General features: G+C 35.9%; 2 protein-coding genes across 2 annotated transcripts; one reads left to right on the top strand and one right to left on the bottom strand.

The window, feature by feature from the left end:
- Positions 1 to 20,947: 20,947 nt before the first annotated feature.
- On the bottom strand, positions 20,948 to 33,405 carry LOC121867533. Its single transcript, XM_042367523.1, has 6 exons — positions 33,326 to 33,405; positions 31,530 to 31,665; positions 25,965 to 29,272; positions 24,822 to 24,934; positions 24,126 to 24,233; positions 20,948 to 21,874 (listed from the first exon to the last, which is right to left on the bottom strand). Exons 2-6 carry the CDS (start codon positions 31,654 to 31,656, stop codon positions 21,592 to 21,594), a joined length of 3,939 nt encoding a protein of 1,312 aa, XP_042223457.1. The 5' UTR covers positions 31,657 to 31,665; positions 33,326 to 33,405; the 3' UTR covers positions 20,948 to 21,591.
- Positions 33,406 to 33,952: 547 nt separating this feature from the next.
- LOC121867532 lies at positions 33,953 to 51,668 on the top strand. Its single transcript, XM_042367521.1, has 6 exons — positions 33,953 to 34,053; positions 36,680 to 37,427; positions 38,448 to 38,712; positions 40,180 to 40,339; positions 41,988 to 42,155; positions 44,417 to 51,668. The coding sequence occupies exons 2-6, from the start codon at positions 36,686 to 36,688 to the stop codon at positions 44,531 to 44,533; spliced, it is 1,452 nt and encodes a 483-aa protein (XP_042223455.1). The 5' UTR covers positions 33,953 to 34,053; positions 36,680 to 36,685; the 3' UTR covers positions 44,534 to 51,668.
- Positions 51,669 to 52,600: the final 932 nt, after the last annotated feature.

The raw sequence follows: 52,600 nt of genomic DNA, 5'->3' as shown, positions 1-52,600 counted from the left end.
CTGTACAGTAAGACTCCTCTAAGTCTGACGATAGAGGGCTCAAGGCAATCCAACTTATCTAGACTTCCAACATATGTGCAACCTCCCCCCAGGTGCTTTCAATCATCATTTTGCTGAAAAAATTCCTTCCCAAAACAAAACAGTATACAATTACACTGACTGCACTTACTTTTATTGTAGCAGATAAATCTTGAGGTGGAAGATGATGAGGGGCTGCTTACACTTAAATAAAAATATTCACTTATATTAAATTACACTCTATGTATAGTTACATTCATTTTTACAGTAGTATGCACTTAAATTTAGATGATGTTTTAAAAAGTACTCTGCTTCAGCCCAAACTCCTCACAGATAATGTTTATGTAGACCCCAGCATCAATTGTTATGTATCTTCAGTTAGTCTTCATTTGTTAGAGTTTTGAGCACCACTCATATTCTCCCACTGGTTTTCTGTGGTGTTGCTTTGCCTTTATTTGCTTTAGAGGCCATGAATACACTAGAGAAGCACTAAATACAAACAAAACAGAGTGTGCACAGCTCAGCAGTGGTCAAGACAGCAAACATGCAGGAACTGCCACTTCATCTAATTGCTGCTCTACATGACCCTCTCCCCTCAAGCCGGAGCTCATCCAACTTATGGGAGTTTCTAACTTGCTGAAATTCAACTTAGAAGCTTCTTACTGTACAGTATATGCAAATACAAAACACACTAACTGCTGTATTGCACTTACCAAAGCTGTAAAAGTATTAGTAGGTGGATGAGGCACTCACTGCACCAGACAGCACTATTGCATTTAGTCTTTATGCCAAGAAGATTTCTGAGTTTGTTGTGGCACAGTGAATACACACACATTACTGTGACACATTAACAAATACTGTTTATAGTGTACTTGCACAGTTTAATAATGTTAAGAGAGCAATCATAGCACAGTTGTCTATGATGTAATCTCAGCGCAATCACTATTACCCCCTGCATATCACAGGTAACAATGATCTAATTGTCACTAATACAATTACACTTGCAGTGTCTAAAAAAAATATTGATCCTGTAATCTTTTTGACTTATAACAAAAATACAAATTAATGATAAACAAAATGATTGCAAATTTTTATGTTACACTATTTAACATTGTTATGTTTCCCTGATTTTAACACCAGTAAATTTGGCATGGATCCAGCAAGCGTTTGGAAATAATCGCAACCCTTATTCACTGTCCAGATGTGTTTGAGCAAAGTACTGATGATTTGTTCAATGTTAACAGCTTTCGTTTCATTTGATAATATACATTCTTTATCAGTTTTAGGTCCAGTGAGTTCATAAGCCACTCCAACATACGAGGTGTGTGTGTTGGTGTGTTTTTTTCGTTTTTATGTTGCATAGTGAAATGGTATGTTGTGCTTCTTTTGCAGTCGGTATTGAGTCATCCATTCTAATACATCCTGATGGAGGTTGTGGTAGGCTTTCTTCATTTCTGCTGCAAATATTTTCAGGTTCTTTATCACTTCTCATCTCATAAGCATGTCAGTGGCCTTTTTATCCATTTTATGGAAAGTACCAATGGAATTGGAGTTGACCTTTAACTTTATTGATATTATAAATAGGAGAGAGAAGAGTGGTTTTCATTGACCCGTAATGCATCCACGAGTTCTGGAAAAGGTCGTCCTGTCAGGTAAAAAAAACGATCTTTTTTTATTTTTTGGCTTAATGGTGTATTTTGTTGTCAAAATACCAAAAAATTGCATAATTTTGCATTCTGGGCTTTAAACTTACTGCTACACATCAATGTGTGTGTGTGTGGTCTCAGGGATTTTCCCTGGGCCTTTCATGCAAGGAAGCCAAATAAGAGAGTAAAATTATTTTTCTCAACTTTGCATTTATAAATATTTTATTTCTTTCTTCTCATTAGTTCTCACATACTCATGGGAAACTATTTGATAGATAAAAAAAATAACCCTTAAGCCACGGGTTAGGGTGCCGCTGGGAGCGCACAGGGGTAAATCGAGAGAAATCAACTTTCCAAAAATATTTTTTTATTTTTATAAATGATAAAACAATAAAAAGAAGTAAGAAAACTATTTTGACCCCCTAGAAACTTCCCTGGCAGTGCGGAGGGGGTGGACAGCTTGTTGGCTGTAAGCTGTTGTCACTCGTGAGCAACACAGGACATTCATAAATACAGTGGCATTTTTATAGTGGTGATGCTCCAGTGACAATGCCTTCATGCCATTTTAAAACAGTGGTGACACATTATGGGTCAAAGGAAAGTTTAATCGATCAAAACTCTTCCCAAATGCAAACTCCACTTTGCCACAACACTGTATCTGTGAGTACCATTATGGTAAATTAATAAGAACATGTAAATTTTTATTATTATGCTAAAACTAGTTTTTCTTGTCATGGAAAAAAAAGTACTTTACTGTATAGGCAATAAGATTACCCTGAATCTACAAAGAGTGTTTTACACATCTCAAAATCAACAGTGACTAGATGAAAATTTCCATAAAATATCTACCGCACTAAAAGTAGATGATGACTTCAAACTTTCATTGCCTTGTTTGATTTTTTTAAGTATATTTTTTGGGGTAATTCGTTATTCATCATAAAAGAATGTGTGACTGTAGTTCATATATTCATTACCTAATAAAATTTTTGCCAAGAAATTTAAATACCGTATGTGACTTACTGCTTTTTATAACTTGAGTTGTGATCTTGTAAATGGTAAAAGTATCCTACTCAAATTATCAGTGAATTTGGTACACAAAAAATGTGTACAGTACACATGGGGATGTGTACTGTACACATTTTTTGTAGTATCTTCCCTGACTACTAAGATAGTGAGTGGCTTCTAACCGTGGCAAGAAATTTTATTCTGTCCTTAGATCTTTTTTTTTTTACTTTTTTCTTTTTTTTTCCAAAAAGGTGTTACCCTGTAGCATGCTTTTGAGTGGAAGTGATAGCATGTTTTTGAGGTCTAACACTGCATCATTTAATTTCTCATAAGAAGTTAAGTTCAGTTTTCTCAAATTTGGCATACAGAAGGCTTTTCCATATTGTAATCTCCCATAAATTGAGTTCTTATGTACAGTACTGTACCTGTATATGGCTGATATACTTATTTTGTTGTATGTTGCGTATCATCATGTGACTACTGTATTTACCACAGCGTGTGTTGTGGATGGTCTGATGCATTGTGAAGAAAAAAATTTACTGTACTTGATGAAGTTAGGTGCACAGTATTGGCGTGAGGTTATTAGTTGATGATGCAGTTAGCATGTTGTTTTGATTGCCCTGGTTCTAACACCTTTTGAAAATGGAAAACAATTGAAAACTTAAAGAATGCAGTACTCCAAATTCTTGAGTAACTTTTGTATTCAAATTCCAATGAGAGAATATTAGAAGATTTTTATAGTTGTTCTTTAGCTTGTAATGCTGTTGCTGAAACTTGATTGTTTGGAGATGTGTTGCTTATACTGTACTGTACTGTATAATAGGTTTACTGACCAGGACAAGGTTGATGCATAGCAAGACACTAAAATGATTAACTTTGTGGTAATATTCTAACTCTATGTATTTACTACTGTTATTGTCACCAACATTTTGGTTAAGAAACTTTCCTTGATTAATATTGTATCCCTCAGGCTGATCATATCTAGTTGTGAGTAGTTCCATTACAGCGTGTACACACACACTCACTTTTTTTTACTAGTAGCACAGCATTGGATTTGTTATATTAAATACTCTTTTCCATGTGTCCTGTGTCTTGCTTTATTGTCAAGACAGATACATGTTCTTGAAGGGTTTCCTGATATTTAAATGTATTTATTGTTTTTTGTTAAGTTTGTTCATGAAAATTTATGTAATGATAATATAATGATAATGCAGATTTTAATTTTGCATTTGTCATGTATTTATAGTGTTATAGCCTCTAATTGTATGTGCACAAATGGAACAGATCTTCGTACCTCACTTAAAAGAAAAGCTTGATTATATCCTTAGTTCCAGGTCATGTGTGTGTGTGTGTGTGTGTGTGTGTGTATTAGTACAGAAACAGGTTTGATAAATCTGTTTTGGTGTAACGATAGAAGATATATAAGGAATATCATAATATCTCTTTCATAGTCTAAATTTTATGCTAATGCTAATGCTAAAATAGGAAGGAAGGAAGTCATATACATATACAGTCAAATTATTTTAATTCAGTCATTTATTATTTTATCTATTCAATGTGGATCATCTGAATTTCAAGTACTCTGTACTGTACAACATTTTTTAAACATAACAGGTGGCATGTCTGCATGAAACGGGTTCAGTATCCAGGAGGTCCTCCCTTGCTTAATGCAGGTTGGTTGAATTATGTTATTAGTACTGTATCTGAAAATTTTCACAGAGGCAATAGTTTCAAAACATACTCTGTATTCAAGAAGTGGAATTGGAATGTATGAAATAAGGCTTCTTTATTAGTTTGTAATACTTCCAGAGCTTCATGATTGTTTGTCCTTAATTGTCTCATCCCAGAAAGTTACTGTTGTCACTTATTAACACACCATAAAAGTGGATTCAATACAGTACGTAAAGTATTTACTTTGGTTTTAACTGTATAGAAAAACCTTAGGACAGGAGGACCCCGACTTACGAACACCCGCTGATACGAACGAGGTCCCAAAAGGTTAATAGTTTTAAGAATCCGACATAGGTACAACTGGTTCGTAGTATTAACTTACGAGAACTAGTTTGCGTGGCGAAGCAGCGGTGCGTGAGGAGTAATGCGTCACCCAGCCACTCGCCTTGAGGGAGCATCCATATGCTTTACCCTCACCGCATTAACGTGTGTGATCAAGTACAAACTGTTGTTTTTTGCTTATATCTTTTCTTGACCTCATCATGGCTCCCAAATGCAAACCTGATGCAAGTGATAGTAGTGCATCCAAGAAAAGGAAAACAATTACAATGGAAGTGAAAGTTGGTGTAAATTAAACATTCTGAAAAAAGGCAAAACATCCTCAGTGATTGGTAAAGTGTTGGGCTTCAGTCAGTCAATGATCAGAACAATTTTGAAAGACAAACAGAAAATTCTTGAATATGTAAAACGATATACACCAATGCACTCAACTGTGATAACAAACAAAGAAGTGGATTGTTAATTGAAATGGAAAGAGTGTTAGTGATATGGGTGGAAGATCAAAATCAGTAGGATTTGCTTGTAAGTCTAGCCCTGATTCAGGAAAAACGAGAAACTTGCACACTGCCTTGAAGGCTACATGTGGTGGTGAAAGTGAGGGAATATTTTGTTGCTATTAGGGGCTGGTTTAACCAATTCAAGATAAGGGCAAATGGTGTTTGGAAAAAACACTGCCCACAGTTTGTCCATGATTTCAGGGGCTTTGAAATAATGTTGAGGAAGCGACACAGAGAGTGGCAGACCTTGGGAACCAACTGCAGCTTGATATTCAGTTGCTTGAGTCTCATGCTGAAGAATTAAGCAATGAGGACTTAATTGAACTGGAGAAGCAAGTTTTGTCAGAGGTTGTAGAGGAAGCTGAAACTCCAGAACCAAAGGGATTCGTTAAAAAAGAAATGGCAGATGGATTCAGGCTTATTGAAGAAGGATTGCTTAAATTTCAACATGATTCATAGAGGTATTACTGAATATCTACGATGCTACAGAGAGATTTTTTGACGAAAAGAAGAAAGTTTCAGTTTAATCATCCCAATAAAGCCTCTGTCACTCCTACAAATGCACATCTGTACATGCAAGCCAGACCCAGGTTTCAATGTAAGTGTTAAACATTTATTTTTAGTTTCCTTTACTATGTTTCTCATTCAATTTATTCTTTTCTCTTAAATTAAGTGATTCAAAATATATAAAGGACTTGGGCTATGATTTAGTGCACATAGGGCATGTGTTCCGACTTACGCACATTTCCAACTTAAGAACGTCCTCAGGAACGGAACTCGTTTGTAACCCGGGGACCCCCTGTACAGTAATTATGCTTACCCATGTCAAGTTCTGAGTTCGTAGTTTAAACAGATTTTTTTTCCTTTTTGGAAAATATATGGAGGTTTCTGCTGTTAACCCTGAAGTCTTGTTGGTAATTAATATGAATTATTTGTGTTACTAGTCAGTACAGAAAGAAGCAAGCATATGTATTCTAAAAGAAAAAAAAATTAGTTTACGAAAGCTGTCAAATAATTTTTTTTACATACAGTAGTGTAGGGATATATCGCAAGATAGGATCCAAGGAAGTTCGCTATACTGTATACTAAATCGCGATTTATAATTACATGTAATCAATGGGGAAAATAGGGTTAGGTTCTGGAGGCTAATAAAAGTGACTAAACTTGACAAAATGGTACAGTCTAAAGTTACCAGAATATAAATTGCTTTGCTGTTATCCTTGCAAGATAGCGAATAATTTGAATGTAGACATCATATATTTTGCACAAGAGATAAAAATTTTAGTCCGTTGTACTAAATTGTACTAATTATTAAAAAAAAAATTTTTGTCTTGTGAACTACCCTATAGCATGTTTTTATTCAAATTAATTACTATCTTACAAGAATTCCAGCAATGTTAATTATATTTTCTTAAGACAATTCATTGACATTTTATAAGAGAAAAACATAAACTCCACCTATATGACAGATAAATAAATACCATTAGGTAACCTTGGCTGGGGGCTGGCGCCAGCTGTCATAATACATCACCGCCCCCCTCCACTTCCGGCAAGATTGAAAGTGGTTTTAGGCTTAAAGTTTTTATCTTATAAAATATCACAGACTAAAGTTAGCAGAATATAAATTGCATTGCATTGCTGAATATATAGGCATCATATATTTTGCACGAGATAAAAAAATTTCAACTCGTATTTTTGGGGATTTTTAGGAGTGTTTCATACTTTATACGGTTTTTGACTTATGTGAGATCCCAGGAACATAACCCCATGTAAGTTGTGAGTCTACTGTAAATAAATTTATCGCTATATATTGGAAAATGTTGATAATTTTGGTAGTCGTGATAAATTTGAAATATTTCCTGCCCGTTTCCCTCGCGAAATAAAAAACATTATCATAATATATAGGAAAATGTCGACAATTTTGGTAGCCGCAATATAAAAAAATCGCTATATAAAGTTGCTATATATCCCGACCCTACTATATAGGTCCTTTACATTAATGTGAATTTCATTATAAAATTCATTATTAATCTCAGTTTTCATTTATTATTCACATATGGTAATTCACTTCTATTGGTTTTAATTTTTCAGCGTATCCCTGTATAGTACATATAAAAAGCAAATTTAAAAAAAATCCTATTTTTTAAGAATTTCACAGTGTATACTTTAATTGATGTTAAATTATTGCACAGAATGATAGCTCCATTATGTTGTCCTATTAAAAGATGTTTGCAAAATTTTAACGTAGAGGATTTGTATTGTACACTTCTCTCACAAGGTATATTTTTCATGTTCACCGAAGGTAACAAGACCAGTTTGCTCATTAATTGGATCTTTAGATAACTGTAGCCTTTAAAGTAGCAAGTGAGCTGCACTGTATTGAAGGAATGCATAGTTTATGCTCTTTCCTACTGTATTTTGATGTAAAGTGGGAAAAAGATCAAGTTTCAGTGATCTTCATTTTATTGAAATGACTGAAATTTGTTCATACAATAAAACCTCATTTAATACAAGGGCTATGTTCCTGTATAATGCCTTACTTTAGGAAACGACTTTATAAGAACACTCAATGTACTGTATAATTATGAGATTAATTCCATTTTGTTCCTGGACACTTAAACCTATGTTCTCCCAAGTCTTAATAGAAATACAGTACATCATCATACTGATAAATAAAGCAAAGAAATATGTCATTAATACATTTCACAATTTAAAACTAAAGAAATGAGTAAATTTATCTAGTGTATTACCCAAACAACGTACCTACACCAATTTTGTTGCTGTCTCACTAGCAAGCTGATTGAAGATTTAAATATTTGTTTCTATATATTGAAACTTCTTATCATTTTCTTGATAGCTGCAGCAACATCTTCAAGCTTGCAAGCCATTAAAGTAAACATAACATGGAAGTTATAACACTTGTTGCCCTAAGCATAGCAACACAGTTCTCATATAGTATAGTGAGATATAAGGAGCAACTGATGCTGCCTTAGTCTCCTGGGTACAGGTAACATAGATCCTGGAAAACTCACTATCTGCACAGCACTGAGCGAGTGTGCCTACCCAACTGCTTTACATAAGGATCTTGCTGTGTAATACAAAATACTGTACAGTAGTCATTTTGTAAGGCATATGCTGATGATAACATATTCTGTGGGATGGTGATATCTAGTGTAGGGTTTTTGTTAATTCAGTTCTTAGTGGAAGTGAAGAAAATGCTGGCTCATCTGATTGTATAACTGAATAACTTCACGTGATCAAAGGATAAAATACTTTGTGCAAGAAGTGTTGCAATAAAATTTCTCTATAGGCTGCAAATTAAATAATTTCAGTGAGAAGGCAATCCATCCACTTGATCCCATTTTCAAAAGCTACCCTATTTTTCCTTTAATGCTTTATAATCGTGCATTGACTGTAAAGTGATTATATTGAGATAATACATTCTTTATTGGAAAAAAAATATATTATTTTCTCATGACCATGCCATTTATGTAAAATGCTGTTTTTCCTTATGCTCAATTTTATATCCCCCAAATACTGTATAAGCTGCTCGTACACCATCTGTACTCACATTGTTAGATTGCTTGGGGAAGAAAATGAAGAAATTTATTTACAATTCCACAGTTTAGGCAGTTGATAGAAGAAAAAAAAAGTTTTGGTTCTATCCTAGGAAGTTTCTTGTTTTAAGTGTACTGTAATATGGATGCCCCTCAAACTATAGGATGGCTGGCCCTAGGGCTACCTAGGCATGAATTTGTTTAAGGTGTAGAAGCTGTCACCACCACAACAACCACACCCCAAGTTAACGAGTTCCATAACCCAGTGTCAAGGAACAGTCCGAGAAGACCGAACAATTCGCTAACAGGACTGGCTAACCATTACCCCAGAACACGATTCGCAAATCGATTAACATCCAGGTCCCCAATTGCTGCTGGGTAGACAAAGACTGATGTTCAGCCTTCTATTACCACTCACATAAGTTTACCACATCTAGCTATTGCTTTTTAACACAGGAGAACTTAATAGGGATTGTTACGTCCCTGGGACTGGTTCCCTTTACGATCAGTTAGGATTAATCTGTTAATCCTTTTGGACCTACCAATCTCCCTTGCTCTTCATTATTCTTATTTTATAATTTTATAATGTATTATATTTTCTTTATATCTAAACCACATTAGAGTATTGTTATGATTGTTTCACAACTTTTATAGTTTCATTACATGTAACAATGGCAACAAGCCACCTCATCCCCAGTTTCTTTCCCTTCACAAGATTTTACCTAATATATTATTCCTTTATATCCATTGTACAAAGAATTATGATGAACAAAATCTTGGTTAACCTTTTAAGATCAATGAACGTCAAAAATATGATGCTTTTGAAACGCAAGTATTATGAGTTTTAAGGTTTGAATATACTTGAGATTAGATTAAAATGTAAAAGTAGAATGCATTGTACATTGTACCGATAGAAGTCATTTCACGTATATTGTACGTCGCTAACAAATATAGGAAGAAATTTTCATTATACTGTACGTAAAATGTTTCACATACCCGGTATACATCATCTGCATCATCCACTGTTTTATACCAAGTCTGTGTGTACCCGAATATGTCATTAAAACAGTGTTAAAAACATATTATATAATGTAAATATAACCATAATCAGTAATAAAAGCGCCCTACAAGTGACTAGTTTCTACCACGCCTAAATGCATCAATCACCTCTCGTACGACTGAGCGTGAATGCCATTGTTGTTACATAACCACAGAATTTGTGAGATAATCATTTCAATGTGATAGTGTATGGTATATTGTGTGGGAGAACAGAGTCTAGAAATCACCATAACACACGAGCACTTGTAAGCTGTGAGAAAGCCGTGCACTTGCCATCCTTATGTAAGAAACAATAAAGGATGTGGAAATACTGTATCATACTGTATCCATACTCTAATGTGACTTAGAAATAAAGAAATTTAATTATAAAATAATAAAAATTGAGAGAGGGATTTAAATTTCACCGTAATTCCCTTATCATTTTGTGTCAGTTTAATAAAACATTATCATAAAATAATTTTCTCTAGGAAAAAAAAAATCCACACTTCACCCTAGACAACTTATGGTGTTGAATTAAATTCCCGGTGGCTTTGATTGCCTCGCCATGTCTTCATGCTTACCACAATATGTGCCTTCAGCACTTATTACATAATGTTGTTGTGTATTTATCAGCACTTAATAAATAATATTGTAATGCATTATATGCCTACATATACCCTGGTTTATTTATTGATCAGTTGTCTTATTATATAAGTAGCCAAATTGACCCATCATGTATCACTCAAAGGTAACAAATAATGTTGTTAGGAATGTATCTCCATATAAAATACTATACAGTACAGTATGGTATGTTATAATGACTCCATTATAAGCTTTCAAGGGGTATTACTGTACATGTTGGACTGCATATACAGTAACCCTAATTACATTTGTTATATTGGGAAAAATTCTTCATTATAAAACTTTTCACTACAAGTTGCATTTCTCTGGAACACATCCCTGGCGTATAATGAAGACCCCCTGTACACATGCAGTGTCAATAAAGACCAGTAGCTAGGTAAACTACCTGGTAATGATGTAGGCTCTAATATGCAAGAGAATGTTTAGAAGTACTATATTAACTTTTAAAAGAAAATCTCAGTACATGTACCCCATTAGCCTTCTTAGTCATTTTGACACATTAAAAACCTCAGTATTTATTAAAGGTTATTTTAAAGAACATTTCATTCGGCTCACTGGAAAGATCTAGTGATGAGAGTGAAAGTTTCATTACGAACATGTTCCTAACTGAAAGCTGTTACTATTGATTTTATATAAGGGAATGTACCTGCTTTTTTTTCACTGGATATCAATGTCAACTTTTCGTAATGAATTTAAAGTGATTATGCGTTTTGATGTTATTAAGTTTCTACAACCTCTCCATTGGTTAAACATAGTGTATTGTACTGTGCACATAATGTGTGTGTGTGTGTGTGTGTGTTATACTGTATATAAATCACTGTAGTTGCACGTGATCCATGTATATGCTGATACCCACATATTGTCAGTTCTGGTATGTATTTTTTATTTTTTTTAAGTGATTAATGATTTGATCTTTCCTGGAATTTTTAGAGATACCTGTACTGTAATTTTTGACCAAAGCCATTCTCACCAATGATTGCCCTTGTACAAAAGGGTATTTCAGTAAATAAATTTTACTGTAAAAAATAAGCTATCGGGAAATCAGATTTGAACATGAGCCATACAGTATCTGTATCTGCTATTATAGATATTTTTAAGCTTTTGGTCTGATGAAAATTTCTTGTTAAAATTTGACCTGGGAATCAGAAAATAAGTTTAGTACTGATCCCTTTACTTTTGTTCATTAACAGCCCATAATAGATGAAATTAGCTTATGCAGCAAGGAAATGATTGGATTTTAGTCCTTAGTTTACCTCCCTGGAAAAACTAGTCTGTATTCACACTTAGGTTGCATGTGGTATGTTTGCAAAGTGTCTTAGAAATAAAATTTGCATTTAGAGAATTTTATGTAAATACACACTTAAGCAATTGTAAATTTGGTATGCACTGAAAATTTTATTTCATCACTTTGAGTACTGTGTCAAGTTGGCAACTGCATGTAAAATCATCCTAAGGATGGTTGTAATAATAAAATTTGTCCACTATTAGCTAATGTACTCTGAATACAGGAAGTGATTTACTGGACATAAATGTGCTGTGCTACATTTAGATGTACTGTACTGTATTGGGAATAGAAACTATCTGAGATATGGTGTGTAGACGGATTTTCTGCCATGAGACTGGTACAGTTCAGAAAAAAGAAACACAGAGGTAATTGTAATATATAGATCTGTTGCAACTGTACTGTAGAGTACTGGCCTTTTCATTTTTATATTGATATGTAAAGTATTTAACCTTGAAAATCTTTCCCCAAAAAATCTAAGTAGTACTAAAAAGATTGAATGTCAAGTGATTTAGACCACTTAGAGGTTGTGCTAATATATTATCTCATGTCTATAAGAATTTGAAATGTTTTACAGTATTATTAATACATATTTGGCCGTTTAATCTACCGATTGGACTTTTAAAATTGGAAGATATGTCATGCATAGAATAACTGGTAATAAATTCACAACAGTAATGCAATTTACTTACTGTATTAACAAAATGAACATTGTCCACAATTCACTGATCTTACAATTGTCGTAAGCACCTATGAGTTTTCTGATGTTTGGCATATAAAAAAAAGATTTGTACTCAAATTTTGAACTGTAGGCAGCAAATTTTCCAGACCATGATAGGCAGTTTTTGGCTTCATAAGAATGAATCTAAATACTGTACAGTATTTGTTAAATTATTTTTGCCTAGAAAAATACATCTTATTAGGACAAGGTGGTATACTGTACTACATGAAGGTACTGTATAACATTAATTCTCCCAATTTGTAAAAGTGCACCTTGCTGATTATTAGATTACCCGGTCACCTTGTAGTGACCTTTAATTGATAATCCAGGTACTCCATGGCAAGGAAAATTAACCAAACTTTTTGCAATTTTTAACACAACCCTTATGTAACTTGAAAAACCTGCCACAAGATGATTTAAGATGCTCTAACCCATGAATTAGCTTGGTGTCTTACTTACCCCAAAACCCAAGAGCATTGAATGATTATTCTTTAATAAGTTGTGTGTTGATTATCATGTGGGAGCTTTGGCAAGTTATAAAAAGAGGAATCTTCTAACTAATGTACTTCATAAAAAGTTTATGGAAACTGACCTATAATGCATAAAAGTGATACACCTCACTGATGCTAACCATATATTTCAGGACAAACAATCACTGCCAATCTTGTTTTGATATGTAGTGTTGCTCAGAATGCTGTGTATATGATAGCTTTAACAGTTATTCATTAGCTCTTGCTACCCAGCTTTTGTCATCAAATTCTTGTGCAGTCTCTGTCAAGCAAACTTCCCATGCAATCCCCAATTTGTAAAATGTAAACTAGTAATACTTAATGCAGGTGATGAGTATACTTGCTAAGCTAAGCATTCTGTAAATTTTCCTTAAGGTAGTAATCAGAGAATCATACTCATTGTTCTTAACTGCCATGTGCACCTTCCCCAAGAAACTTAACTTTGCATTATATAGGGTGCTTACACAGTTAATATTTGTGATGAATTCTCTAATGTAAAGATATAGATTGTCCTTCAAGTCTATTCTAAATATTAATATTGAATTATAATCATAAGGGGTTTCTAAACTTGTAAATATATTTTTTTTACATGGAAAGTTCTAGTTCCCTAGTACAATTATTTCACCTTTCATTATCAAAAGTAATCAGAAAGAAAGAAAGTGTGCTGTAACTTTGGTATTTCTAAATCTAAATTTTTTCTCCTTTTCATTAAATGAGCTGACAACTTGTCCTGCAATTATATATTTATAATCAGGCTTGTCAGCAGTGTGTGTGACTTGACATAATGTCTGCTTTTTCATTCCTGTCATATGGTTGTAATTATTGTACATATAATTGTTTAATACCTCTTTTAAACATTATTAAATGTGAGACTGCAAATTTAATTTGAGTTTGATTATTCTTGTTGTCACGAAAAGTATCACGATGTATGTATACGGTATATAACTGTAAATAATTCTCTTTTCTGTAGTAAGTATTAAAATATTAAGTCGTATATAATCTTATAAGCCTAGTTATTCCAACGGACAAACAAAGCAATTGTTTAAATATGCTGTGAAATTATTAGGATATACTGTATAGAGAACTTTGGTGGGAGGTGGAAATTATATACAGTATCTTCTAAACTTCACTTTCTATGAATATAGCATGCCCTTACAATTCACGGTCTTCGATTATTTGTGGATGACACCCTGGATATACCCAAGAATGTCTGTGGGTAGTTTTAAAGTTTGCGCGTGTTTTGTGGCGTCCCGCAAGGTGTCTTGGGAGACTGGTCCACGTGCTTACTTTGCTTCAGTCTGGGATAAACGCTTGTCCGTCTCGTGTGTGTGCTACTCTGCTCTCTTAACAACTGTGCTCCTCATGCTTGTGATGACTCCCAAATGCCCTCAACCATCTTAATCCAGCCATTGGAAGGCGCCCAAACAAGTGAAGAGAGAAAAGAAGGTCATGACCCTCGTGAAGAAGATACAACTGCAGGACAAACTTAGGAGTGGCCAAAGCTTTGCCGCGTGTGGCCGGGAGTATGGCATCAATGTGTCAACTATCCGCTACGTCAAGAAGAAACGGAGATTCGTAATGCCCTTGCCCTGAGTGCCTTCTCTTCTGCCATGGTAGCCACTAATGTGAGGGATACAGCTATGGTGAAGATGGAGAAAGCCCTTAACATCTGGACTGAGGACTTTAACTGCCACCACATCCCTCAGCCAGAAGTTTATCTGTGACAAAGCCAAGGTCCTGTATGACTGATTCCATGCTGAGGAAGGTGGTGCTAGCACATTGCTGGTGGTTCTGGTGATACAACGAAGGAAGGTTTTAATGCCAGTAAAGGGTGGTTTGAGAACTTCAAAAAGCACTACAAACTGCACAACTCAAGGATCACTAGTGAGTCAGCCTCAGCGAGCGATGTAGCAGCAAGAGATTATCCTGCAATCTTTGCGGAGATTATCCAAGAGAAGGGCTACAACCTATAGCAGGTTTTCAACGCTGATGAGACTGGCTTGTGGTGGAAGAAGATGCCAGCCAGGACGTACATTTCCAGGGAGGAAAGGACTCTGATTCTGACATGGACAACCCTCCTACTGTCGACCCCAGCTCTGACCTCCCTCCATTCTCCCCTGCCAAGGCAGATGAGGAGCACTTGTAACTCCCCTGCCTTCATCTTCACCATGATATTCATCAGTGGCAGCATGGAATGGTGAGTGTTAATCTATTATTTTTTATGTACAGGGTACTTAAAATAATGTAAAAAAAATTTATATTGAAAAAAATTCAGATTTTTTACATACAATCAGCAAATGATATTCATGGATTTGGCAATTCACGGCCATTTTGAGACCCAAACCCCCGCAAATTTTAAGAGCTTGCTGTACTATACCAAATTTAATGAAAATTCACTGCGTAATTTAATACTAAGTTTAATGATTAAAAACAATTGTAATTTATAGTTTAGAAGAGAATTAATATTAGGCCTAGGACAATTTCCTGCAAATTCAAACGTGGAGTATAGGCCTGCGATACGCCAGTTCAGACCAGCAACAATGCTCCTAGGAGCAACATCAACCAGGGACTAATACAGTGGGGTATGCTATAACGAATCTAATTGGTTCTAGAACCTTGTTCGTTATAGGATTAATCCGTTCCAGGCCCCCAAATACAACCACTTAACACTGAAAAATATAATATAAAATTGTAAAAAAGTGCATAAATATGCATCTAAACCCCTGAAATAACCAATATCATTAATACTTGTAATAAAAAAACAATAAATTAGTAAAAAAAAAAAAAAAAATTTTAAATAATGTTCGTTGTAGTAGGAGTTTCGTTCGTTATAGCATTCTCAATTTTATAGGTAAAACCGTTCGTTATAGGAATATTCGTAGTAGGATCCGTTCGTTATGGCATACCCCACTGTAACATACTTCACAGGAGATGGACGCGTCTAACCTCAGGTGAGGAAATCTACAAACCACTAGATATTATGACATCTCACAACTGATCAATACATCAACTCGGTTTATTTTTAATTTGTGCATCTCAAGGCTTACAGTACAATCATCATGACGGAACTTTCTCTTAGATGCCCACGTGTCCAAATGATTTCTCCGATTACCATCTACTGCACAAGCTAAACGACCCTTCTTTGACTTGTTACATCTTAGTTTATTTTGGCCATCGAAACCTAACTGTGTTGTGTCTAGTGCCAATATGCAAGAACAATTAAGTTGGGACTGTTTTTGCCATGCATTTACGATGGCCTCGGGTTATAACATGTATCTAGGCGTACTACAACATCATCAGACGCCATAATAATGTTGTAAATTTTATAATCCTTTTGTGAAAAACTTACACCTGTACCTGGAGATTCCAATGAATTAGTGCATAGACTACTACAATTATTTTAAGTAAACAGCTGTCATAATTAATTTGTTCCAGATTTTAATGGTATATACGTATGTGGTATTTTATTAGCTGCAATAGAGTAAGGTCTCGTATTTTTACTCTTACCTACTGTATTACCACGAGATCTGCAGCTCTACCACCAAATGTAAATGTGGAAATTGCTATTCCAAAATTCCCATCACTTGTAATTCTGAAATTAAAGTTAAAAAATAATACATGCATCCCTCACGTTATGGAATATCTGGTTCCGGAATTTTGAAATTGACCATAATTAAAGGTTACGGAAAAAAAACTTGCGGAATTTGTAAAACTTGTTTCATTTGGATTCTCTGCGGTAGCCACAAGGCAGTTGGAATGCTACTAACCTCCCTAGTTGCCAGCAACCACCACAACAATGGCACTACTCAGTTAGAATTATTTCCCCAGCTTGTGTTCAGGACTTCATTTACCCTTACGACTTTATGGTGTAATTTGTTAAGATTTTCAAAAGAAAAAATCACAATACTGTTTAGAACCAAAAATTTAACAGAAATTAAAAAAATTATTTTGTGTAGATTCTGGTGGTAGCTACTAGACGGCTGTCACAGCTCACCTCATCAGCTGATAGCACACCCACAACAACAATGGCACTGCTCAGTTTGAATTCTTTCCCCAGCTTGTTTTCAGTTATGTGTCTGTGCTACTGATTACCCTTATTCAAGATGAATGAAGAAAGACCATCAAGTTCAGGTGAAAGCAGTGGTGATGTTTTAAGGAGGTAACTCCTAGTAACTCTAATCCCACCCACTCCTGCTGCACTCAATATCGTTTCTGGTACGTAACATTCGAGTATTTTGTTCATTTATTATCATGTTACACCATGAGTCATTGTATGTGGTTAAAACCGTCTAATTTCATACATATATGTGCTTGTGTCACGTTTTTGGGAATGCATCTCGACTTTTATTATGGAAGTACCTGTATATGGGAAAATGGTTTCGTGTTAGGGAAACATTTTCAGGAATGGAACCCTTCCATTTAGTGATTAACCCCTCAAAAAATTTCAATTGTAGTAGTAAAAGGAGTCAATGCCAGTTATTAGAGGAAAAATGTAGTTTAAATGGTGCAATCTCTCTAAATCATGGTCATGGTCGATCTTTAGTATCATGGTTTGAATTATTAATAGACAATGGCTGCTTCCTCATACATATTGGCCAGTTCCTGTAAACACTGAATGCGCCCTCAAAGCCTCAGTACTGAGTTTGTCATCACTGTAGATGCATATACAGTACTGTACCACAATGAAAGCGAGCCAGGAATTTTAAATAAAATACACCAAAAGAAGCCCAAGCATTAATTGACGAATTAAGTGATAAAGTGAAAGAAATATTAGAATAACACTGATGAAGATGAGAGTGAGACAACCCTGTTACAAGAAAATGGAGTACAAAATAAGTAAAAAAAAAATGTGCCTCATATAGCTTGATTAATAAGTAAAAGTTGTGAAGTGGTGCTTGAGAACAACTGTATACAGAACAGCCTGTGTATACAGTAGTCCCTCGCCAACCGTGGGGGATAGGTTCCTGAAAAACCCTGTGGTTGGCAAATTCGCAGTTAGCAAGACTAAGGCTTATGGGAAATAGGGGCTTAGGTTCCATGGCCACAGATAATGCTTGTCAAAGCCTAACTGAGGTGCCTATTCCTTCACTAAACAATGCCCATATTGGACATTGAATTAAATTTGACTCAAATACATATAAAATAGCATAATATAGATTAAATAGTATCCTGTACAGGTTGTGTGTCTCAAATCTGAAATGCTCTGAAATCCAAGTTTTTTTTTAGCTTGATTACGTATACTTGTACAGTACAGTATTGCTCAAATCAGTTTCATTATATTTATGGAAGAGAATACACTGAATATGGCATAGATTGCAATCTTTAATAGGTTAAGTATGTACAGTATATGTAATGAACAAAGGTAGGACACATGTTACTTAGCACCCGGGAGTCAGGTATCATGGCGATGCTGAACAGACAGTAGTGATTGCTTACCTTTCTGATTTTTCAGTACAGTATTACCCCGCTTTACGCGGTTTCACTTTACGCGATTTCTCATATACGCGGTGCCTCGCCAGAACCGAACTTTCACTTTACGCGGTTCATCTACCCATATACGCGCAGAGTGTCCGGCTCGACGCTATTTTTAGATTCGCTCCTCCCGCCTCCGCCTGGGCAAGCCGCGCAGTAAGGTTGCGCAGTGCATGTCTCTGTTGCGTTATCACTGACGTCATATGACGTATCGGACTGTGATTGGCCATGCAACCCTACCCCCCTCTGCTGCTAGCTGTAATTGGTTTAAAGTAATATGACGTGTCCACCCGGGGAGGGAGGGAGGGAGGAAAGACGATGCTTGACCTAGCCGCGGCAGTTTCATCCCTCAAGGCCACACCGTGTATATATGCATCCATTGTTCTGTGAAATGGCTTCCGCCGGACCACCGCCACCATAGAGAAACCTTTCCTTACCTGGACCCAGCCGCCCTAAGCCAAAGAAGATACGCCGTTCCCTAAGCTACGAGGTGAAATACCAGATCGTTCAAGATTTGGAGAAAGGAACACGTCAAGCTGATCTCGCGCGCCAGCATGGAGTGAACGAATCTACGATTCGTACTATTAAGAAGGATGCAGCCAAGATCAAAGAGCACATGACAATCACAAAGTCTGCAGGTGCTTCAATGATCAAGTATTCCCAGAACAAGGTGCTGCTAAAGTTGGAAAATTTGCTGGCGAGTTACTTGATTCGTCAGGCGCGACGCAACATGGCGGTGGACACGCGATCCGTTCAAGAGTACGCACGTGAACTGTACGCAGCAGTGTCACGTAAGATGGGAATTGCAGAGCCCAAACCCTTCAATGCTTCCTCTGGTTGGCTGCATAGGTTTAAGAAGAGGAACAAAATCACCAACATCAACATTGGTGGTGAAGAAGCAAGTGCTGACCGTGTGGCGGCTAGAGATTTTCCTCCGTTCTTACGTGAGGTTATGGAGGAAGGGCAGTTCACTGACGACCAGGTGTTCAACATGGACGAATCCAGCCTTGTTTGGAAAAAGCTGCCTACCAAGACCTTCATTGTCCAGTCTGCCAGCAAGGTTCGGGGTCGGAAGTTGCAGAAGGAGCGCATCACCGTCCTCTTTACCACCAATGCCTCCAGTACCTGTAAACCAAAGTTATCGGTGATTCACACAGCCCGCACGCCTACAAGAATATGGACATGAACAAGCTTAATGTCCACTGGCTAACCGCACGTAAGGCGTGGATGTTCTCTGCTGTCCCTCTCCTGGTTTGACGACTGTTTCGTTCCAGACGTCAAGAAATTCTGCGAGCAACAGAATGTTCCATTCAACATTTTGTTGCTCCTTGACAACGCACCAGGACACTCGCCCCTACTTATGGATCGTCACCCCAACGTAAAAGTGGTCTTCCTTCCTCCCAACACTACGTCATTAATCCAGCCCATGGACCAGGAGTTAATCTGCAATGTTAAAGCTGCATACTCGGCAAAGAAATTCAAGCTCCTGAACGACTCTACCAACACCAAGGATGAGTTGCGTAAGCTGGGTGACACCGACAGCGAGAGTAAAAGCGACGAGGACAAGGAACAAGAGGTGGTGATTCAAGAAGTTCTCGTCAAACAGTTTTGGAAGAAATTTAACGTCAAACAAGCTGTAGATTTCTTGGTGGAGGCATGGGATCAGCTGTCTATTGCTACGATTCGTCACGCATGGCATACCAGGTGAGAGGAGGAGTCAACCTGTGACTGGTGAGGTTCAGTCTGTGACAGTGGCATTGGACCTTGCAAGAGAAGCTGCGCACAGTATTACAGCTGAAGGCTTCTCCGAGACCACCAATGAAGACATCCTGGAGGTGATCAGAGATCCTGAAATGACTGCCGACGAGATGTTGGAAGATGATCACGTCAGTGAAGAGGAAGATGGTGCGTCAATCTCCGAAGAACACAAGTTAACGCATAGTCATATTAAGGGTGCCATCGTGTGTGCAGAAAAATTGAAGCTCTTCCTTTCCAACGACAATGACGATGATCGCTACGAAGTCTTCCATACCCGGCTGGTGCAGGCTATGGAGCCGTACATCAAGGTGTATCAAGACAACATCAACACTAGCCGTCAAAAAAGCATTCCCGAGTTCTTCGCCCGCAACCCACCACAGCCAGTGATAGTGACAGTGAAGGTGACTTTGAGGGATTTATCAGGGAAGCCCTGACAACTGTAACTGATAGTGATGGTGATGCACCTAGTAATGGTGATTCACCTGAGGGCCAGTAATCTGCCCTCTGCCTCGGAACCAGCCTCCATCCCCGTATGCCGACCCATCTCTTCTACTAACATAAGTGTTACACCTAACTTTTAGTTTTCCTAACCTAACCTTTATTTTTCCTAACTTAACCTCTATTTTTCCTAACCTAACCTCTTCTATATTACTAGTTTGTGCATACCATCATAAAGTTAAGATAAAATTTTTACTACAACATAGTTGTGTGTCGTCAAAAAGTGGAGTTTGGGGGTCGGGCCAGTCTCTATTGGAATTAATCCCATATGTTCTGTTGTTCCATTTACGCGGATTTCACTTTCCGCGGTACCCTGTGGGTTCAATTGACCGCGTAAATCGGGGTACTACTGTATACATTTTATCATGTACGTCATACACAAAATTATAAAAAATATCACACAAGATATAGAATTGGGCCCCATCCCCACAACATCATAGAGGTAATGTAACAGGATATAAGTACAGTATTCCACAATCCGAAAATATCTGAAATCCTAGACCCTTTCAGCCCCAAGCGTTTTGGATACGAGCATATGCCTCATTTTTAGGGAAAGTTAAAGCAACTAAAGTATCAGTTGGGTTTTACAAGCTGGTGGAGTTACTAATTAGTAATTACTATTAGGATTCCTGACACAGTTATTTTATTGTTTTATCTTGTTATGATGTACAGTACATACTTGACAGCTTCACTGGCATCAAATCAGAGTAACTTGCCAACATCTAAGTATTTGTGTGTTCATTTACTCACTCAAAAGGACATGAAAAGTCTGCTTTAAAGGCTTAACATAGGTGTAAAACAATAATTAAGCTATACATAATCAGAGGTAATTAAAATAATAATAATTTAATGATTCTAGTAAAGAATTTTTCAATCTGAGTTCTACTCTAATTAGCTATAGCTGTTATAGATACTGATAACTTATCAAATAATCTTTTTTACTTATTGTTAGCTTTCATCTTTCCAAATTCTTCACTTAAAACCTTCATAACATCTGCGTGTTTTATATTCTGTCGAGACTTCTTTACAGATCCATAATTCTCCTTCACAAATATAGCAAAGGCCCCTGGTGTTCTAGGTGTTTTAGGAGGCTTCCCAGCAGGTGTGTCAAGTCCACTTTTTGCGTGTCCTCGTTGTGAATTAATGACCAGCTCAAATCTCCCATAGCAGTAACCACAAACTTTCTTTTCTATGTCTAAGCTCTTAGAATGACGTCCAATGCTGAGGAAGTGCAAATTTAAAAATAAGTTTCAATCCATCTTAATAACTAACAATTACATGTAGTATATAGTAGTTACAATTAAACTATACTGCAAAGCTGATAATTATTACTACTGTACTTAAATAACATACTGAAGTGAAAAATATAACAAAACATAAAGTACTACTACTTTTTTTAAAGGTGTATCTGGAACACCTGTTATACATTATATGGATACCTATTGTCTGTTCGCTTGAACCCTACAACTGAGGCCTTGGGTCATTTTGTAGCAAGGCAACTGATTGGTTGCCAGACAGTTCTTTAGTATTTAGTCTATTGTATTTATGTTCTGATATTTTAAGGGATAATAACTATTCTGTGTTGATCTCTGATAATTTATGCACTTGGGCAAGCAAAAATTAGCTTGCTTAATGCTCTGATAACATAAATATCTTGAAGAAAACAAGAAAAAGACTACATAATTTCAGCAACGTGCATGACGTCATGCAGCAAGGAGTTACGTTTCAACTTGTTCATCATGTTCATGTTCTTGTCAAGGTATTATGTTATCAGAGTGTTTAACAAGCTAATTTTTGCTTGCCCAAGTGTAGAAATTATCAGAGATCAACACAGAATAAATACAATGAAGTAAATATCGGAACTAATGAACTGTTGTACCTTTTCTGGAGTCTGTCTGCCAGCCAGTAAGTTGCCTTGCTACAACTGACCCTAGGCCCCAGTTGTATAGTTCAAGTGAACAGATTATAGATACATATTTTATCTTCGTACTGTATCATAATTAAAGAATTCTCAAACAATTGTATTATCTGGGTTACAAATACTGTACTCCCTATCTGAAAACATCATTCTCTTAACTCATTCAGTGTTAGGTTTAGGATACCAAATACTGTCAGCTGAAAACATGAAAAACTTGCCATGTCTAGGATCTACTTGCATATCACAGTTCATCATTAACATCACAGTTGTGGACAATTCTGGGTGACCACGTGATAATGGTGTAGAGGACAAACAAAGAGCTGTTACCCTCAATAATAAATTCAAATAACCACTACGACAATCTTGCTCGTTAAAACACATAGAACAAAATACAGCCGTCAGCATATGAACTCTATATTTCTTTTGAGATTTTTTACCCATACAGGAACTGGAATCCTAATATTTTTAATCGATTTTTAGTAACATCGGCAAATGACAAACTGTGCTATAGAGGCAGGGACACTCCCCTAATGAAACAAAGGTTAACTGATGTATAAACAGTTAATTACCCAACTATACCATGATTAGCAAGGTAGGACCTCAACTCAAAGCCAGCGGTTACTTCAAAAACCAGTGAGCCTCAGGGTATACTGGGTATGACTGATGGAACCAGTTCATCTTGACTCAAATTCCTCACAGGAGAAAATAAGGATTCGAGGTCACTCATATCTTACCCTTGCCCATAAAATTGAACTTCAAACTTCAATACTGGATGTATGATCTGTGGGTCTCAATAAGGGACCTGCATATTCCAAATCACCTAAGAAAGGGATGAAGTACAGTATATTGTGGAACAAGTGAACCACTCTAACACCCTGGGTGAGAAGTACACTTTGGGATATATCAGGCTCACAAATGACATCCCATCAAGCATCCACCAGGATCATACACAAAGAATACAGTAACATTTGCTCATGTATTTAAAACAAAATGGTAAGATTGACCACACACCACAACTGGCCTTTAAAGAAAAAAAGAAAGAATTTATACTGTCAACGTGAAAAAAAACCAGTGACTTTTCAAAGTAACCACTAAATTAGGATTGAGGTTCTGTCTTGCTAACACCAGTTCAAGTGTAATTAGCCATTCAAGCAATAATTATCACTAATCTAACAGGACAATGTCCATGACTTTAGAATTCAGATTGCTCCCCAGAAAAGGTATATTCTTCTATGTTGTATTCTGGTGGAGATGACTCGTCTAACAACCCATAAGCCATAGAAAAAATTACGACCAATGATGCCTAATTTTTCAGCTTATAACGGAATACACATGCATTACTTCCTTTATCCAGAAATAATATTTTTTATGCAAAAGGTCTTTGCTAGCTTAACTGTAATAGAAATAATAAAAGTACAATATAAAATAGTTCAGGTAATGCACAAAGAGGATTTAAACAAAGATGAGGATGTAATAATTAAATTTACATTATAAATATGAACTTGTTTGTGCATTATCAAAACTGCAATGTATATTCACTTGGAAAAATCATACCTGTATTTGCAGCGGGTGCATCTGTACGTATACTTGCAGGTGATCTCATATGAGTGGCATCTACTGATTCTAGGAAGTTCTGGGAAGGTGTGCATTGCTTTTGCTGCCCTGTGTGGTAAACCATTTAAATAAGGTTACAGTATATTTTACTATCTTTACTTTTAGGGCTACAGTATATTAATTCCTTGGGTACGATGACTTAATCAGAGTAAAAGTGTTACAGGTATTGTATTAGAGGGAACTAGCCATTGTATCCAAAGGGATAAGACATCATACATAGGGATTATAATTATATTATACTCAATGGTTAAGTTGTCTTACTCAATGGGCAGATTCAGTGTAATATAGTACTCAGGAAAAACACATCATACTGAAGGGGTTAACCATCTTACTGTTCTACACCTTTATATCAGCAGCAGTATACTGTACAGGGTGTTTTGGAAATACGTTTCATAATTCTGGTGTGTATTTCTGAGACAAACACAAGGATAAATAACTCCATGGAATCTCAAGCATGAAACTTAATATTCAGTAATACTCTTTAACACCAAAATCAAGTACAGTACAAACCAACTTTGACACATGATGGGAAATACAAACAAACACAAACAACATCTATGTTATGTCCCCCAAATTTTCACCCAAAGAGAAGTAAAAGAAAAATTATATACTTTAGAAACAACCAGCCATTCCTACCAAGCTTTCCAGAGTGGTCCATGACCATCCTTATATCCTGAGATGATCCAGGCAGCAGCGTGGCACAGCTCATGAATGAGGGTGTCACGCAACCTTTCAGGAGCATCAATTACCTGTGCAATAATAATATAAACCATAAAGTACAGGACGTACACTCATAAAAATTCAAAACTAAATTAAATTATTTCTTAAAAGACCTACTGAGTAAATATACTATTATTTGACTTTCACTTTTTCCAGACTGGGGTCTACCCCAATTAATCAAATGTATTGAGGTATTACTGTACAGAATATGCAAAAACAAGCAAGTTGTGTATGTTTTAGTGTATCAGCGTGGCTAGAGATAAGCATCTAAGGCTGCATGTAGCCCAAACTAATAAAAAGACGACCTGACCATTTGTGCTCAGCTCTCTTGTTTTTACATTCTTCTCCTATACATTAATTTTGACAGGCAATAAAAACCTATTAAGAGCTCTTTCAGCCATACATTAGGTGCCCTTTAAGTTTGTGAATCCCTCTACCCCTTTTGAATATTCTTGGATTTAACTTTGAAATTGATTGTTTGGTTGCCCAAACCAAGCCCAACCATCTGTGACAAAGTAGCTGTGAATCTGTCTCTTTATGCCTTTGTTTTCAATATCTGTAGGGAAAGGTATATGAATACAGGTACTATGACATTTGTGAGCCTTACGAAATATAAAATTCAAATTCGGTGTGATTTAAGGGCTGAAGGCCATGTCAAAATGGATGAAAGAGGGACCCAAATAGCATATGTAGAAAATCACTGGTTTAATCTGTGTATTAATACTGCTAAACTAGACCAATACTAAATATTTAAGACAATAGTAGTGTAAGACCTCATTGTAGAGAGAGAATAACTGATGAGGTAGCCTATATATCATTGATTAGAGAATCTTTTTTTTTATTATGTGTTTTATTATACAAATGATACTATGCATCAGTTGCAATACAGTACAGTATGGGATAAGAATGACCACATATATGATCTCAGTAGTGCCCACAACCTATCCCCCTTACCCTTCCATAACTGGATATTTAATTGACTAGTAATTACAGGATAAAACAACTTTAAAGACAACCTATCATAAAAGGCAAATATATTTGAAACTATAAACAACTTACCTTAGTAGAAAGCTCAATTCGGGTTCCTCTTCCAGCTTTTGATCGATCTATCTGATAATAACAAAAGCCTGCTGTCTTGGTCATTCGTGCATTCCACTTAATACTCATAGATGAAGGAAGTTTACCTTCAAAAACATGAGTATTGTAATATTTGTATAATTTCTCTGAGAGCTCCTCCTTCTGCTTCTTAAAATTCTTTGTATATCCAAAGGCTTCTGGGTGACACCGACCAGTATGGACATTTGTAGAGAGTGATGCCAGGAATGATAATGTAGGAGTGGCATTATTAGCACCACTTGTTTCATACCTTCTAGACAGCTGTTGACAATGCCCTTCTGTTTTAGGAAATATCTTACTACGGCCCTTTGGCTTTGGAGTAATAAGAGTTAAGGAAGGCTGCGGCAGTTTCTTTTTAACTTCAGTGAGAGAAAAAACTTCATCAGAATCAGAATTGGAAGAAATGGCAATGGTAGGAGAATCACGCCATGATGAGGAGCTTGTAGCACTTGAGACAGTTTTCTTAGGCTCTTCAAATATTTTAAGTGATCTAAGATCTTCTGAGATACTACCACAGGAGTTAGAATTCACAATGTAACCAGGTCTAACAAATTTCTTGGCCCTCTGTGTCAGAGGAGGGAGAGTGTAGCTAATATCTTCCTCACTTTCATCATTAATAAAGCTTGATTCATACTGATCCTGATGTTTGTGGACAACGTCACAAAGTTTTTTATCTTTTTCTGTTTGGCTCTTTACTTTCTGCAGGTAAATTTCAAAACTGTCATCCGCAGCCTTATTTTTTCTCTTTGGTAAGCCAGGTACACCATTTTTAGTTTCATCATATTCTTTACCTGTGTCACCATCTTCTAAAGCCTCACTTTCTTGATCAGTGTTATTTTCCTCGTCCGTTTCTTCATCGTCAGTTTCAAAGCAGAGTGTTCTTTGAATTTCTTCCTTTCGTCTCATTGGTTCAGTTGTTTTACTGGTTGTGCCTCCCACTGTGTTTTCAACTACTTTCCTTTTTGTTACTGAACTTTTCTCAACTTCTCTAATAAAATTTTTCATTACAGCACACTCATTTTTTCTCCAATCAGAACTGTATATATGATCCAATTCATCCTGTATCCTTCTTAAATCTAGAGAACCACTACTCTTACTATCACTGTTTTGTGAGTTTGTTTTGAGCATAGAGGGCATTGATGCCTTAGGACCTAACTTGCAATCTTGATTTTCCAGGTTAATTTCTAGATCAGGAAGAGAATCAGATGATATGTGATCATCAGAATCAATAATCCTCATAACATTCCTGGATTTTTGCACTTTAACAGATTCACCCAAGTTTTCACTGACAGGACCATGGTTATAACTTTTCCTTACTGTGTTAGGAGACGTGGCATCTCTCCCAATGGTACAAGATGTTTTCTCCATTGTTTTATAGGATTTACTTAATCCCTCTGAAAGTCTCAAATGGAGAGACTCTTCAAGTGATTCATCAATGTTATCTGCCAGAGACAAACTTGCTGTTTTTTTCATAAATGAATTCAGTTTTCTTTTTGGTTTAGATGCTCTTCTTCTGCTATCATCACTTGAATCTTCAGAAGTTGAATCAACTACTCTTGAAGGTATGCCAGATCTTTTGATCTTCACAAAAACTTCTGAATCACTGCTACCAGAATCCCTGTGCCTGTTATGTATAAAAAGTGGAGACTTCATGGCTTTACTGACTGAAAAAGTTTTCTTTGATTTCTTGATATTCCCTAAGATTGCATTACCAAAGCTGTTCTCACTGGTTATGCTAGAATTGATGATATCTGTAGTTTGCAAATTGGTCTGACTGGGAGATCCACTAACATTAAAGCTTACTGTTTTTTGTAAAAAGCTTGATCCAAAAGAACTCTCTTTAAAAGGACTTGTAATAATCCATTTTGCAACTGCTGGATTCTTTGCAGTGTCTGGTGTTACCTCAATATATTTCTCTGGTGCTGGTGAACCAGTTGCTTTAAATTCTTCACAGTCAGCATCATAATTTGTATCATCCTCTGCATCACATTCATCTTCACACATCTGGTGTTCATTACAATCCTTGACTGGTGAATGTTCAAACTCTTTTACTGAATTAGCACAATCACTACCAACTGGATCAGTTTCAGTTCCAATTATTGGCTTCCGAAGTTGATGTCTAGTAGGACAAACACTAGTCACTATGCTGACATCCTCACTTATTAGTGATTGTGCTTCTTTTTGCACCTTTTGTGGTGAAGTTTTGTTATAATCACTCAACCTTGCTTCACTGTGCCTGTTTTTGTATTCAAGGATGTTTTTCAATTTGATAATACCTGCAGCATCCTCTATCCTTTCATTTACATCTCTCTCATTTATGGAGTCATCATCAGAACTCTCTAATACAACTAAAGGTTGAAAGTCATTTCCAAATTTTCTCCTTTGCAAGTACTTCGGAGATGTACCAGGTGTTGGACTGCCAGAGTCTGAACTAGATACAACCACAGTTGGAATTGTCAGTGTTGATATATCTGGAAAGACAGGAGAACGAGAAATCTGAATCTGACTTGGATGTTTGTCTATCACTGTACTGTTGACAACTCTTTCCATGGAATTCTTTGGCTGTTTTGTCTTCACATAATTTGCACTACATGTAATGATGGTATCATCACAATTGAAATTTTTACTCTTTACTGGAACTTTGGAAAGTTTCACTTCTTTCTCCTTAATGATATTAAGAAGTTCTTTCTGTTTCTTAACAGCTTCCACATATTTTCGAAATCCAACTTCAGCATTGTTAAATTTAGTTGAAGTTGAAAACTGAGTTTCATTTTGGCTCTCACAGGTATAATACAGTTGAGGAGGATTTCTACCTTGATCTTCATTCAATTTTATAACTGGCTGCCCCTCTTCTTTACCATAACAAAATTCAATAAAACTACCATCTTCATCAATATCAGTAAAAATACTTTCTCTCCTCTCAGATTCTTTATTGCAAATTCTTTGAATCTGCATTCTGTTTGGCACTGTAGCTCTACTCAGTGTTCCAGGACCCACTGTAGCCTCTGAACTCTCTAAGGCAGGAGGCTCATGTGTATCAACTGAGTTTGTATGAAAATCACTTGAACAATTTTCATGCAAAGTTTGGAGATTTGAAGGAGTATTTCTTATTGACGTTCTGGAAAACTGTTGCCTAAAATGCCGGCTATGACTTGAAATATCCCTATTTTCTTTATTCTCTTTTGCTAAACTTGTAACCTGCTTATTGTCTTGGGTAGGTTTATGGGTTTTGAGAGAAAGCTTATTGGAACCTGCAACAATGTACAGTTTAGAAATTAGTAACAAGGTAAAATACATCTCTCTTATATCATAGAAAATATTCTACACTTAAAAACTAATGTCTTCAACAAGAAAGTAAAAATTTATGCAAGAATTATATCATCAAACTTTAAAAAAATTTGTACTGTATGTCAAAGATCCAGAAACAACGTATAAAATAAATTTTTTTTGTTTAGTACTCTTATAAGTAAGGTAGTTTACATAGAATATATTGTACAGTACATAGAAAGTAGTGTAATTAGCAGAGAAAAGAGCAGAGTAGAAATATAATTACTCTGTATAAAAGAAACTTATTAAAAAATTTCTATAACAATGTGTTGAGCTTAAATATACAGTACATGATAGATTATGTGGGTTCTTTAGTATGACTGGGATTATAAATGAGATGCCACACCTTGAGGAGAAATTTCTTAGTATTGATACACAATGAACTAATCCCAAAATTCTGTCTTTTAACCGAGCTGGAGTAGGGTAACTGTTAATTAACAAGTCCAGAGACCAAAAGCCAGGTTCTCAGGCACTTAAACTTGTTACTAGAATATAAATACCGAGTAAATTCAAAACTTAATATATCCTTCACTTTCACGTGGGATTTCAAATGAGGAAATTCTTAGCATTAAGGTATCATGGAAAAGGAGAAGGCTTGAGAGACTTCAATGCTACATACTCGCTCCATGATCCTCTAATATTTGAATTCAGAAACCAGGCAAACTAGACCAACCTGTTTCTAAACTTTCAACTACCCCAGTGGGAGTTGGGAGAGGCTGTAATACTGATGAGTGGGAAAGGACACTAGAACTGATGTGTGACTCCCACCCTTCCCAAATGAGGATGGATCTGTAATTACTATTGGCCATTTCCTCTAAAATGTTGTTATTAATGAATATCATTAAGCTCTAAACCAAAGAATATTCTTAAAATGCTGATTTTGTGATGCATGGGAACTCCATTCTATTGTACAGCATTGTCTTTGTTGGGTTCAGCTATTTTCAAGTTGGGTTTCATGGTTCAAGTGTTAGTATTTTGATCTACTAATCCATGAGACAGTATGTTTCGGTACTAGGATGGCTAAGTGATGGTTGCTGATTTATAGCATTCAATATTTTTATATGTGGATTTGCATTCAAAGTCCTACTTTCTGCATGTTACTCAAGCCCAAACATTTACAGTGCACTACAGGTACAGTACCTGTATTGTCATTTTTGAGATATTGTTTCCTTCTCTAAATCCCTAGCTTTAGCTGTATCTACCTATCCAGGACTAGTTAAATTGGATGGATCCTTTATTTTCATGCTCGTGGAGTTCATTTTATGAAGTGAGCTGAGCTGGTGAGTTTATGTGTACAGTACAGTACAGTACTACACATTTATTGGTAGAAATAAGTTCCAGAATAAGATTTTTTTTTACGGGAATTAGCCCACCCGGGCACAGGTCAGACAACCCACAACGGGGCCTGGGGGGCGAAAAAATAAGAACAGAAAGAAATTGAAAATAGAGAAGAAAAAGGTTATAATGTGTTACCGGTAATCTACACCACAAAGATGCCGGAAAACCAACCTTTTAAAGTGAGACAGATTGTACAAGTATGGAAACACAGAAGGCAGAGCATTCCACAGTTTGGCTGTGTGAGGAAAGAAGAAGGTACTACAAGTTTTAAATTTTATTAAATGGCTTTAACCCTCAAGATTTCTTTGCTATAAAAAGTTGCTTGGTCCCAATGTATGGTTACAAAATGAATAATGGGCACATACATGCTAATTTAGAGATCATTTGAAACACAAGTGTCATAATGCTTTGGGAAAATATAAGCAACATTAATCACGATTACTGCAGTAAATCCCTGATATAATGGACTAATTAGGGGGAAGGCCAGTCTGTTGTATCCGGATCCGGAATAATAATGGACTTGGTCCGTTATATACCAAAATAGTCAGAAGTGACCACGTGAGTCACTTTTTACCACCAACACTCACCATCACCACCATAATGGACCTGAGACGGTTATTTTTTTACCTTAACAGACCTGAGTCCGTAATACTGTATATGAACCTAGTCCGAACGGGTCAGTGTTCATTAAAGCTGAAGTCCACTATACAGTGTACAGTACGTTACATTAAGATTTACTGTATGTTAAAAATTTATAAGCATGTAAATGACACCTTTCTTTTCATGCATGAAAACACTTTTGTGTTATACAGATTCTACAATATCCATGCAACAACTACTCACGCTGAGCAGGAAATGTATGAAGTTTCTTGGATGAGCCACGGGGACTCATTCCAAATGGGGTGAGGGGCAAGTCGGCAATATCTAGTGAAAGGCGTGTAGAGTTGCCTTTCCCCTGAGGTGTCCCCATTTCATAAATCTGAAAATGGAAGCACTGTACATACCGGTACATATTGTTATCCTTTCAAAAGTAAAGACAAAGTAAGTACTGTACCCTCCCACAATATTTTTGAAGCTAGACATCTGCATTGCCAATGCAATTTTCAGAATACAGTATTTATAAGGGCGTTATCCTATTATTGTTGGTACTTTTTTAGGAAATTATTCTTAACATTAGAAATGATTTATCATAATCATCATCATCTATACAAAAATTGGTGGTACTATGGCATGCAGTCTACAAAGTTATCTTTAGTTTAACTTAATCTGAACTAATGCACACTATAGTAGCACCCAACCATTATATAAAGTTGCTGCTGCTGTATTTCTTAGCGAGTACAAAATGGAATAGCATTATTAATGTCTATGAAACGTTAGGAATCCAACTCCTTTAAACAAAGATGTCATCCACCTCATGTGTGTGGCACTGTGCATCCTTACAAGAAAAACTAGACAAATCCTAATTATTAAATAAAACTATTCCTCCACCCAGTTTGTGTTTTCCTAGCTGTAAGAAAAAGGTTTTCTTCTAGATATTTTTTATTAGATAGTTGGTTACCCTGGTGTCAAGGGCACAGATTGAAACATTCTGAAAATGTTCTGGACATGTGCAGTTCGATCACAAGGTAACCAAACCTAACCTTATATTCTACTCCGGGGGGTAATCTCGGCACGCCTCAAGCTTTCAATTATATTTTGATCGATCAAACTACACAAGCCCAGAACATTTTCACCACAGTACTATCTCAACAAGCCTCACCCTTACCCTTACCCTTAACTATTAGGGTTTTTTAGCGTAGTGGATAAAAGGTACGGCTGCCACATTGATCGACTTGTTAATATTTAGGTTGTTAGTTTGTAGGTTACGTTAGTCAGAAACAAGGCCATCTTAGTAACTATAATTGTATAGTCTGCCCACCACACATACACATTAGGCTGTCATACCAATAGACATCGGCGTTCCACAAACAGCTGCCGGACCTGTAGCCTGTGCCTTTTTTAAGCTAAAGGGAACACAATACAGACACCTTAGGAGTGAAAGGGATAAGAGGAATTTGATTTGATTTGAATATATAGTAAACATCCATACAGTAAAAGCACATATACATAAACGTTTACAAAGGATAACATAAATTATTAGCAATACGTACTCCGAAGTATCAGAGGCCACCAAATCTCATCAACTACCTTAGTGCTGCTAATTTGTAAGCCTAGTTAACATATCTGCACTATATTCTGTACTGTACTGGGTATTATCAACACGTTTTACCTCTAATGGTGTATATATATTAGAGGAGCGAAACAGGTAAACATTGGTTTGGAAATAGAGTAATGGACGAGTGGAACAAGTTACCAAATATCATCATTAACTCTAATACACTGGATAGCTTTAAATATAGGTTGGGTGGATATATGAGCAATAGGGGTTGGGTGTAAATGGGTCAATAGGCACGCTGCAGTTTCCTCCATTCTTAGGTTCTTAATGCTGGCGTAATATAATTATTTCTCTGTAGAAGATGAACGATTCAAAACTTACAGGAGGAAGCAAACAAAGTCTGACTGAATAAATATTAGTAATTATTAACATAAAAAAGGTTGCTTCCATATTACCTTCCTCTCTAAAATTTGAAGAAAATTACCTAATAAAATGGTTTCGGAGGATAAAGACAAGTATCAACCTGCCGACGACTCCTGTTCCTCCCGCTGGGGTTTAAATGTCTTGTTGCTGTATGGTCGCGGGGTTACCTCAAGAAGTTTGTGTACTGAAAATATTTAAGTTATTCTTGGATTAACATTGAATAAAGATTAATATTATATTAAATTAAATTATTTAATTCGTATAAACCACCTATATTTTAATAATAAAGCTGAATATAAGAAGTTAGCTTATAAAATATTTATTTAAGATATTTTGAACCAGCAGCTTTCGTCTTTATTCAAGACATCTTCAGAGACAAAAAGAAACCTGTTGCCTCTTGCCTCTGAAATACTTTTACTTTTTACTTTTATCCTCTTTGCCGCTGATCAGCTCGTTAATCGGTTAGGTGCTGTAATTCGTCTTATACAGAATGAAATGGGGTGCCCAATAAACAAGCTCCAGCGCGGGACAAATCTTGCTTGGCCCTGTAACAGATGCTTTCATGATGTAATTCAAAATACTTTTAATCTATCCAACCTTTCTATTAGTTTCCAGTATTCGATTCATAAATTTTCAATAGTTGATACATTTAAAAAAAACATTGACAGTGATTGCTGAGCTGTGCGGCGGCCGCCAGATGGCAGCCTCCTCAGTAAACACCCCGGGGCCGACCACCACTGACCGCTGTGACACTTCTTGATTAGTTTTTCATATATCAAGACATTACAGGTTTGTTTAGTGTAATTGTCCTTCTCCAGATAAACTATGGTATATCTTTTTATATTATTTGAATTCCTGGGTGGATGAAAATAGTGGAGTAAGTAAATGAGATGGTATAGGAAGTGTTTGTTGATTCCTGTATAGAGAAGTCTACTCCAATTGACAAGTAACTAAATTAATGGGTAATATATAGGACTAACCCGCCAGGGCTGTATAGCACCGATGTGGCTGTATCATCTCATCCAGAAAATGCCTCAAGTTTCACCATACAGTATCATAATAAGTTCTTTCTGTTTAATATACCTGGGAAGTTAGGTAAGGTTAGTTAGGTTTGTTTGGTTTGGTTGGTTAGGTCTGTTCTTCATACCCACAAATGTCAATTAGCGCTTATTTTAAAAATACTGTATACGTTTTTGGTATTATTTTACTTTCGGACATAGTTATAAACTACTGAAACATTTAGATCTCCCTATTCTGACCATTTTGAAGCCCATATCTACCTGGCGGAAATGGATAATAGCGACACAATTGAATTTAATTGATTTTAAGTAGTTTTCAGTCTTCGTCTGTGAGATATTATCTGCGCATCACGCATGCGCAATGTTGACTGACGTCATCCAGTCGTGACCAATGAGGTATTGATATCATCACGCGAATTTTTTTCGACCAATCACATTTGATTTTTTTCAAAGGAAGCAGCCTGGGTAATTTCCACCAAAAATGAAGGTCAGGTTCGTTAAAAACACACCAAAATACACTGGAAAAACATATTGGTCAACCCCTAGGAACTCATGTCCTAAAGTAAAAATGTACCCAATTTGAATAATCTAACCAATACCATCTGTATTGTTCTTGATTCTACGACTTGGACTGATAGACCGTTCCGTAGGTTACCACCCTCTGTTCTCTTACCAGGTAGGGCCACCACCTGTCTACAGCATCTGCCACTGCATACAGCCAGAGGGTCAGGCAACAACAAGAAACAGTACAGAATAATAAAGGCTGGTTAACTTGTACCCACGTGTGAGAACAGCAATGGTTGAACTGGGGTATAGGGAGTCAAAAATAGTCGAAAAGGACATCCGACAAATAATTATGAAGAAGATATTTACAGGCGTTTACATTAGGGTTGGGGCTTGGATAGTGGATTCGGGAAGTGCATTCCAGGGCTCTACAACCTTGCTTGAGAAAAATCTTCTGATATCAATGTTAGTATGTTGAGCCTGAATTTTGTGACAGTATCCTCTGGTACCAAGATTGGGGACCAAGGTAAATAAGTCAGTGGGATGTAAAGGTGAAAGGCCATGGAAAATGCGATAACGAGTGATCAGGTCAAAAGGGAGAGGACGCCCATTACAGAGTAGAGGTTTATTCGACGTAGACGCTCATGTGTGAAAAAGTATTTCCTTATATTCATTCTGCGTGATAACTAGGCAAGCTTGTAGTTGTGTACCTTCATGTAGAGTGTTATGTAACCGAAGGACTGCCTGTACTGTATGCAACTGTATAACCAGCCATTGTTTTAGTTGTTGGCCTAAAGATTCATTTATATTACCATCTTGTTGCTAGACTGGTTACATCATGGAAAAGTACAGGGTAATGTCTGAGAACACTGCTACCACCAGAAGGAGTTGTTTGATTTTGTTAATTTTTTTCCACCTACAACATATTATGAGGAGGTACAGTAGTTCCGTGGGAAAATTGTACACAAATTTGGGGGAGGGAGGCATTCAGGTATTATTAATATGAAGCACACAAAGACACTTGATATGAAATACTGCTCCTACAAAAAAAGACCCTCCCCCCTTTATTGACCATGGTGGGTGTGAAAACTAAATGTTATAAAGATAAAACCATGTACAGTACTGTATTACACGAACGTGTTGTAGGAGGGTCAACTGCAGTTCATTAATAGCTTGTTATAGCATCTCATGGCTCCTTGAAGTATTTCTGAAATAATTTTTTATTTATTTTTTTCATCAATGGGAGTAGCTCTAGATGTTGAAGGAAATCAAAGTTTTGTTAAATGACAAAAACTAACTAGTGGAATACGTCTGCATAGACTGAGATATTTTGTTGTTAATATTCAGGGACAGTTCTCCTGAAAAGTATAAAGTTTTCAATACATGGACAGATGGATACTTTTTTATAGTTGAAAGAAAAATATCTGTGCTTTGAGTTTCTCAGGCTACGACACAAGATATTTAGCCCAATCAATCAACCAAGTTTGAGTTTCTCATATCAAATTTGTATACGTTACTGGTACTCACTGTATTTGGAACTCCCAAGTTGAGAGTGATGATTTTTTTCATTATATAAATTACAGCACATATATCTTTTTATGTTTCTACCAATGAATGTCAGCAGGAGGCTATACAGTACGTACTGGGTTACAGTGATCCTTCCTCTGTCCTTGTTTATCACACATTAGGGTCTTTAGTTTATGTAATCAGTTTCTATATTTTCCTGAAACTTTTCCTCTAACTTAGCAGAGTTGTTCCTTATAGACTGAAGGTGATCATACAGATTTACAGTACTACCTGCTTTGTTGAATTTTCTTAGAAATATGGAAGGGGTATTTCTGTATTAATACTGTACTGTATAGTTTTAATTGTAATCTGTATGCATTTTACAGATTTAAATGGGCAACGACTTCATAGATCCTCCACAAGGAGAGGGGGGTGTCCAGTGGTCATCTCAACAAGATGTAGGTGAAACTATTCAAACTCCTGAGGTGCCACAGCCTGGGGCCAGATCTGAAGCAACACCAGAAACTGGCACACCTGATGAAAGAGAAGATTGTAGAGTAAATGTGGAGGAGACCGTGTCTAGTGCGAGTAGTCAAGAGCACATTCCTCCTCAACTCTCATCATCTGTAGATCACCAGCTTCCCTCACCACCACCATCCCTACCATCTTCACATTTCTCACTATCATCCCCTATCCCTTCCCTGTCTCCCACACTATCCTCTCCAGGAAACTCTCTTTCGACCTCACCACCTCATCCATATCACCGGAGTGCCAACATCTCTGTTGAGGAGCTTAATGAACGTGCAATGCAAGATAGTGAAAACAATAATGTGGATGAGAACAGCAATGACCAGCAGTATGACCGCTATGCAGATTACCATCATGAATTTAACCATCACCAGGTTTTGCCAGACCAGTCCGTCAGACCTCGAGTTAGAAGACAGCAGAATGAGGGGGATGAACCGGATCGTGCTTATGTGACCTATGAAAACACCTTCAGGAGAAGAATTGGAAACAGTAACCTCTCACATCGTAGAAACTTATCAGAAGATCGTACTTATTCTGGTGCTACTTCCTATGATTATGAAGATACTTATAATTACCCACCTTTACCAGATCTCAATTCCTCCTCAGGTAAGCATATAATTTACTATTTTTCATATTGATCTTTCTGAGGTTTGAAACTGATTAAATTTGCATTGTGCGTGAGCTGATCACGCAATGATACAGGTTGGGCTTAACAAAATTTGAACATAAATTATTCAAAAACTTAGAAAATCTGAAGGAAAAAACACTTGAGTGGCAGCATTTTTAACTAGAGTATTTTAAACTTAATTCACTTGTGCTAGTTTGTTGAGCCACCAAGCAATGGCCTTGTAGCACACTCAGCTGACTGCAGAGGTAAATAAACAAAGCTATCTTTAATGAGTATGTATTTATGGTACCTGTATTATAGTGTCCTCACTAAATCCCAAATATGTCTTCAAATACTGTACTGGTGTATGCTCTAAGCAGGGCACAAAGTGCAGGCACTACTCTTTAAGTATGCGGAAGCCTCCACAGCCTGACACTTCCAAATCTATAATTATAGTTATAGCTTCCTCCACTTCCAACTGGTACAGTCAGCGTTGTCAATCCTCCCTCTCCGTGCGGTGTGAACCCCGGGAGTATCGACTCGTGGATCTGAAGCATTCACTAATGAGGGAGGGGGGGAGGGTGGGTGACTGGGTGCCCAGTTGGAAGTGAAGGAAGCTGTACATAGATGAATAACTGTACTGTGCTTGTTTTTGTATTATTATTCACCTTATTTATTATGTTACTTTAATTTCAGTTATATATTTTAGTACAGTACAGGTATGTGTAAATAATTATCACATACAGTACTGTACTTGTAATATTGTATTTGGTGTTTAGTCAAATATTAGGGTTTTTATAATGAAATTGCTATTTAAAATGGTCTGATCCCAAGCATTTTGGATTTTTGAAGTGAAATCTGTACTGTACCGTTACTGTACTCACCTTCCATGACTTAGATTTTTAAAGGTTAGATTACCTATGTTTCTTAAAAATATATATATACAGGTATACAAAAAAATATTTTGTTGATCTTTAATAAAACAAATATATAATTACTAAAACTAACTTCTTTTCTAGGTTCAGATAGGTTACCTAATCTTAACAGTAATAGGAATGAACACTTTGATCATCCATACAACTGTCAACAAAGAGAGTTGGCCTCAGCACAGTCTCGAAGTAGATGGCACCCACTAAATTTAAGGGGTGGAGGTTTTGGACCTCAACCACCACCACCCTGTGAAGACCTTGCACAGGGTGCAGAGCATCTGTTGATAAACTTTACTTATGATGCCTTGCAGAGCAACCATTTGGATGTACCTGAATCTTTTAACAAACAACAAAGGTTAGAATTATTATTTTTTAGTTGTATCCCGATTGACAGTTTAGAAACTTTAATAAGTTACAACAAATCTGTTCACTTGTTTGGAATATACTGTAGATATGAAAAACATTCTTAGAAATCAAAGAAAATGTAAGGAAAAGAGATATTTCAATGTCTTTCATGAAATCACATTGCCAAATACCTTTTGTAAGGCACAGTTTGCAAGAAGTACCTAACAATTCTTGTGTAACAAAAAGGAGTAAGTTATAAGACCCTGTACGATGGTAAAAACCATGAACACTCAGCATTTTCCCATCCAGTAGTTGGACTACAGCTCCCTCCCACACCTTACCCCTGACCATCTACACCAACCTTCTGCATCACCCCTACCCTTCACACTCCTGCTTTCTTACCACTTTATCAGGTGTATTTTACCATTTCTTCAAAGTGATCTGTGTAAGATTGTGAATGGATAAATGCAGTTCGCAAAGTGCATATGAAGCATTGCGGATATTAATGACGACCTCGACATGAATGCAAATGACCATTCTTTATTAATATCAATTCTTCTGAATCTGTCAAAAAAATGGGCTATGTCCCAAGGTGCAAGTTCATCGTCAGTATTGGAAACTTACTCTCATTTCAAGGGGTATATGTTGGGTGAACATGCACATACCAGTGATGACCTGGGAAAGCAGCTGGACCTTCCATCTTCTCAAACATGTTGGTATATTCTCACAATAAGGTAGACACATTTCCAAACAATATGGTATAAGCCCCATGAAAATTAACAAATATTCGGCTCAATTATCGTCATTTGTTAGAAAAACTTTGAGGCTCATTTTCTCAAAACACGTTTTTTACAAGGTCATCTCTAATATCTGCAATGCCTCAATTATATAGATGAAAAGAAAAAAGGTTAAGTTAAAAAAAATCAAAATTCAGGTGCTAGTGTAGCTAAGATGACTGGACTCTGAACATAATTTGGTGTGCACTGATAGATTTAAAAAAAATTTCTGACAGTTGGGTTGAGAAGCAGTGTGGGCCACTGATTGACCTTTGGTAATGTGTTACCTGTATGATCTTATTGCTTATTCTTTAACTTTTGGGGGACAAGAAGAGGCTTCCATTTCCACATGCAGGTTTTCCGTACGTATTGTAATTTTTTGTTTTAGGGGGTCTGAATCTGCTATGCCTAGGTCTGGGTGATACTGTACACAACCCAAGTCCAACCTAGAGAGGCCCTCCTGTGTCAAAATTTTTGGAGTCTCTGTTAACATTCAAAATATGTATGCAGAAAGTCTATTCCTATTTGTCATTATTCACTTATAAAGATATACATTTTGCTCTAACATGAACCTATAGTCTGTAAAATACTAAGATGACTCCAGTGTTTGTAAATTTCCTGAATGGAACATAAAAAAACATATGAGGCCCATTGCTTTATAGATAAAACTATAATATACTGTAAATTTCTTCTAATTTCAGAATGCCTGACTACCTTAGAGCTGGCAAGGAATTGCGGTTGATGGCAGACGTGTTTGCTAAAACTGATGAAAGGAAGAGAGTATTGTGCCTGGCTCAAACAGTAAACATGAAGACCATGACTATGAATAATTTTCTACTTCTTTGCTCTGAACTCTTTAAAGTAAGTTTATTTTTCATTCAGTGTAAACCATGGCTGAAGTAGGTAACAAATAATCATATACTGTAAGATTGTGTTTCAAAATCTTTTTGGTTTCTTTTCTTAGCATTTATTCATTGGCTCTAGAGTAGTGGGGAATAAGAACAAAACATTCCATCCTTTAACTTTATTTGCTGTGACATCCCCATAAACCAATGGGTAATGGTTTTATTTACCAGGCTTCAAACTTAGAGGTAAAACATAAAATATTAGGAATTGTTGGGCGTTAAGAAGTGGGAAGTGACACACAGGTGTATATAATGCTGCCAAGTGACACACAGATGTATATAATGCTACCAAGTGACACACAGGTGTATATAATGCTGACAAGTGACACACAGGTGTATATAATGCTGCCAAGTGACATACAGGTGTATATAATGCTGCCAAGTGACACAGGTGTATATAATGCTGCCAAGTGACACAGGTGTATATAATGCTGCCAAGTGACACACAGGTGTATATAATGCTGCCAAGTGAATCACAGGTGCTCATAATAGCATCAAGTGACTTAAAGGTGCTCATAATGGCACCAAGTGACTCACATGTGTTCATAATAACATCAAGTGACTCATGGGTAGAGTACCTCACATTGACACCAAATAACTGGGGTGCTTATAATGATACCAAGTGACTCGCAGGTCCTAATATTACACCAAGTGACTAAAAGGTGTTAACAGTGATTTCAAGTGAGTCACAGTTGCTCAGAATGACCCTTGAATGAGTCACAGGTGATGATAATAATGCCAAACAACTCAGGCCCTCAAAATAATCCCAAGAAACTCACTGGTGTTCAGAATGACATAAAGGAAATTATAGGTTCCTATTAATGATGCCAAGTACTGTACTGTACTTATAATGATGCCAGGTAACTGACAGGTGCTCATAAGGACCTGTGTGAACATTTAAACAAGCATTTACCATTGTCATATGATGAATTCTAGAGTGCTCGGCATTTTCTTCACGCTGCAGTTTGGAAGTACAGGTACAGGCCTGGGGTGAGTGTCTCCCGCGCATGAATTTTCACTCGTAAGCGGGCCTTACAGCGGAATATGGGAGCTGCAACTAGTCGGTGTGACTTGAAATATTACTGAAGTATACCATAATTTTTCTTCGCAAATAAGTGGGGTATGTTTTGTGAATATCGAATAGGAGTGTTGAAACATCAATGGTGGGTGAGCTGGGTTGTGAATAGGAAGGTATTCCTGTACCTAGGTAGGTGTGTTAGAAAATATCTAACATATGATGTTGGGAACACAAATAATTTGTTTTCTTTGTTTGGAGTGGAAAAATATACAGTGAGTTGTTCTTGTTTACTTTTTTTCTGCTTATGTTAAGGCCGAAACAATAAAAAAATGGTGATGTATAAATCAGGCCCCAAAAAAGTTATTGTGGGATAAATTGGCCATAGAACGAAGATGACCAGACCTCATGTGAGTGGTCCCATGTGACGTTTGTTGGAAATTAAAAAATTTATTGCCTACGTGAGAGGGTTAATACACTACTTTATTAAGCAAATTACTCCTCCATTCATCTTTATACTCAGTGGTTATGTTGCATCACCAGTGCAGAACTAACAGATCCACATGTTTTAAGAGTTTGATCATTTCAGGATGGGATAACTCGGGAGCGAATTGTTGCGCTGTTTACCTTTGTGGGTGATGTTGCTGTCCATCAGGTACGACTACAAGGACAGGAGTTTCTACAGTTATTGATGCAGTGGTCACTCAAGTATTTGGTTGACAATATTTGCAAATGGGTACAAGACAATGGTGGTTGGGTAAGTAACTCCAGATTATCATGCTAATGTTAGAATTCTTATGTTATGGCCAGCTTCCCTTCATTTAGGTGACTTATGAATTGCTCACCAATTTTGCACATTTTAACTCAGGAGACCAGAAACATTGGGGGATGGGTCTAATTCATCGATTCGTTACAATTCCGTTTCCAACCATGTCCCTAAAAGTGGTGTCACAATAGCAATTTTTGCATCATTTTCCTGCATAAATTTTCCTAAGGATTGTCATTTTTCTGAGCGTGCCCTGTCACACACACACACACACACACAGTTGGACCCAGGCACTCCTAATGTAAACTAACATAACAGCTGTATTACAGAATATCAACATCAATTAAATGTACACTTATGCAATTCATTAAAAATGTATTACGAAGTAATTTTGTAATTAAATTTAGTAATATTGTGACTCGATGCTTTATTTTATATAACTATCCTCATTGAACATGGATCTTGACTAGACCATGGAAATTAGTGCAAGCCAATCAGGTGCAAATGCTGTGTTTCATCTGAGTGATACAATCTGGGAAATATGACAACTCATGGAAAAATGACAAAAAATGGGAGAGTTGATGCACAAAAGTGCAAGTGTGATGCTGCCTTAAAAGGATCTTTAGACACAACAGATCTTACTTAGCATTAAGTCTTAGAGTCATTACACTAGCCATGCACTTCCTGCCTGGAGGCATAACCCTTTAATTCCAGCTACCTGTTCATGCTGAGCACATGTTTCCAGTCAATTCTTCCTGTTTCTGGTGGGACGTGGAAATTCTGTCTCTATTTCCTAAAGCGGTGTTTATTTGGTGCCTCAGAAAACAGGGTTCAACCTGCTAACCAGTAAGGACAGACTACTGTCACCAGTGCCAGATAGCTTAGTAATCCAGATTTTCTGCTGAGTAACTTTCCTTAACAATTTTGAGTGACAAATGGCCAAAAATGGATTAGGTTGGTAGTAGGTGGTGTCGTACCATGGGAGAGTGGTGAATAGGGTTTGGATTTGCAGCAGCAAGTGTTTTTCCATGTTATATGACTAAGTGTGCAACATCTAAAGGGGGAAGTGCACAGTTAATGTGATTCCATGATTCATTATCTTTTCCCTTAAGTGGGGACTTTCATAAAAAAAAAATTTTAGGGACTTGTGTGACAGAAATGTGGGTTTTGGGGTCTCCTGGGTAGACTTGGTGTGTGTAATTCATGTGCAATCTTAACCCTGGGTTTGATCACAAAATGGGATTTCAAGATCAATCCTTTACCAATAAATTAATTCTGCAAAGATTGTTTTTGTACCATTTTTTTTTCTGTTAGTTGGAGAAAAATCAATAAGTGGATTAAGAAAAGATCAGTATTCTAGCACTTTATACATATACTGTACAGAACTATGCTGTAGTCAATTTTACATTATTTACCTAATGGCCAACCAGGCTAGAGGTGGTCATGCTAAGGGAAGAAAATTCACCCAGTGTATCATCTCATGATTAAGATTTCCCACAATAAAAGCTTATATTCAGGATGCAGAGTCAGCCCCATATCAGACACCCTTTATCAGCTATTCTTTGTACATAGTAATGATAGATGCTGTACCAGTAAATATGAGGAATACATAAAAATAATAATAATACAGGTAATAAATAGAAGAAAAGAAAAAATATTGCGTTACCAATTGGCAGTCTTGTCAATAGCACGAGCTGTTTCCTCCCTCACTTGCTCCCTTGTGACAGCTCCCACTCACATGAATTTCAATCCCTCTATGATTTTGACCTTATGATAATTATTTTTATTTTTTGCACATTTTTTATGAACGATTGTGTTTACATGTAATAGAGGGGAAATATATGGAGAAAGTTACGTATATCCTTAATCAGAGGACGACCTATACTGAGAGTTTGAGCAAAATTAAGTTTTTGACCCCCCAAATACCTGTACCCAAAAATGTTAATTGTGTATAATACTCAAGTAAATTTATTTCATTACTTTACAACTCTGGTTACTCATACAGTATGTATGAACAAAAAGAGTTTGGCACATCGTATGTCCTGATGTGATGTCATAGCTGTTTGCTTTTGTCCTTAAATAGAGAGTTAATTATAACTGTAAAGTGTAACTAATAATTGAATTAGACCCATCTTCTTGTGACTAAGGGTTTACTTGAACTCTCAACCTATGGACTGAAATACTACTACATTAAATGGGTTTTCTGGATTAATACATTTTTTTTTTCTACTATAGATATATTTATTTGACAGATTGTTCTGCTGAACTCTGGAGCAAGTATCATGTTCCGGACTGCTGTATTTGTATTCTGTGTGTTTGGATCAGTAGCCGCTGGTTTGTTTATATACAAAACTTATAAAGATTGGTAACATTGGTGATGCACTAGGGAGTGATAATTCATCTTTACCATCATCATCAAATTTCTGTATTCATATTTTTTTTTTCACTTGTCAGCATTATCAAAATATTTAGAAAAAGTGGCAATTTCATTCTGTATATAACTGAAAGGCATATTTCTTAGCTTGTAATTTTGTAAGATACAATATTTTGTGACACTTCAAGGCATTCAGCTTTTTAAGTACAATTTATTTTTAAACTAATTAGTGGACAAAAACATATAAAGTTAATCTTTTTCATAATACCCACCTGTAGTAGATAATAATTTTTGGCAGTCTTATTTTGGATGACGGTAATTTATGTGATAGAGCTTGAAAAGAATGAAGGATGAAAACATGCTGTGAAGACAATTCATAAAACAAATTCTAACATTCATATTTGGATCCTGTCCATTTCCTCTTTTCTGGTAGAACAATCTTCAAAGTACAGTGTAGAGTTTCCAAAGAAAGTTGGTGGAGTTACAGTAACATCTAATCAAGTTTTTAAAAAGTTGTTTGGATGAGAGGTGCTGGGGTTAGAAATACATATATTAATGTACTCTATGTTTTTAGTTTTAAGGTTTAAATTAATCTGACCATTATTTATATAACTTTCTTTCCGAATCTCTGCTATTAATGATAGTGGTGTGATGAGGTTTTCTTTAATAAACGAACTGTGTACAGTACCTATCTTCTCAAAATTCAACATTGCTGTTAGCAAAATAATTTTTTGCAAAATGTATTGGATACACCTAGTACTGTACAGGCGTGGACAAAGGTTTGCTCCCTGTGGTTAAAGTGGGTCATGGGAATGAGTCTTCAAACTGACTTAGCCTTATTGTCATCTGGTGCAGGTGTGCTGTTTTATCTCACTTGGGGTCAATACTACCTCATTTTGGGAGGGAGCAAACTGTTGACCCTGACTGTACATCACTTTAAACTTTTTATGAATCGACCATTTATATATTACAACCAATATTCTCTCATATACTGTATGTAGTCACTCATATGGCCCTCTCCATGTACTGTTACTTACATAGTGCAGATATATCATAGTAAAATTTTATTTTATCTTCTGGTTGCCAGAACATTCTGGTAACACGAATGTTAACATACACCAAATAAAATTTTGTTGATAACTGTTCCATGTGTGTGTGCATGTGTGTTATTATTTTTGGCTGCCATTTCAAGTTCAATACACTATAGAAATAGTGACATGCTGCTCTGGATTATAGTAAACCATTTTCTCAAAAGGATAAGCTTGAATTTTTAAATGAAATAGAGTTAGACAGCATGTCTTGTGTATTGAACAGCAAATGCTGGCTTTGTTTCCCTATGTTCCTATTCATAATGTTGTGTTCAGTATTCTGCATGCACTGTTTTTGCAATGTTTTTTGTTTTTTCATTTATACTTAAATTTATTCCTTAATTCTACTCTGCCATGCTTTAATTTCCTTTTTTCTCTTCTCAGAAACTGTCATACTTTTTTTTATATACTGTATACTGTATAATATATATAGGGCTCAGAAACCGAAAAGCGACCACAACACATTGTGGTTGTTTGGAAAATAACCAGAAGCGAGATTTTGCTATAGGTTAGTTTGGATTGGGTTAGGCTAGGTTAGTTTGGAATGGGTTAGTTTATGGTAAACTCCAAATGCCAAATTTCACTTTCTGGTTATTTTGAAAACAACCACAACTTGTTGTGGTCGCTTTTCGGTTTCTGAGCCCAACATACAGTATATATTAGTTCCTTGACCCAGCAATGAGATGTGGTTTTACTAGAGGTGTTTTTCAATCTCTTTCCACTGGTGATACAATTTCTTGTGCAAATGTTTCATTTTTTAATTATGACCCCTTTCTCCTTCAATAATAATATTGTACAGTACTCTACACAGTGGATAGGACTTTTGAATAAGAGGGAATATGTGGGATTAAAGCATGTAAAACTAAACATTTTACCTCGTTTTTATAAACTTTTAGAGTTAAAGTGTGTATTTCACTGTTCTCAGCAGCTGGCAGCTTTTTTCCAAAGGCCCAGCCTCACCACAGAAAGTTGCAATAGTGTTACAAACACTAATCTAACCAAGCCTAGCCGAGAGCATTACAACCCATTTTTTATGTGCTGTTACCCATATTTTCCCCTCTTCTTCATAGCCTTGCCCTCTTTGTGGGGTATTAATATTGAAGGAGAATGGAGCCACAATTAAAAAATTTAGCACTTCCACAAGAAACAGTTATCACCAGTGGATAGAGAATAAAAAAAAATTGTATTTAAAACTCTTGTTTCATTGCTGGGTCAAGAAGCTGGTGTTTTCTGTATACAGTACAGTATTAGCCTTATAATTTTTCACTACCAAACATGAAAGCCTTACAGTTCCCTCTAAAAAAAATTATCTTCGCCAAATATTCTGTTTCAGTAGTCAAATGATAATATGATAGAATTAGATTCAGTAGATGGATGCTAATTTTTTAACTTATTTAACCCTTAAAACTTTCATTCCTATACATTATATACATGGACTACCCAAGTGATGGCTAGTGCCATCCCCATTTATGTATGGAGCAATAATTCCAATTTTCCCACAAATTGCTGGTGTTTTGGAAGTTTATGAAAATGACAAATAATAGTTGGCAATCCAGGCCTATTGTTAGGGAGTTCAAGAGAGGTCAGAAAGCAGTTAGTATTGTTTCAGATATGGAGAAAATTTTTGTCTTCTCATGTTTTCTGAGAATGTGGTGTTAAGTGGATGTTCTTGTATAAGGTGAATAAATATTATGCTATACCAAAAAGTGAGTGAATTTATATAAGTGTATAATAGTAAAACATATGTACTCCTCCTCACTCACTGAGTGTGTACCTCCTCCACATTCCATTGCTGCTGTTTGTTTCAAAGAAATTTTATTTGTGAAAATACTGAATGTGTATATAGTGTATGTGCACTGTATAAGTAAATATCAAAATTATTGTAACATGTGCCACAGTTTAAACTAGAGACAATATTATGTGTGAATAACAAAATATTAAATTTGTAGGAGGACAATATTGCCTGTGAGACTTGGTTCCATATGCCACCTCACAAGGACACTGGACAATTACTGTAAATACTGCACAGAACTTTTTTGTTCTCTCTTTTTACATAATTACATAATTTTTAACTTAAAATAGAGATAACTTATTTCCAACATATATCATTATAGAATCATCATATTCAACACTGAGCACATTAAGGGGTTGAATTTGTGTACTGTATATAGTAATTTATTGTTAGAAGTGGGACATTGATTTGCAGGTCATGAAACTGGGAACTTTCAGTGCATGGGTGTAAAGTTTAATAAAATATTGCCTCATGTTGATGGCATAATACTGATGAAGTCACATTACAGTTCAGTACAGTACAGTATATAGGGTTTATGCACAAGATTAGCTAATTTGGACTTTGAACACTTAAGATTTTTTGGGGTTACCTAATTTTTGGGATGAACAGGGTTTTTTTTAATCCAGAATTGAAAGTAATTTAAGTTTAATTTATCTTAAAGAGTGAAGTGCCATGCAGTTAATTTTTTTTTTTTTTTTTATTCCTTAAAATGTTTTGGGTTAAGTTTTGCATGTCACCAGCCTGGTATCATTATTAAGCACGGTTGATGTTTAGAAAATTTTTTAGGTATTTATTTAATAACTGGAAGCGGTGAGTTTATTTAAATGTTATTTATGCAAAGAAGATAAGCACTGCAGTTATATTTGTGCTCTCACGGTTCTGTACAACTACCCGGTAATTAAATACTTTTAAATTGTGAATTCTGCTGTGATGCTGTAATTACCACTTGTACAGTACAGTAATGTAAATCCTTAAAACCATCTTTTTCTAAAGCTTCTTGAGGTTTAAGGATCACAAAAAAAAATGTAATAGATAATTTGCAATTATGCTTTTTACCCAAACCCAGGAGACCTAGATTAATATTATTTGGTATTGTTCATAATTTAAGTAAAGATAAATGCATTTCAAAGGCAGTGCTTACCATTACTGTTTTTAAAAGTGTAATACCTCAGTACTGTACAATTGTCTTTAATTATTCTGTATACAGTACAGCATTGTCTTTTCAACTGTATACAGTATTACAGTACAGTATATGCCATTCTTCTCACTCTTAGAGAAGAATGTTGTACTGTACATTATACATTTATAAATTATTGTTATTATTGGCAAAGTGTTAAATTCCAAGTGTTTCACTTTTAAATGTACCCCCTAATTTATTGTTGGAAATATTAGTTTTATGATGATTGAAGTTACGGGAAAATCTGAATGTGGTATGCTGTACTGTATATGGTAAATGGCACTTATGAAGGATGCAGAGAAACATTTATTTCTTAAATATCATAAACATACTTTTCCTATATACTTTATTCGTGTGTGTCAAACAATCACAGGTGCTCATATATATTCACATGTTTGCCCACTTACTTGGTCATTCATTTATTTTTTTACTCTTTCCTTCTCTCAGAATGGGTTGTGTATGGACATATTAAAAATTTTATGACCCTCGGGTTTTATTTTTTGTTAAGAACACTTGCTTGGCCATACATATTGATGTACCTGTACAGTATTTGCTTTTGTAAGAGAAGTTTTGTTGCGTGGAAGGCATTGTTGAATGGGGGGTTATTTGAGTAACATTTAAAGCTATAAATTTATATTGCATGGAAATGTAAGGAGAATATGCAAACAATAGTATTTACTAACACCAGTTTTCAAATAGAGAAAATATGGTTTCTAAAACTATTACATATACTAATAAACATAAAAGAGACAGGAAGGCCCTATAATAAATAAAAGTACAGTATCATAATGTTCTGATCATTCTCTGCTATACTGTACAATTAAAAAAATACCAAAGGAATAGTGAAAATAGAAGGCTGGAATAGGTAGAGAAATGAATAAAGCACAATCAAGAGAATGAGACAATGGCAAGGCCAGAAGAAAATTCTGAGGCAGACAGGAGGGAACAGACAAACTGTCAGATATTATGGTGTATCATCTTGAGACCTACAGTTAAGTTAATAGGTAGACTGTACAGTGAAAAGCAGACTCTAGTGCAGTACTGTATTATAATGTTCAGTTTTAGTGTATTTTGTCAGCATATATTTTTGTACAGGCTGTGCATTGTTATTATTGGCATCTTTGTAAAATTTTCAACTCTTCACTTGATATTTCTAATGCTTGTTAAAAAAAATTCATACCACATGTATTTAGTTATATGTTAGAAAATATTGTAAAGCAGTATATTGTAACTCAGCATTTTTACTTTGGCAACATTTCTTTGTGCTTATAATAACTAATTTAACTCTTGTCTCTTTTACTGCATTACATTATAAGTACTAAAATTCATCAGAAATGCATTCCAACCATTTACTATGTACAATGTATATATTCAGTTAGACATGTCATTATTTTACAGGATTGCAATTATATTTTCTTAATTTCTTGAACCAAGAGATCATTAAAGGAGAATTTGTAAATGTGCAATATTGTTTCATGAATTTAGGTGATGGTGTGAGAAGTTTACTTTTGATCTCCTCTAATAATGGTTGTAGTTACTTCCATCATACTTGTATTTGTAAGGTTTAAGTCATTGAGTGTCAGTGCGATGTTATCAAAACTAGGATCTTAATACCCCATGGGCTCAAAGCTTGATTCTGCTTTTCTCACCTAAGCAGCTAGATCTGAAATAATTAAATTATGAAGCTAATCGTGCCTTTGCTCATAGTGTACAGTACTCCTTTATTATGGTTGTGCCATCTCCCTCTCACCTGAATTTCATAATGGTACACTTATAGGTAAACTTTCCAAATTTTGCTTGATAATACACTTCTTAATGAGAGTTTGATGCTCACCTAAGGCTAATTTTGACAACTCTCAAAGCCACAAATGGTAATTTTGTTGTGTTCTTGGAATCATGCATGCTCTTAATATTCTTCCCAATTTATTAATTCAGGGAAATCTTATGGTAGTTTTCAGTTATGTGCACAAGCCTCTCTTCCTTCGTATATGGACAATTTTGGTGTTTAACACAGAGCTTTAAAATGCATGTGCTCTGCCTAATCATGATTATTATTCTTTCGGTCATCTCATTGATTTTTCAATCAAAATATGTTGCCTATGTAGGGTATATTACCCCTGTTTTCAGTCATATAAATTGAGAGCTGTAGATGAAAATTAATTACTTGAGCATGATGTATCAAAGCTATGGTTGGCTGATGAGAAGAATATGCAGATAAGTTTTCTGCTCCTCATTGGGTTTGTAAAGTGAAAGTGCTTACTGTATGAAACCAAATAGGAGTTGAATAAACAGTTGTTACTATGCATTTTTAGCGTGATGTGTTTGAAATTTACAAATAGATTTTAAATGCCTATACTGTATACTGTACTGAAATGATGAAAGTATGTGGTGTTTATGGTGGTATACCCAGAGTGGGACAGTCTCATAAATATATTTTGAATAATACAAAACCTTATACAAGATTCTCTTTGTCCTTTTGCTCATAATATATATGAAGAGCGGTAGAACAACATTTGATCAGTGCCTTACTCTAGCACTAAAGTGTACTTTGATGTACTAGATGACTTACAGCATGATGTCTGTGTATAAAGTTGTATCTGAAATTCAAATTTTGGAAATAAGTAATTTTGTTGTATGTTTTATGAGAAATACTAAGTAATTTTGTTGTATGTTTTATAAGAAATAAGTAATTTTGTTGTATATTTGATGGGAAATATGTAATTTCGTATATTTTATGTAAATAACCAAAGTTAATTGTTAAAGAAGAATTTTTTTCTTTTACATGACAAATGTAAGCAAATCATAACCTCTATACTGTACTGTATTAGGTAAAGTTAATTTTGCCTCAGATTATTTGATAATTGGAAATTTTTTAGCATTTTCATTTTAGTTTTGTTTACAAATTTAATTTACTACATATTTTATGTACATATACTGTAAGTAAAGTAACCTTAAACTTATTTTCACATTTCTGATGAATTTTGTAGCTGCATGGTCTTTAAGAATATGACCGAATCAAGAATTGTTCACAGGGGTTTGAATATTTACTCAACAATAAAGCCATAATTTATAATTTATTGTTTTAATTATAGGTGCATCCTGCTTGACATATATATTCATATTTAATCTCTTGTCTCCCTGTTTGAATATAGGACTCTCATATTTACGGTAATTACAGTTCTGTATTCTAATAACAATTTCATCCCTTTTTTATTGTTTATGGTTAGATCCTGGCTGTTCCAAATGCAGCCATGACTCTGACTATCTTTATCTTCATGGGCAAGTGTTAGTACAGGGGAGACTGGAGCACCTAGAGGACACCTGCCATGTTCCCTAGGGTCACACAGGACAACCAGCACTCTTCTCACATCAGACGCAAGCTGGAATTGAAAGCTGATATTGGCGATGAGAGGAAAGAAATTAACAATCATTTGGACGAATCAGTCATTACCGGCCACCTTGGAGTAGTTCAGGTACATCAAGGACTGTTATACTAGTTCTTAGTTTAATAAGTTATCTTTTTGTTCCTACTTGTCTTGCTCAGAATTAATTGATTCTGGTTAAAACACCAGGGTTGATAATAATAATAACTGGGAGGATCACCGCGGTGAAATCTAATTAGTACCAGTAACTTTTTCTTCTGGATGATGTCGCCACCAGAGTCTTGCAGTGTCACCGGCAAGGAAAGTATATAGGAGGAAGCGCGTCTTAAAGCTACTTAATCTAGATCCCCATAGTGTGCACTCTTGGCCACTAGATGACTGATTAAATGGCGGGAAAAGTTGAGTTGCCTGTTTGTTTTGACTCTCTTGGCCGCTGGGCATGGTGACAAACAAGGTGAGAAGGAAAGGGCTTCACCGGTGTGTTGTGTGTGGCTCAAATAAAAACAACAATAAAGACCTGAGGTTTCATTACTTCTCAAAGGACGAGAAAAGATAAGTAGATATATTTAGTAAGCGTGACACAAGTTTAAAGCATATTTTGAAAAGCAAGCAGAGAAGATGT

Source organism: Homarus americanus, unplaced genomic scaffold, assembly GCF_018991925.1.
Source record: "Homarus americanus isolate GMGI-L3 unplaced genomic scaffold, GMGI_Hamer_2.0 scaffold23598, whole genome shotgun sequence".
Lineage (NCBI taxonomy): Eukaryota > Metazoa > Arthropoda > Malacostraca > Decapoda > Nephropidae > Homarus > Homarus americanus.
The sequence above is the reverse complement of the archived record's forward strand: the minus strand, read 5'-3'. Positions and strand labels throughout refer to the sequence as shown.

What these genes read in the sequence shown, in the direction of transcription:
- LOC121867533 (XM_042367523.1), bottom strand. Translation starts at nt 31,656, where the DNA reads ATGGGGACACCTCAGGGGAAAGGCAACTCTACACGCCTTTCACTAGAT. An exon ending in TCATACATTTCCTGCTCAGC is followed by an intron (nt 29,273 to 31,529) that starts GTGAGTAGTTGT and finishes ACATTGTTGCAG; the next exon opens with GTTCCAATAAGCTTTCTCTC. An exon ending in TGCACCCGCTGCAAATACAG is followed by an intron (nt 21,875 to 24,125) that starts GTATGATTTTTC and finishes GCACTTCCTCAG; the next exon opens with CATTGGACGTCATTCTAAGA.
- LOC121867532 (XM_042367521.1), top strand. Translation starts at nt 36,686, where the DNA reads ATGGGCAACGACTTCATAGATCCTCCACAAGGAGAGGGGGGTGTCCAG. An exon ending in TCTTTTAACAAACAACAAAG is followed by an intron (nt 38,713 to 40,179) that starts GTTAGAATTATT and finishes TTCTAATTTCAG; the next exon opens with AATGCCTGACTACCTTAGAG. An exon ending in TTTGCTCTGAACTCTTTAAA is followed by an intron (nt 40,340 to 41,987) that starts GTAAGTTTATTT and finishes TGATCATTTCAG; the next exon opens with GATGGGATAACTCGGGAGCG.